Here is a 72,089-nt window from a genome sequence, read left to right as displayed (position 1 = left end):
GCAAATCCCTTTGCACAAAGATAGTGCCAAGCTCACAACTTTCCTCACACCGTTTGGAAGATATTTCTTCCATCGCCTTCCATTTGGCATCTCCAGCGCCCCTGAAATCTTCCAGAGGGAGATGAACAACATTCTCAAAGATCATGAAGGTACAGCAGCTTTCATGGATGACATAATAATCTATGATGAGACTTCAGAGGTGCATGACAAAAGGCTGAAGAGAGTGTTGCAGACACTGAAAGAAGCTGGGCAGCTCAACGAAGAGAAATGCAAGCTCAGTCAAACCCAGATAAAGTTTCTAGGCCACATAGTCGACAAGCATGGGGTCAGACCTGACACAGGAAAAGTGGAGGCCATAGGAAACATGCAGCCACCAAGGAACACCACAGAGCTTAAGCGCATTCTGGGCATGGTCGACTACTTAGGCCGCTACCTACCCAATCTGTCTGACGTCACACGCCCTCTCAATGACCTGCTTAGAGCTGACAGTGCGTGGGTCTGAAGCCCAGCACAGGAAAAGGCTTTCATTCGAGTCAAACAGATGCTGACAGAAGCATCAGTTCTAGCCTTCTATAACGTCAGCAAAGAAACAATTGTAAGTGCTGATGCCAGCAGCTATGGGTTGGGAGGGGTCATGCTTCAAGAAAGTGAGGGACATCTAAGGCCAGTTGCATACTGTTCTCGCACCCTGACAGATGCTGAAACCAGGTATGCGCAGATAGAGAAGGAGTGTTTGGCTGTGGTCTGGGCATGCGAAAAGTTCTCAAAATATCTGTACGGCTTGGACAGCTTTATTGTTCACACAGATCACAAGCCATTAGTCCCGTTGTTCAATGTCAAGGACATTGATGCAGTGCCACTGCGTTGCCAAAGGTTGCTCCTAAGAATGATGAAATTCAACACTAATTCACTAATTCTCACACTCTCACGACATCCTTCGTCTGCAGCACTAAACCTAGAGGCAGTGGAACTATCAGAGGACATATTGGCCCTGGAGGAAGCCACACAGGCAGCGTGGCCGATGTCAAGTTCACGTCTAGACGAAGTCAAGGAACACACAAAGAATGACACAGAGCTACAGGTGGTGATGCAGTTTGTGAGCAACGGCTGGCCTAAATATGCATCTTAAGTCCCAGAAAACGTCAAGCCATACTACACAGTGAGGGATTCTCACAACTGTCACATTGTCACAACTTACTTCTCTATGGAGACAGGATAGCCATTCCCAAAAGCCTGAGGTCAGAAATTGTGGAATGCCTGCACGACGGTCACATGGGCATTGTAAAGTGCCGTGAGCGTGCCAAACAGAGCGTATGGTGGCCAGGCATTGGCAAAGCCCAACAAAAGTGGATAGAGAGCTGCAAACAGTGCCAGGTGGCCAAAACTACTCAGTCCAGCGAGCCTCTCATGACAACTCCTTTGCCTGATAGACCCTGGCAGATGGTGGCCGCAGATCTCTGCGAGGTTGACAAGAAACACTACTTAGTGGTAGTTGATTACTTTTCCAGATACCTGGAGATAGCCTACTTACCAGACACAACAGGTGCCACTGTGAGGTCTCGCCTCAGCGCCATCTTCGCCAGGTGGGGTTGCCCTTCTCTTTTTGTGAGCGACAACGGCCCTTGTTTCAGTGGGGGCCAGTTTCAAGAGTTTGCCAAACTGTATGACTTTCGGCACGTCACCACAAGCCCGCATTTCCCACAAGGAAACGGAGAAGCTGAAAGTGCTGTAAAAAACGCTAAACACATCCTTAAACAGAAAGATCCCTCCCTTGCTCTTCTCATCTACAGAGCCACCCCCATCCAAGCCACAGGCTACAGTCCAGCCCAACTGATGCTAGGCCGTCAGTTGCGGAACCCCATTCCTACACTGGAGGAAAAGCTAACCCCCCAGTGGCCAGACATCGCTCTGGTGAAAGCAAATTACTCTAGAGCCAAGGCAGCTTACAAGCGAAACTACGACAGACGTCACTCCAGCCGGGTGACTCCGTTGCCGTCAAACTCGATAACCAAAAAGGCTGGACGACAACCGCCACTGTTCTGCAGAAACACAACGCCCCGAGGTCCTACCTCATCCGCACCAGTGAAGGCGTTCTTCGCAGAAACAGACGTCATCTTCGTCTTCTGATCCCGCCATCGCCAGAGGCCGTGCTCGAGGAGGAGGGGGAGGAAACCGACGACGACGCAGAGGTCGACAACGGCGCAGAGGTCGACAACGGACAGCAGCCTGGTGAGCCAACAACACCACCATCACCAGCTGTCACCACATCCAGAGTGGTGAGATTTCCGTCTCACCTGATAGACTTTGTCACTTGAAAAGACTCTGTAGTTGGTGCATAGATTGCAAAATTAGGCAGAATAACCCTCAGCATCTATGTGGGTAACCGGTAGTCTACCCGGAAGCCCTGGTTTAAGAAAAAATTATAATAATCATAATTATATAATACTATTGTTGCTATTTTGTTCTGCTACAGCTCAAAAAAAGGAGAAAGGAAATGAGAAAGACAAAAGAAAAGAAAAGAAACATGTTCGCTGTGGAAGGAGCTAAGGAGTCTTGTTTAATGCCTTGTTACAGAAGTGTTTATTGATTTATTATTGTACAGTCACTGATTTATGTTGAAAGTGCAGTTTAGTTACTCAATGGAAGGAAGATGTGTAATGTACAGACGTGAACGTAGTTAACATACTGCATTACAATAGAATTCTAATATACCTGTGGTCAACAGATGGCAGTGCAGTGCAGCCTATTAGTGCAGCTACATACAGTCCTGAGCATGCGCACTACAACATGACCAGCATGCCGTCCTGGCGATATATGTAAGTGCACGGTCTTTGGGGGGGCGAGGCTCCCCCTTTTGGGGGCGGGGGCACGGGCGGGGACTTCTTTCTTCTACAATAGAAGAGTTAGGACGTCACATTCTAATACAGCCCAAATACCCAATCTCAGTACCGGCCTCAGTGGCGCACCTCGCTAATCATTAAACTCCCAATCCACTACCACTGGGAGTCTGGGATCGACTTCTGCTTGGGAGAAAACTTTTTCAACTCAACTACTTTTTTTCGCCGATAAAGTATAGTTTTGGACCATGACGGAGGCGCGCCGACTCAGCAGACCTTGAGGCCAAGGTGTCGCGCCCGAGCGCCTCCAGGCGCGAGTGCCCGCGACGACCGGCCGATGGTCTGCTAGTCGACTAAGCGCCGTCCGAGTTATGTACCGATAGGCACAGAATCGTAAATAATATTTGTGGGGACTGCGTTTGCCCCACTGACTGCGTTTGCCCCAACTGCCACTCAAAGTGACTACTGGCCAATCACAGTGCGTCTTTCCCGGGACTTAACCAGCTCTCAACTTCCGGTACAAAAACGCAGCACACTCCCAAAGCTGGCGCCGATTACAATAGAATTCTAATATACCTGTGGTCAACAGATGGCAGTGCAGTGCAGCTACATACAGTCCTGAGCATGCGCACTACAACATGACCAGCATGCCGTCCTGCCTGGTGTTTCCTGAACTTTACAGACCCGGAAGACGTAGGTGCGTGTTGTGATCGCGGTGAAAAACGTGCTTATTTTTAACTCTATGAAACGTACGTGTCATAAAGGAGGTAAAACGTGTCAAATGGAGTCTGTCCGGCTGAAAATAAATGGACACATGACGTCGGTGGGAGAGGAGATATTGTGTGTTTTGGACAAGCAGCGTGGTGCTGATGTTTGTTGTGTGAAGCTTGTCAGAGTGTTTGTGTTGGAGCGCCTCGGTGCGGCTGCCGAGTTCATGTGTAACCTCTTCCAGAGAGAGATGGAGACTCTAGAAACTCTGCTGGAGAAACAAAACAAACTGCTGGACATTGATTTGGATATGGACATCGATCTACACACTGCAGGTATGTCTGTAGCTCCGACGGAACCTCTCCCTCCGCTGTATAGCTCCGAGATGAGGTTCCTCGTTTGTCGGTGCCGTTTTAGCAGGACACTGTCGCACATTTTTCTTACCCCTTTCTGCACATCGTTTCCAAAAAGTAAAGGTTTTCTGAAATGCTCTCAGATGTTTTAAGTTCTAGTGCACAATAAAAGCTATCCAACAAGTTGAAAAAAAGTATTTAATTCGCCTCTGGTTACAAGTTTTTAAGACATCCGGAAGTTGCGCCCGTAGAGATAACATTACTGATTCCCTTCTGGTCAAATGTTGAATTGCATCTTCTAATGCATAATTATGGAACCGGCTGAGGAGAAAAGCGATTTAAACGCTTTTTTCAACTCGTTGGATAGATTTTATTGTACGTTAAAATGTCAAACATCTGAGAGCATTTCAGAAAACCTTTACTTTTTGGATACGATGTATCCAAAAAGTAGGTATGTCTGTTACACACACAACATCAATCTACACACTGCAGGTACGTATTTCTGTTACGTACACACTAGAGGTCTTCGGGTTAAGCATGTAACCCGAAATACCCGGGTTCCGACCCGTACCCGGCTCGGTCACGGGTCCATTCACAAGAAGTGACTCCGGGTCTGGGTTGGAACCGTTACAGTTTGTCTCGGGTCTCGGGGCTCCGACTGTTAAATGGACGGTTCCACTAATACCCGAGTGGACCCGGCAAGCGGGGGGTCTCGGGGCTCCGACTGTGAAATGGACGGTTCCACTTATACCCGAGTGGACCCGAATGAGGGAGGGAGGGGGGTCGCTCAGAATACAGTTGACTGGCAGTGACGCAGTCAATGACTGGCTGCTATTTATTTTATATCACTACATAATGGTGGTATATTAATAACAAGAATAGGATGATTAAAACATCTTTATGTCTGTATTAGAGTTGATGATCGTCTCTCTTGACCCAAGACTCTGTATCAGAAACAACTTTGGACAGGTGGAAAACTTAGTTAAACTTGAGTGACGCATTACTTTACCTGAGATAATTGTACTTGAATGTTGACATGAAATAATAATCCTGTTTAGTGTTCCACTACCAGGAGAGTGAAAGACTACAGCGTGTATTAACGGCGCTGATCAACACACACGTTGAAAGGCTAGGACAAAGATACAAAGGATTTGACAGTGATGTCACTGCTATGCAATGGAAGTAGCACAGACGCTACGCCATGTTCGAAGTTGGTTTAAAGCTGGTTTAAAGATACCAAGGATTCGTCAGTGATGTGACATCACTGACAAATCCTTGGACATGTGACCGACTCATTTATATACGCCAGTTATATCAAATATTCATTAACGTAACGTCTTTGTTAATGGTTGAAAATGGTAAAACAGTTGAGTTGTCATAGCATGTTGTTACCGGTATGCTCTGTAAAGCACAATGGAAACTCCGAAGCCAATTATAATGTTAAATAACAGAAATTAACGTGGATTATAGTTGGCAATGAAGAAGGATTACACACATCTAGAACGTGGAAAAAGGCTACATTTAGGTCAGAAAATATGGAACTAGTGGTATTTAACGCTGGAACTTGTAGCCTAGTAATGACGTTGGCAAACAATTTTGCGTTCGGGTATTTCGGGGACTCGGTTTATGTACGGGTTCGGTTCTGGTATGTCACGGTTCTATACGGGTCTGTTTCGGGTCCCGAACTCAGATTTCCAATAATGGCCCGGGTCCATTCGGTTCCGGGTAATATTTTCGCGGGTCCATTTGGGTATCGGTCCTTCATATTGGACTATAGGCCGGTCCATTCGGTTACGGGTCATTTTTTCACGGGTCCATTTGGATATGGGTCTTTATATTTTACCCGTGAAGACCTCTAGTACACACAACATCAAACTACACACTGCAGGTATGACACAGTATTTGCATGGTGAGGTGTTGTTAGGTTGTAGATCTATTTTTGGGGATCATTGTTTGTGGATCAATAGGCTCCGTTTTGATGACTGAGTTTAACTACTCGCCCCACTGTAGCTCCATTACGAACCTCTCACTCCGCTATACAGCTCCGAGATGAGGTTCCATCTCTGCTAGCCCCACTGCTGTGATCCACACACACACACACACACACACACACACACACACACACACACACACACACACACACACAAACACAAACACAAACACAAACACAAACACAAACACAAACACAAACAAACACAAACAAACACACACACATATACTAGGGATCGTCCGATTCGGGTTATTCCTCACCGATACCGATTAGTAGTAATCAAAGAGGCCGATATTAAAGGAGCACTTCACCCCTGGAAGAAGTTCCAGGGGTGACCACAGGGGGGACCACAGGGGGGACCACAGCGTATCACTGCCTATAACTTCAACTCCCAGAATGCTTTGGTGCCTTGTGGCAGGGGAGGTTCCATGTGGGTGTGATCTCCAACTAATAACATCCAAACAGCATGCCAGTGTCGCCATGTCTGCTTATTATAAGCGGCTTCTTTCTAAAATGTAGTTGATATTTGGGCTTGTTTCCAAATGTTTTGATTGCTGTTTAAACCAGTGGTTCTCAAACATGTTCATGTATTTTTCCACAGACCCCCATCTGAAATTATAATTTGTGGCAGGGAGCCCCTAACAAATGTGTCAAAAATATTCCACATTTTGAAAAGCAAATAAAAATATTTTGCAAAAAATCCACATTTTGGACTTTTTCCCCCTCAAGATTTTTTTGTAAATAGCAGATCTACAAGCTCACAATGGGTTGCGAAGCGTTGTGAGCTTGTAGATCAGCAATTTTCAAATATATAATATCCCATGTCTAGGTAAAGTGCTCTTGGCTTGTTTTCATAGACCTGGCTGCTTATTTCTCTCACAATATCTGGCAACACTGGCTGTCCTCGCAAACGTTCATCTAGTTACATATTATGTCCAAGGATTCGTTAGTGATGTCATATCACTGGGACATATAAGTATCTTCATGCAGTTTCACTTCCGTGTCGCATAGTATTGACATCACTGTCACATCCTTGGTATTATGATCCTAGCCTTTCGTGACGGTGTTTGTTTACCAGCGCTGCTACTCCACGCTGTATTTTTTTTTTCAAGCTTGCGCTTATGAAACACTACACAGGATTATTATTTCATGTCAACATTCAAGTACAACTATCAGAAGATAACTCAGGTAAAGTAATGCCTCACTCTGCAAGGGCCGCTGGCCGCAGCTAATGGGAGTGGCCGAGTGGCGAAAGAAGGTTGAACAAAGTGTTACGGACACCCCATTGGGGCTGTCTTTTGAGATGGTCTGACTGAGACACGCCGAGACATGTAGTGCGGAAAGGAATGAGACCAATCTCTCATGATGCAAATAACGTCACGAATATTGCGAAGATTACTAGATATCTAAAAACACAGATTATTCACAAAAAAACCCCAGGATCTTGTTTCTTGACTCCTAAACTTCATTAAAAGACCGAAAACTTCTTCCAGGGGTGAAATGGCCCTTTAAGAGCCGATATGAATTTTAAGTAAAAAATAAAATGTTAGTATAATATTTTTACAGTAACACAAACTCCAACAGAAGAATTCCTTTAAATGGATTCAAGAACATTTATTGCTTTTCAAAAGCAGTGCAAATTTGTGTTTTTTATGTAAGTGCAAACATGTAGCAGCATAATGGAACATAAAGTGCAGCTCCAATCTGGCCGTCTGTTTACAAACTAAATTCACAAAGAGCTTTTTATTTTTTTATTTTAACAGCAGCATTTCTGAAAATAAAATCACATAAGGTCCAAAAGTTCATTCTTTCCCCTTTTAACCTAAAAAAAACAACCCAATACAAATAAGTAAAAACTTTCAAACTTAAAGTTGTAAACTTCAGGATGCAACACAAACTAAAAATAACTTTTTAGTTTGTGTACAGCCTCAAGTTGTAAACAATTTGAGGCTGTAATTTTTTTTTAAACAAAAACATACAAGTCCCTGTCATCACTCATAGACAGGGCAGCTATAACAACCTGATTAAATGGTGTATCAAACTTTTCTCAGTTGATCAATTTTTTTGATGTAGAATCCATTTCTGCTTGGGACATTTTTGTATTGTGCATAGTTAATTAGATATTAGATATAGTTAATTTGCATATTTGATTAAACTAGCAGAAATAACGAGTAGAGGTCATCCAACTTGTGTTTTGGTGGTTTTCTGGTCAAATGATGAACATTTTATCTCATTCAGGTGTAAGGACCTTTACAGTGTAACCATAGGGTATGTTTATGGTAGCTAATTAGCATATATTATGCATATGTAATGACTCAAAGCAAACGCATGGTCATTTTCTGTTCAGTGTTAATCCAAGTACTTATTTTTACAAATATTATTATTCCTGTACATCTGACCACACTGAAGTAGTAAATATCCCAATAAACTGCTCTGTGTTCATGTAATAAGCTAATCATGGCCATACACTGCACTGGCTGCCTGTAACTTTTAGAATAGATTTTAAGATTTTATTGTTAACTTTTAAAGCTCTTAATGGCCTGGCACCACAATATCTCACTGACCTGCTCGATCCCCATGTGCCTGTCCGCCGCCTAAGATCCTCTGACGCCGCCCTATTAGATGTCCCTACATCTAGGCTGGTGACCAAGGGTGATCGGGCCTTTGCCGTCAGGGCCCCTACACTCTGGAACAGCCTCCCATTGGACATTAGGGTTGCAAATTCCATTGCCATTTCCATTGCCACCAAATTAAAGACCCATTTTTATAGAATGGCCTTTTTAACCTCTTAACAGCAGAATTTCGGTGCTTCTCATTTACTCACTGATACTGTTGTGTGTTGTTTTTATTGTTGCAAAATTGTATTTCATTGTTCACTGTCTGATTTTAAGTTGTTAAGCACTTTGTAACATTGTTTAAAAAGGTGCTATATAAATAAAGTTTATTATTATTATACAAATAGGTTCTATATATCAATTATTCAATTATTATGACTTCTAGACCATATTTTTGGAAAACAATGGTCACATACCAAACTTTTCACAGTTGATCCCAAGGTAAATTGTCCTGTAGAATCCATTTCTGCTTGGGACTTTTTTGTATTGTGCATAATAATTAGATAATTTGCATATTTGAGCAAATAACAATGGAAATAAGCATAATAAGGGTGTAGGTAAACCAATATAAGTGGTATTTAGGGCACAAAATATTCAAATTGTTATCAGATGACATGTTTAAATATAAATTAAAAAGAATGATGATGATATTGTAGATTTTGTATTCAATTTTTTCTTGGCACAGGTCAGGGAACAGCTTACCCAACCATTCTTTCTCCACTCTCTTCCTCCTGAGACAGCACAGTGCAGGCCCCTATTACTGGCATCTGTTACCATGACGAACGGCTTATTTGGGTCAGGATATACTCGGACTGAGGTTCTAATGAGAACCTTCCATAGCTGATGCAAGGCACCAGTGTTGCATCAAATCAAATCAAGCAAAAATCTGGCAATTCAAAAACATCAATGCAAAAACGACAAGCAAGTTCACAAAACATTTTAGAGCAACAAAGGAAGACACTTTAAAAGACATAAAACATAAAACATAAAAGAGGGGAGGAGAAAATGTATAAATAGTAATTACAAATAGGCTAAATACTTAAATAATATGTACATAGACATAATTATGAAAAGGCAAAGTATGTAATTAAATGCTATTAAAAGCGAGGGAAAAAGATGGGTTTTAAGTTTTGCCTTAAAAACCCAGATCGATTGGGGGGATCGGATGTGGAGGGGCAGGCTGTTCCAGAGTCGCGGGGCCGTGGCCGCGAAAGAGCGGTCACCTCTGGTCTTTTTGAATTTTCGGGTTGGAACCTCGAGCAAAAATGTGTCAGCAGACCTCAATTCCATGGCTGGGACATAGGGTTTCACAAGTGCGGAGAGGTAGGATGGAGCCAGCCCATTTAATGATTTGTATATAAATAAAAACACCTTAAAATCAGTGTAGAGAGGCAAGGACAGGGTATTGTGCTCGCGTCTTCTTGTACCTGTGAGGAGGCGGGCAGCAGCATTTTGTACAAGTTCAAGGCGTCTGAGTGATTTATGGTCTATGCCGGTATATAGAGAGTTGCAGTAATCTAGTCTAGATGAGATGAAGGCATGGATAGCCATCTCCAGTTGACGAGGGAGGTAAGGCTTAATCTTGGCCCGAAGCCTTAACTGGAAAAAGCTGTTTTTAACGACAGAGCTGATATGTTGAGTACATTTGAAGGCAGTATCAAGGGTTACACCGAGGTTTTTGGCAGATGGGCGGATATGAGGGGTGACAGTGTCCGGAATATTGCAGGGTGGGATAGTCTGGCCAAATAGTATGATTTCAGTTTTATTTTTGTTAAGAGTGAGAAAGTTATTGTTCATCCACGTTTTTATGTCATGTAGATATGCGAGTAGTGACTGGAAAGAATTAGTGGAGTTTGATTGTATGGGTAGGTAAATTTGGATATCGTCAGCATAGGAGTGAAATGATATATTATGTTTGTCAAAGATGGACCCTAGAGGCAACATATATAAAAGGAACGGGAGTGGGCATAAGATGGAGCCTTGGGGGACCCCACTTGTAAGGGGGGCGCTAGGCGAGGAGAATTCCCCCAAGTGAACGGAAAAGGTTCTGTTTGAGAGGTATGGCTCAAACCAGGTTAGGGCTAAGCCAGTGATGCCGATGTAATGTTGAAGCCTATTTAAGAGAATTTGGTGGTCTATTGTGTCGAAAGCAGCAGATAAATCAAGTAGCACAAGGATGGCAGGGTTACCATTGTCAACTGTTAAAATCAAATCATTAAAAACCTTGAGGAGAGCTGTCTCAGTGCTGTGGCCTGGTTTGAAGCCTGATTGAAAATTTGCATGTGTAATTGTGTGTATACTACTTTCTCCAGAACCTTTGACAGAAACGGTAACTGAGAGATTGGCCTAAAATTTTACAGGATTGATGGATCAAGATTTTTCTTTTTGATCAACGGGTTTACCACAGCGTGCTTAAAGGCAGCCGGGACACATCCAGAGGTGAGGCAACAGTTTATTAGGGTAAGGATGCTTGGGCCAACAGTACCGGAGACCTCCTTTAAGAGGAGAAGGTATACAGTTAGAAGGGCAGTTTGTGGGTCGGAGGTGCATAATTATGTCAGTGAGTGAGGACAAGGTTATTGGCTTGAAATGATCTAAAGTGTTAGCGGGGGGCACGGAGAAAGCACTGGGTCAAAGGTAGGGGGGGCGTGAGCTGATCTGAGGGCTGAGATTTTATCTGTGAATAAATCTAGAAAATCAGCGCAGAGAGTGGATGAGGGAGGAATGAGAGGATCATCACACGGGTTTGTGAAGGAATTTAGGATGTTAAACAGAACCTGGGGTTTATGGCAGTTATTTGTGGCAAGATTGGAAATCAATTCTGATTTTGCAGCTTTAACTGCTTTATGATAGTCGGAGAGGGAGTTTTGAAAGATTTCAAGGGAGATGTGGAGACATTTTCGCTCAGCACGCCTGCAGGTGCGTCGTAAGGTATGAGTGGACTCGTTGAGACATGGTTCAGAGAGGGTTTTGTTGGCGTTTGTTTTTAAAGGGAGCAATAGAATCTAAAATAGTAGTACATTTGGGGGGGTGGGCTTTTTAACAGGGATAGTGCGTGAGTGACTACTCACGCACTATCATTACTCCTCTCGCGGGGGCGAGAGGAGTAATGCGACCCGGGAGAAAATCCTCCTCACCGACACCCAGCAAGGGGTATCTATTGCTGGTGGATATTAATAGTGGGGCATGATTTGATGCGTTATATGAGGGATGTACAATTGTCCCATTTTTGCGCCAGCAGACTATTGACCAGGGGACAGGAGTGGAGCAAGTCTGAGGTGGCGATCGAACTAAGCACCCGATAGCTTGGATCCACTGATTGTATAAAAGTAGGCAGATGAAGCAACCAGTGTCCAACGTGGTTAATAGAAAGAAGTTGCTAAAATTGTAGTAAAATAGTGATTTAAAAGGAGCGGCAGACAGAGCAAACGCCGAGCACCATATCACCCAGCATTATGATATTCATGCTGGGTGCTATGCATGCCTCGTCCCAATGTGTCATCCTGTGTAAGGAGCTGGTGCTGACTGCAAATTTCTGCACGAACAGGCGATAATATACCAGGTTCAGGAAGCTGCACAGCCATCCAATGTTCCAGGAGACTGACCTATGACTTTCATTGGCGATGCCTATGTGCCCCGGTTCTCCATATTGGTAGCAGCCAGAGCATAGGACTTTGTTCTGTCTTTCCAGTGTATCTTGTGATTGACGGGACACACCTTCTGTAATGGCTCTTCACTGTCCCCATCACCACACCCCCGGACTTGGCTTGTATGATGCAGGCAGGGTCAGTCAAACCATGGATGGTAACAGTGTTGGGCAGTAGTAGTAGTAGTACAAGTAGCTAGCTACATAGCTTAACTACATTTCCCAGTAGCGTGATGGTAGCGTCGCTCCTTTTGAACTAAGTAGCGTTTTCTGTAGTGTAGCTATTTTAGACCCAAGTAGTGACGTAGCGTCCAACAAACGCTATACGCTACTCACTGTAGAAAAGTTGACTGCTAATAAAGTTTTGTGGAAAAAAATAATCCACGGAGAAAATCCATGATGATTGGTTGGTTTAGATATGACGACTCACGATTGGGTAAGGAACATTACGGGTAGGCCAATCAGAGGCAGGATAGGGCAGGTCATGCCAAACCAGGAAGGAAATCAAAACAGACCACATGAAGAGCAGTCCGCGATGCGTTATTATGTCGGCGATACTTTCCAGTTGTGTGGTACTTTTAGATGGATCATATAGTAAGTAACAGAACGGTCTATCCACCGTTCCAGCCATGGCTGCTGTTGATAGCAGCCACAGAGCATGGATCACAGACGATTTATTATAACTCTATGATCACAGACGGAGCCAGCTAGTTTTGATAGCCAATACAAACAGTGTTGCCAAATTGTCCGAAAGAAACAAGCAATCAGATCTATTAAAAAAAGCCCCAAATAAGCTGTTGAAAAGCTTTACATAACCATTGTCAACTGTTCCCAAACAGTACACAAGTCAATGCCCTTTTTTGACAACAGATAACTAATAGATAGTTATCTATCTATTAGTTGAGGTGAATGACCATGTATGGACTTTTAAGGCCTTTTTAATAGAAAGAAAAGAAAGAGAAAAAAAAGATAAAGACCATTACAATCAACAAACTATAGCTTGTAGATCTGCTATTTTCACAATTTTTATCTGTGGAACCAAGTCAAACAAAACAATGCCTCAACTCCTACATTCCAAGTGCTTGTCAGGGTGGGGGGTCCCCAGTTCAAATATGATTATTTCGGGGGGTCCCCAGTTCAAATATGATTATTTTGGGGGGTCACGGCCTGAAAAAGTTGAGAACAACTGATCTAGAGTAGAGTATCTTTTATATATATTTATTTGGATTTAAATACAGTCTAAATTGATCAATTGATTTTATTTACAAAATGTGGAATATATAGGAATATTATTTGAAAATGTCAGTTTTCACACATTATAATAAAAAATTGAACCGAGCATTTTTTTGCCTGTCTATTTGTTTGGTGGAAAGTTGTTCTTGATCATGAAGTTGATAAAAACAAAAACATGTCGATGTAGCTAGCTACTTTTGCCATGTAGCTTGTAGTGTAGCTTGCTACATTTCTCTGGGGATAGCTTCCGTTGTAGTTGAGCTACATTTAATTGAGAGTTACTGGTAGTGTAGCTTGCTACATTTTCCAAGTAGCTTGTAGTGTAGCTTGCTACATTTCTCTGGGGATAGCTTCCGTTGTAGTTGAGCTACATTTAATTGAGAGTTACTGGTAGTGTAGCTTGCTACATTTTCCAAGTAGCTTGCCCATCACTGGATGGTAACATGTAGTATGGACTCTTAAGCATTCTGCTTCTTTGAGGGTATTCTATTGGGGCAATCTCTAAAACGACCAGGAAGCCTTGAACAAAGGCTTCTGGCACCAGTTCCTCATGGACATGACGCAAACTGTGATTGCTGCATTGGATAGTCCATGCAGCTTGGTGCCGTAGGCTCCTATGCTCTACTTTTCTCCTCCGTCTACTGGACAATTGCCATCCTCGAAGGCAGACTGGCCAAATGCTCCTCTGCTCTGAGGATTGTCTGTGCATGTAACGTCTGTCCTTCCAATGCCAAGGCAAGGTGGGCAGATGTTTCATTGTCAGACAAGCCATTGAGTTGAGCCCCTATTTCAACCTGGAGGCAGTAGATGTTGATAGGCCCATTTCCATTGTAGCAAGGTAGCATGGCACCTCCTCTAGGTGGTGCGCTACCAGTGTGATTCCCAATGCAGAGTCATTGCTGCCTGTATCCCGCTCATGCCTGCACTCTTTGGCTGCACTGGCACATTCTGGCCAGTAGGAGAGGGTGGCAGGTATAAAGGTATAATAGGTATAGATGTATACATAGAAACTGGAACCGTCACCCTCTGCTCACTGGCATCCAGTTCTCTCTCTGCCTATTCCCAGAGAATCCCTTCCAAGACATTTCCCATAGAAAAAACAACAAAATAACACGATAACGGCACACTGTGTGTGTGTGTGTGTGTGTGTGTGTGTGTGTGTGTGTGTGTGTGTGTGTGTGTGTGTGTGTGTGTGTGTGTGTGTGTGTGTGTGTGTGTGTGTGTGTGTGTGTGTGTGTGTGTGTGTGTGTGTGTGTGTGTGCAACCCTGCTGAAAAAACCAGCTTAGACCAGCCTAAGCTGGACCAGCTGGTTTTAGCTGGTCTTGGTGGTTGACCACCTTAAGGTGTGTTTTGGACGTCCAAAACACACCTTAAGCTGGTCTTGGTGGTTGACCAGCTTAAGGTGGTAGGTTTTGCTGGTTTAAACTGGTAGCTGGTTTAAGCTGGTAGCTGGTATTTTTGATGGTTTAGCTGGTTTAAGCTGGTAGCTGGTTTAAGCTGGTAGCTGGTATTTATGATGGTTTAGCTGGTTTAGCTGGTAGCTGGTTTAAGCTGGTTTAAGCTGGTAGCTGGTTTAAGCTGGTTTAAGCTGCTATCTGGTATTTATGTGTATTCAGGTGTATTCTGGATATGCAGTGACCAACTTTGCTGGAGAGGATGCATGATCATGGTGAATTTCAGCCAGGTGCCCACAGCACGTGGTATATTTTAAAAACAGTAGCCTACAGTAGCCTATATAAAAGTGAGCAAAATCCAAATAACAAATAACAAATAATTATGTAAATAAACAAATACATTCATAAACTTCAACCTGAGGAACACACACACACACACACACACACACACACACACACACACACACACACACACACACACACACACACACACACACACACACACACACACCACACACACACACACAGTGTTCAAATGACTGGAAAAGAGTGAGAGAATATGAAAAATCTGACAGATCTGTCTTGATCACATGACTATGGAGATATTGTATACCGATTTGTGTGATGTTTGGAAAACATCTGCAAGAGTTGTAGCCAAAAATGTTTTTGCAAAAATCGGCCTGCTGGTGGCGCTATAACGCATTACCCCCATATCACCCCCCCCCATACACAGACATACAATTTCTTGTCCTTTCTATTGATGTCCTGGATTTTTTTCTGAAATGTATCTCCCCATGGCCTTCTTCCTCTTTGTGAGATCTTCCCCATTAATGATCTGCCCCTCCAGCCACCAATGGAAACAGTCTGAAAGAAAACAAACAAGAACCCCCACCAATAAAACAAATATAATTAGCTTAGACATGCATGGGATGAGTTGTATGAATTGTGATGTTTTGAGAATAACTTAAAGGGTCTACACCATGAAAATCACTTTTTTCTTGTTTTTTGTATTTTTTGGGGTCCCCAGTGTCTCTTGTACCCCAAAAAATGTTTTTCTTTTAAATTCAGTCATTCCTTCTCATTTCATGGATTTCCAGAATGGGCGTGTCTGAACAGGCGATCTCAGAATGGAAATGTTTCTGATGTCACAAACATTAATGATGGCAAACCCAATGTTAAATGAAAAGTGCCCGAATCGCTCCGAAACTTTTTCTACCCCCCCTAAGTGGGGGTCTACGAACAAATACTTCGGGCTCGGATTTTGGCTCCGCCCCCCGGAAGTGGGTGAAACAGGCACCTCAAACACTTGGTGGAATTGTTCAAAAATGTTCAAAGTGTTTTTTTTTCGATTTTGTATTTTTCTTAGATGCTTCTTTTTATGCAGAATTTTTCCATTTTTGTTTTTTTTTAAATATTTTTTTAAAATATTTTTTTGTATTAACAGACAGAATTGCTCAGTAGCCCCCCCCCTGCCCAAGAGGACGTTTTGGTATTGCAGCTGAAAGTGCTGTATAAGCCAGAGACAATTGACTTGGGATGAGTATATCTGAGTGATGATTTAGGCTCAGAGGGACATACACCATTATGATATTAAATATCAAATATTTTTTTTAAATTCATGGTGTAGATCCTTTAATGTAACTTAAACTTCACCCATTTTCAACCTTATCTTCATATAACTGGTCCTCGCTAATGTTCATTATACAATGGCAATATTTCTGTCTACTCGTTCAGAAACCTGCCTACCAGTGACATCACCAATGGAAATTCCAAGCTAATAGAAACTACAGTTTGTCTCTGCCTGGAAAGTTTGCATGCCAGAAGTAGAAGCCATTGTTCTTGCATTAATAATTAACAAATAAAAAAGTTAAAAATGTTGTTCAAAATGACCAAACCTGCCTACCGATGATGTCAAAGGTAGGCAGGTTTCTAAACTGTCCACGAACCATCAATGAAACACAGAGTGAGTAGACATAAATGGTGCCATCTTAAAATGTGTATTAGTGAGGACCACTTATATGAAGATGAATTTAAAATGGGGTGAAGTGGTTTTTTAAACCCCTGTTTCAGTTATGGAAAATGCATTTGAATGGAAAAGGTGGGTGGGCAGTGGGCAGGCAATAAGCCAGATGGCTACAATGGACAACAACAATTGGGGGGAAAAAGCTACCCCTGCCACACATGCATGTAGGGCTGCCACTATCAATTATTCTACACGATTATTCTATTGATAACTTTTTTGATCTACAAGCTCACAACGCGTCCAACAAGTTACAAGCTTGTAGATCGGCATTTGTTTTAGCCCTAAAATCGATTATTTTATTACAATAGAGTATTTTCTTTTATGATTGATTAATAAGCTTAATAAGGCTTGCATAATAAACTAATAAGACTTGCATAATAAACTAATAATAGGCTTCTGTGCATGACTGTAGTTCTCTTTTCCAGAAGGTGACATTCCCATTTCCCGTTCAGTTTTTCATAGCTTCAGTTGATTGGCTCGGCAGCAGATATACATTGGAAACACCCAACATCTCTATATGAGTTTCTGGTTGAAATTGATGCCACTGAGACAACCAAATGAAGGTATGAACAGTAACGCTAACAGGAATTCCACCTTCTGGAAAAGAGAACTACAGTCATGCACAGAGCCAAAACAGATTGAATTATGAGATCAAGTCATAATGAAACCCCCCCCACCCCCACCCCTCAGTAAACATACCTCTGAGTCCTAGGGTCAGGAGGGTTTGACCTCGCCCTTGCTAGTGGGGCATTCTTTGTTTGTAAGGCTCATGGTCTTCAGGTTCTTGTTCCCCAAATGGCAACAGCAAGCTCCTTCATGAACAGGGAGTCCTTGGTGTTTGCTGCCACCATCTTCCAGATCTCCTTTTGGAGCCACACACCAGAGCCAATGTGGACCTGAAACAGAAGAAAACAAGACATGTTTTAGAAATTAAAACACATTTTACCATGACATTTCCCAGACTTTCATTTTGGACAAAAGCAGGCACACTTCAAACAGAGTTTACTGTAAAGAAATTACATTTTCATGTCAAGGACCCCCAAATGTTGACCCCATTTGTAAAAGAGTTGGTGCCATGGACCTCCAATAGAGAAGATGTTAATTGTTGGATTAGATTTAGTACAGAATTCTACAACTGTCTATACTGTAGGTGGGGAGAGTTAAATTAATTATTATACAGTACATTGTCATTGGATTACATTCTAGCTGGTAATAACCCTTTATGCCTGGCATCCCTATTTTGTGCATGCCATAGGCAAAACTGTTCAAAAATAGTTCAGAAATAGCTAAACATAGCTGATCTACAAGCTCACGATGCATCATGACACGTTGCCTATTTTTGAAATAGTGCTTTTGTGCTTAACTGTTTCTTATTTAGCTGGGGACACTGTGGAACCCCCTGGGGACCCTATTTTTAAGAACCACTCTCCTACACAGTATGTTTCTTCAATACCTCGTCACCGTTGGTGTCAAACATCCCAGGTGTCGATGCCAAATCGTCTGACTCAGGGGAAGAGGAAACGGAGGGAGTTGCAACTGAAAATGTAGAGAATCATATTTAAGCTCCTTTTGGCAGTATCACAGTACTTATATTGTACACATTGTCACCATTTTCCATAGAACAGTATCACTGTCTAAACACACCTATGCTGTCACTGGTTTGCTTATCTGCAGCAGGGACGTCAGGCTTTGCTGCAGAGCTATATTGGGGCCCTTCCTCCAGTTTCTGTTTTGCAATCTCTAATTTGTTGCATCTTAAAGCATGAACAGGGTACGGAAAAATAAAAAATAAAAACTGAATTGATGTATGCCTTAGTAGGATACCAGTTTAATAATGAACCTAGCATCTGTCCACTCCATATAACATGCTTTCTATATAATGTTTTTTTTTTTAACATTTGTGGTCAAGATCTAAGTAAAAAAATTAGAACAAATAACCAACATATAGATATATACAAAAAGAGAAGAGCAAACTCATGCAAATGTTTCGTTAAAATTTGTCATTGCTTACTTAGTTTTAAGATGCTGTAGGTCCAGGTCCAACTCTTTGGCCTTCTTCTGGGTACGACTGTACATTTCGTCGTGGATAGCTTGGGGTACAACAGCATCTCCACCGTATTCAGACGAGTCAGAGTCTAAAGGTAGTGCAAGTGATATATTTTGGATAAAACAAGATGTTTTTTTGTTAGAAAGTTTAAGTGGAATAAAATGTAATTTTATGCAATCTGTATCGTAGAGTATATTAATACAATATAACTTATACAATCTGTATGTTAGAGTATGTTAATACAAATAATACTATATAACTTATACAATTGGGGTGGTTGTATTTCGTCTCCCTGCTCTCACCTAGACACAGACAGGATCTGACATGAATTTTGATCTCATGGTCAATATTCAATGTATCACCTGAGCAAGCAGGCAGGCTCTATTAGCTCAATGGTAAAAGGTTACAGCACTTGAAGAAGAGGAAAGTTACATAGTGCAGCTTTAACCCATTAAGACCTGAGGCCGATTCTAAAAATGTTCTCTAAATCCTAAAAGTTTTTTTGAACATAAAAGGAAAAAGATTTGAGGTACAAATGTTCGCTTTAAAAAATATGTATTCAAAAATAGCATGTCTACAAGCTCATAGCGCGCCACTCGGTGTCGCGCTATGAGCTTGTAGATCTGCTATTTTTGAATAGCCAAAGAAATCAAAAAAATTACACAGATGCGTTCCTGGTCTAAATGGGTTAAAGCAGGGGTCTCTCCATCTCTTTAATTAAGTAGACAATTCAGTTTCAAATTTTGTATGCCCACTTCTTTGTGTCATCACTTCCAATTGCACTTATTTATCCTGTATCCTGTATGAGTTCTGATTGGTTAAATTTGGTATTCCTGGACATGCATTTTCGGCTTACTAAATAGGTGGAGAGTCTGGGAGACCCCTGTTACTGAACAAGCAATGATTACTTTAATATTTAACAAAACAATATCACTTTACCTTCAAACTGTTTTCTTCTCTTTGTGGGAGGGGGGTGGCAAAACACATAATGGTTCTCTCTTCCTGGGTTATTTTTTCTCTCTCTCACACACACACACACACACACACACACACACACACACACACACACACACACACACACACACACACACACACACACACACACACAGAGAGATAAGCGAATCATTAATGTTCAGAGTTCACGGGATAGGCTATTAAAACACTCTGTAGCTTCATCACTGAAAGCGTGTGTCCACACACACACACACACACACACACACACACACACACACACACACACACACACACACACACACACACACACACACACACACACACACAGTACAGACAGTAGCCTATATCATAAATTATATTGTATATCCCACTATCATTTCTTGTAATTATTGTCATAATCCCTTTATCAAGACAAATTAAATAACTAAACAATGTGTCCTGACCATAGAGTTGGGTCATGATGACTTGTGATTGACTTCAAAAACATCCAGACATGCAGCCTACGCACTTCAATACAGTAATAGTAGGCTAAAAAGCCTACATAAATAGTATTTCTGTGTGTCAACACTCACCTAAAATGTCCGCCGCTTCTTCTTCTTTCTTTTATCTTCTCCTTTCTTTTATCTTCTCTGAAGCCGGTTTATAATTCTTTTGATGAATCCAAAGCAACACAATTTGTCTAACTTTCTTTAGACAGTCTTCCCATCTTCCCGCTGCGTCGCGAGCCAGCCAATCTCTCGAGCGCTCAGCCAGTGTTGCCAGATTGTGTGAGAGAAATAAGGAGCCAGGTCTATGAAAACAAGTCTGCACTTTAAACCACACATTGGCTCTTTGAAAATAGCCGATCTACAAGCTCACCGTGCGTCGCATTTGCGACACGTTGTGAGCTTGTAGATCTGCCGTTTTCAAAAAGAAAAGGTGAAATATTTGGAATATTATTTGAAACAGATGGGGGTCTGCGGAAAAAAGACATTAATTTGAAAAAAGACCTTGACCTTGACATGCAAATGTTTGAGAACTGGTTTAAACAAATGTTTTAAATGGAAGCAAGCCCAAATAACTACACTTTAGAAACAAGCCCCCCCAAAAAAGCAACCCGCAACTACCAATATTTACAAGCAACTTTACAGAAAAACAAGACCAAAGTCGCTTATAATAAGCAGATATGGCAACACTGCTCATGGCCCAGAATGCATTGCTTGTAAAAAACAAACAACAGATCTACAAGCTCACAACGTGTCAAATTGCGACAAGATGTAGATCTTTAGATCTGTTCATTTTGGTCACCAAGTGTTATTTAGAATCAATCTAGCATATTATTTGCCATTTGCCATATTAAGTAAATAAGTCATTGGATGCATGTTGTCATAATAATAATAATAATAATAATTTATTATTATTATTATTATTATTATTATTATTACTATTATTATTATTATTATTATTATTATTATTATTATTACCCTTTTTAAAACTAATATTAATAATAATAATAATAATTATTATTACATATATTATTTGTGTCACATCACAAGAAAAGGACAAGAAATAAAAATAATAATGATGATAATAATAATAATAATAATATGCTGTATATATACTGGTTGGGGCAATTGTAACTGAAGAAAATCTTCAAAGTCTAATGTTGGCAGGTATGATGTCTCCCCGGATCCAAACAGTTAAAATAGCAGATCTGAAGGCTCACAACGCGTCCCGGGCTTGTAGATCTGCTATTTTCACTGTGTGTGTTTTTTATTTATTAATTGATGGAATTTCTTCTTTTTTATTTATTAATTAAATTATTTTGAGAAATCTTAAATATATTTTTTTTATTTATGAAGATTTTAGATTTGTGGGTGGGAAATCTTTTGAAAGAATAATATAATATATTTTTGTAGGAAACGGGAAAAAAAGGGACCTTTCCTGGGACAAATAGGTCCCAACCAACTGTTTGGGAAACAGTGATCTAACCCAGTGGTTCTCAACACTTTTCTTTTCTTTTTTTTAAAATATACTTTACTGGAATTATTCAGTGTTTACAAAAAATACACATTTACATGACATGCAATTAAGCATTAAAAAGGTCTTAAAGGTCCTTAAATTATCACTTCACTGTCATCTGGGGACCACCCCCAAATCACGTGGGGACCCCCCTGGGAGTCCCGATCCACATGTTGAGAACCACTGATCTAACCAAACTTGACCAGCTGCTAAGCTGGTCTTTCCTGGTCTGTCCAGTGTCCAGCCATCTGACCAGCTAAGTCTAGCTGGTAAGCTGGTCTTTGCTGGGCAGTCCACCCATTTGACCAGCAAAGACCAGCTACCAGCTTGGCTTTGCTGGTCAGTCCAGCCAGCCAGCTGGCTGACCAGCAAAGACCAGCAGAAACCAGCTTAGTGACCAGCTAACCAACTACACTGGCAAACCAGCCTGACCAGCCTGACCAGCTTGTCCAGCCTGGTATGCCATCTAAACCAGCTTAAGACCAGCTAAGACCAGCTAATACCAGCTAAAACCAGCTAAAACCAGCAACCACCATAAGCTGGTTTGTGCTGGTTTTTTCAGCAGGGTGTGTGTGTGTGAGAGAGAGTGAGGCAAGCCAGTAAGTCCTTCTCTTGACTAATGCACACCAAAAAGCCTGGGTACCGATCCTAATGCACACTAGTGTCCGACCGATATATCGGTCACCAATCTCGGTACCCGATATGGCCTTATTTGGCTATATCGGATCATATTGTATCGGTGAAATTTCTCCCCGATATGAAAAAATCACACCCAGTGTGAAGTGGGCGGTGTGGTCACAGTGGTCATCACAGTGATGGAAGTTCACTTAAAGAAAAGTACACCCCTAACTTAAAAAAACCCATAAATGTTTTTGTTTTTTTTTAAACCATAAATGTGTTTTTTTTAAGTGCATAGTCCTATTTATAGGGCTATGCACATGTGTCATGTGTTCACTAGCCAATCACAGTCCTGAATAGACTGTGATTGGCCAATCACGGTGCAGGGTTAGGGGGGTACACTGGTGGCCAATCACAGCGCAGGGTTGGGGGGTGCAAATAATCCAAACCTCACATATAGGGGCGGTTTCACCGCCCAAAAATCAAAAAGCACGTTGCTGGTGTAATGATATATTTTGTTCAGCAGAGCACGCTGGGCTTGTAGATCTGCTACTTTCAGTACCATACTCTACTACTCTACACAACAGCAAACCAAACAAAAACATCGTCGACCAAAGCAGCTTCAACCAGCGGATACTTTTCCCAGATGCGACGGTATATTAGTTCAATCTGATGACTGGTTCAGCCCAAAACATGCTAGTATAAATAATTGTGGATTGTCCTATAATAATAATGATAGGCTGAGGTGAGGCTACTCACTTCTATTTTAGCGTCGTCATTTTGGCTTAAGTTTGTTACGCCTCAAACAAAAACAACACCACCACAGCTGTAGTGTTAATTAATTTATTGGCTACAGAGGGTTTGCGTATTAAGTAAAAGTATCAATTCTGTAATACAGAAATACTCTGTTACATGTAAAAGTCTGGAATTACATTTTTTTGTAATAAAAAATAAAAGGACAAAAGTTTTGGTATCAAAATATACTTAAAGCAGAATCCTGCACGAGTCCAATTTTGAGAACCCGCACTGCCCGTCAATAATCAGATCTGCAGAGTAGATCGACCCGCCACCCGTGGCCGTGATTATTTCAAAATACGAACCAGAACCGCCCGTCAAATAATGGACCTGTTGTCCGCCTGTTTACCCGTGATTACATGCAGAGTAAAATGTAAATAGCCTACAGACAGTCACTCAATTTAAAAGTGTGTTGAAATGTGTTGAAAAGGATAGCATAGCAGCCTTCAACAATAGAGCTACATTCAGTGGTCAGGTTCGTTCAGAAATCAAGTGAAGACGGAGGAGCGAGCTTTAGCCACACGCGCTAACGCGCACATACGCACTACGCATGTGTCATTGTCTACATTTTCAGATGATTTTAATTTGAAGGTTTAACAGGATGTTCAATGTGTTTTTGTGAGTTAAGATAACTGACCAGCGTGCTCCATGACGTTGTGCTGTGCTAAGTTACACAAGTGACGTTGTTTGGGCGGAGACAGTGCTCTCTGATTTTCACAATAAAATGTTACCCACCCGCGTTTAGTTCAGAAACGCCCGTCCCCGTACCCGTGAACTTATAAAAGTATATTTTACACCCGTTTTGACCCGTCAAACGGTTGCAGGACTCTGACTTAAAGTAGAAAGTACTACTCATTATGCAGAATGTCCTGTTTCACAAATTTTCAAATGTATAAAAATCTTTGGAAAATAGTAGATCTACAAGCTTGTAGATCTGCTATTTTCAAATGGCCGAAATGTATATATAAGGCTGAAGTGGTTAATGTGTGTTTTGTTTATAATATTCTAAATCTTAATCTACAAAGTAACTAAGACGTTGCTTGGCAATGACTGAGTGATGGAAATGGGTATTACACCTCTTCAGCATGGCAATGATGTCTATAACTGCTCTCTGACTTGACAGGCCATCGTTCACCACCAGTTGTAGTGTGTGCTGTACAGCTGAGGTGTCGCTGTCTCGAAGAACAAGCGCTACACAGTCTTTGTTGATACCCCAGTTGTCAAGCATGCCCAGGAACACATCTTTAATATAATCCCCAGTGTGGGACCCCTCCAACACCCTTGTATTTAAAACCACCTGCTTTCTGCTCCATTTTTGGTCAATGAAGTGGCATGTTAGGCTCATCAGCGACGCTTTGATTTATTTATTTTTTCGATATTGATAAAAACCATCAATATCGGCCCCGATAATTGGCCGTTTCGATAATCGGTAGAACCCTAACACATACATGCACACGCACACGCACACGCACACACACACGCACACACACACACACACACACACACACACACACACACAGTTATGGAATCCAATAGATGTAAATATGTCTCTACGATGGAGAATCTTAATCCATGTGGTCACATGAAGTCAGAGATCATCATTGGAGCCACACCATGTGAATCTTGAGATCTACATGATTCTCACTTTTCCATTATAGCAGCTGTGTTTCCGTTATTGCATATTGTTGCTGTCGGACAGAAACCTTGTATCTCCATATTTTAACCTTTTTATGTTTTGTTTTTTTTTGGTAAATGAATGCCCTAATTCTTCATACTACAGTGTCACACAAAAGTAGCAAAAATAGCCGATCTGCAAGCTTTTGATCTGCCATTTCTGAATTTGAATTCTGAAAAGTAACAGTTTGGACATATTAGGTTTCCATCTCACAGCAACAATATTATTATACCTACTTCTAAAGTTCTATATATAGTCTCTAGTCCTTATTCATGTCACATCAAAGTCCTTATTATGAAAGTCCTTATTTATGTCACATCAAAGTGTTTTTGAAGTGCGTATTGTATTCCTTCATTCCAGATCAGTGTGTGGAGTCCAGTCTGCAGGTGAAGATCAGTTCTCCAGCCAGGACTGTTTCTATTAAACAGGAACCTGAAGACCACCTTAAACAGGAACCTGAAGACCACCTGGATCTCAGTAAGTTTTAAGCACTCTCTCTTTATTTATTTTATTGTTGAAAGTGGGCCGGTAGTGAGGGTGTAAAGATGAACCAATATGAATCTGGTCATCGATTTAAGCATTAACAATGTGACTACATCGATGCATTGACCCCTGCATTTATCTAAACGTACCATGAATTGGACGATGGTTGTAAAAGTATTAATGGGTTCACTGAAGCTGTGCAGTTCTACTTCAGTATTAACTAACCTGCTGCAGAAGACTCACTGATCTAACATTTACCAGTAATTATTTTCAAAACAAGACCAGGAGACCTGGTTCTGCCAGACCCAAAATGAAGTCCTAGTATGTAACACACCTACAAACCACTTCATAACTGAAGTTCATAATGTCATGAATAGTTCGTGACGAAAGGGGACGTCACAAACTTTTTTTTGGCTGGGGCCGGAGGACAAATGACCCCTGCCCATGTATGACGAAAGGGGACGTCACAAACTTTTTTTTGGCTGGGGCCGGAGGACAAATGACCCCTGCCCATGTATGGACGAAACAGATACAAAGCCTCATGTAAGCCCGACCCCTTGGGTCTGGCAATAATAGGGACTGCCTCTCATTCAGCTTGTCTTGCATCTTCATCATGAGAGCTGCAATGTAAACAGACAACGGCCACACTACATTTTTTCCAGACACAACTGGTCACTGAGGTACTGCCGGGGAGGTTCAAGATTCAAACCTTTTTATAGAGTCTCATTGTATCTTTTTCCTAGACTTCCTGCACGTACCTGTGTGTAAAGAGGAGGTTTCACCTGAAGAGGAGCGGCGCCTCAGTCTGGTCCAGGAGGAACCAGAACCTCCACAGATTAAAGAAGAACCGGAGGAGCTACTTCAAAGACCAGAAGAGGCTGGTGGGTCAACGTTGACATTACTAGCAGTGAAAAGTGAAGATGATGATGAAAACAGAGAGACAGAGCCTGTAGCCAGCACCTCAACCGAACACATGAAAACACAAGCTGATGTAGAGGACTGTGGAACATCACAACCATCTAGTGATGACCAGCTCCTCTCGTCACACTGTTCTGAATCGGAGACTGAAGACAGTGATGCTGAGTGGGAGGAGACTAGGGGAGATCAGTCAGCTTTAAACACACTGAAATCACACAAGAAACAAAATATGGGAGGACAGCGCAAGCTGCTCCAGGACCTGAAATCATCGAAACAAACTCACTTCATGAGGAGTCTCACAGGGAAGAAAAGTTTTAGTTGTACAGAATGTGGTAAAATGTTTAATGGAAAGGGAAATCTGAAGAGTCACACAATAATTCACACAGGTGAAAAGCCCTTTTCTTGTACAGTTTGTGGTAAAGGCCTTTCTCAGAAAAGTACTCTGAAAATACATGATGACTCACACAGGCGAAAAGCCCTATTCTTGTACAGTTTGTGGTAAAGGCCTTGCTCAGAAAAGTCATCTAAAAACACACATGAGGACTCATACAGGCGAAAAAAAACTTTCTTGTGAAGTTTGTGGTAAAAGCTTTGCCGAAACGGGTAATCTAAAACAACACATCATGACTCATACAGGCGAAAAGCCCTTTTCCTGTACAGTTTGTGGTAAAGGCTTTTGTCAAATGGTTAATCTAAAAACGCACAAGAGGACTCATACAGGTGAAAAGCCCTTTTCTTGTACAGTTTGTGGTAAAGGCTTTGCTCAGAAAAGTCCTCTAAAAACACACACGATGACTCATACAGGCAAAAAGGCCGTCTCTTGTACAGTATGTGGTAAAGGCTTTGTTAGCACAAGCGATCTACAAAAACACATGAGGACTCATACAGGCAAAAAGCCATTTTCTTGTACAGTTTGTGGTAAAGGCTTTGCTCAGAAAATTAATCTAAAAACACACATGTTGACTCATACAGGCAAAAAGACCTTTTCTTGTACAGTATGTGGTAAAAGCTTTGTTAGAAAATGTAATTTCAAAACACACTTGAGGACTCATACAGGCAAAAATTCAGGCAAAAAGCCCTTTCCTTGTACAGTTTGTGGTAAAGGCCTTGCTCATAAAAGTGCTCTGAAAATACACATGATGACTCATACAGGCAAAAAGCCCTTTTCTTGTGCCGTATGTGGTAAAAGTTGTATTAGCACAGGTCATCTAAAAACACACATGAGGACTCATACAGGCGAAAAAAACCTTTCTTGTGAAGTTTGTGGTAAAAGCTTTGCTGAAACAGGTAATCTAAAACAACACATCATGACTCATACAGGCGAAAAGCCCTTTTCCTGTACAGTTTGTGGTAAAGGCTTTTGTCAAATGGTTAATCTAAAAACGCACAAGAGGACCCATACAGGTGAAAAGCCATTTTCTTGTACAGTTTGTGGTAAAGGCTTTGCTCAGAAAAGTCCTCTAAAAACACACATGATGACTCATACAGGCAAAAAGTCATTTTCTTGTACAGTTTGTGGTAAAGGCTTTGCTCAGAAAAGTACTCTAAAAACACACATGAAGACTCATACAGGCTAAAGGCCTATTCTTGTGCAGTTTATGGTAAAGGCTTTACTGAAATGGGTATTCTAAAAAGACACATGAGGACTCATACAGGGGAAATGCCTTTAGTTTAAGACATAATATCGTTGCTGTCCGCCAGGAACCAGCTAACTCCATTTTTCCGCTTTTGCATTTTCTTCCATAAATCAGTGCTACTGAAAACCCTTTACGCCTGTGTGTTGGTAAAAAAAATATTGAACCAATGAAAGTATTGAAAAGTGCTTCTGACAAAACTAGCTAACTCCAGCAAAGGGGGGTGGAGTTAGCTGGTTTTGCTGACTCCAGGCTCCACCCCCTTTTGACCTCCAACCTCATAGTGAGCTTGGAGGTCCATTCAGCTGTTCTTATCAATGATGATGCAGTTCGCTGGGCTAATTTAAAACAGCCCTAAAAACTCATCTTTCTGGAGGCCATAAGAGGAGGTAGTACCAGTTTCCCGGTAGACAGACGACCCCCCTCCCCTTTTTTTTTTGGTATATCTCTGCTGTTCGGCCGGAACCAGCTAAATCCAAAATGGTAATTGTTCAGGAAATGAAAAACAAAATATCAATTTTTCTGAAAATGAAGAAAACCTTATATTTTTTAAAACAAAGCAATACTGCCTAATCAAACTTGGTATTGTGACTTTATATATTATCAGATACTTGCATGTGTCATTATATTATCACCACTTTACCCAAATCCAGCTCAAGTGGAGTTAGGAGTTTTGTCCAAACACAAATCCAGCGCAAGTGGAGTTAGGAGGTTTTGTCCATCATTGATAAGAACAGCTGGCAATGGATCTCAAAGCTCACAACACATCACAACGCATTGTGAGCTTGGAGATCAGCTATTTATGGTGAGCGCCATTCTCATATACTAAGTATAGATCAAGCTGAATTCTGTACTTTTATTTTAACATGCATTGTAAACAACCATGGATCTAACTGTTACCACTGTTGTTCTTCTACAGTTGAGTGCAACAAACAATTCTGCCTCAATACTCAATCATGTATTTAACAAAAGCAATCATGGCACACCAACAATAAATAAATGGCATATAAATACAAAATACATTCATGAAAAATAGAATCTGTAGCCTATCAAATCTGTAGCCTACTGCACTAACAATAACAACCACAGTTGAATTTACCTATCATATACCTATCAACATTTTATTATCACACTGTTGTGTGTTGTGTGTTGCGTGTGTGTGGTGGGTGTTTCTTAGTGCTTTAGATTGTCATAAAAGCTGTGAAAGTCTTTTGGCATGATCTCCTTGAGCTCTTGGAGATGTTTGAAACAAACTCCTGCACACACTCATTCTCTGTCCATTAACATTTAAAAAGAAAACGCGAGCAGATGACCTTTGTGAAGACACCCTTCTCCTCTTTACTGGGGTGACATCTATCAAACCTTGCACATACATTCTCTTCTCTTCCCAGTTTATGTTCTCCCAAAAGCATTGAAAAATCTTCTCCCTGTCTGCCTCATACAGAGCAGAGCTTCTCTGAGAGCCTGAGAGGAGGGGGGAGTTGTTTGTTTTTGACGGACAGTTTGAGGGTCCAATGGAGTTAGGAGTTTTCGTCAGAGGCGCTTTTTAATACTTTTCATATGTTATTATTTTTAAAAAAAATTACAGAGATGTAGAGGGGGTCCAATAGCGTTGATTTATGAAAAAAAAATAAAATAAATGAAAATGGAGTTAGCTGGTCCCGGCTGGACACAGACGATATCTTGTTTATTTTTCATGCTTTTTTTTGTACATAGTGGTATTTTTTCTCTGTATTTTTATGTTGATTGTTTGGTTGCTACTATATATGTCTATGAAATTAACTCAAAGACCCCAACGGAAACAAGTCCGCAAGGACTTTTTTGGTCGGACCTTTTAGACAAAATTTTAAATGTAAATGTGTTGTTTTACATTATTTTGCCTAATAAAAATTTCAATCAATCAATGAACAAAACCTCCTAACAATTTTTTTTTTTTTTTTTCATTTCTTGAAAAATAAATATTTTGGAGTTAGCTGGTTAGATATGACATAGTATGATCATTGAGTCTAATCCAGGATGACAATGACAAGGATAGTAAAGCAGAAGAATAACATAATCTGACAATATCAACATGACTGAATAAAATAAACATCAATAGTTTCTTGGATGTTATTTTCTATTCAACATGATGGAATGTCATCTTTTTTTGAATATTTGTTATCTTTATAGCATTATTCCATCCAGCTCATTTACTTAATCAGTTACTGGTAGTACAATATGAGCATCAGTGTGTCTGTCCACAATTGTCAGGATTTAACAAGTCATATTCATACATATTCATCTAATAATTATGTTCATTGATATGCAGTAAATAATGGTGCAGTAAAGTGCTGAGAAGCTGCTGGGTTTGTGTAGCTGTTCACTGTGTGTTGACATGCGTTGTTTAGATTGTTACAATATCATAGTACATAATATAGTAGATGCCAGAGAGACAGTGTACATTGTCACTTATTTTGATTACATGTTTATATTCTACAGAGTTTTGTGTCTTTATAGACTCAGATCCCCTTTTACCCTTTGAGGAAAATTATTATGTTTTTGTTTTGTTTTATATAGGTTTCACCACTACATGTCCTCTGTGCGTGCTATATGTCCTCTGTGCGGGCAGTCTCGGGTCACTCGACCGAGACTGCCCTCCTGGCAGTGACAGAGTCGCTCCATGCGGCTAGAGCGAACTCTCTCCTCCGTCCTGATACTCCTGGACCTGTCTGCAGCGTTCGACACAGTGAACCATCAGATCCTCCTCTCCACCCTTGAGGGGATGGGTGTCTCAGGCTCTGCACTCTCCCTGTTTGCATCCTACCTGACGGGTCGCTCCTACCAGGTGATGTTGAGAGGGTCTGTGTCAGAACCACACAGGCTCACTACTGGGGTTCCCCAAGGCTCGGTTCTGGGTCCTCTTCTTTTCTCCCTCTACACTACATCTCTTGGTGCTGTCATCCACTCCCATGGCTTTTCCTACCACTGCTATGCCGATGACACCCAGCTGATCCTCTCATTCCCCCCCTCTGACACACAAGTGGAGACACGCATTGCTGCTTGTCTGGCTGACATCTCGGAGTGGATGTCGACGCACCACCTGAAACTCAACCTGGACAAGACCGAGCTGATGTTCCTCCCGGGGAAGGGCTGTCCGCACCGAGACATGGCCATCACCATTGATAAGGCTGTGGTGACATCAACTCGGACTGCGAAGAATCTGGGTGTGACCCTGGACGATCAACTGTCGTTCTTGCCAAACATCGCATCAGTGACACGGTCCTGCAGATTCCTCCTCTACAACATCAGGAGGATTCGCCCCTTCCTCACGGAGAAGGCAGCCCAGGTACCCTTCCTCTTTGCCTGGCCTACTTGTTGTTAACTAGTTGTACGAACGCTTGTTTTATTGTTTTATTGTTTTATTGGATCTTGTTTAGTCGATACAATTATTTGTTTTAGCTCCTGCTCATTTGATTTAGCTTTTTTGTTCTGTTTAAGGAAATAGGTAGCTGATATATTGCACTTTTACCTTAGCGCTAGGTATACTCTTGGTTGCTTGTTTTTGCAGAAAATGCACTTAAGACTTCTGGCGATTAGTAGTTTTCGTTCCCTACCTATGTTGAATGCACTTATTGTAAGTCGCTTTGGATTTAAAGCGTCTGCTAAATGACTGTAATGCAATGTAATGTAATGTAATGTAATGTAATGTAATATATCATTCAAATATTCAACTTCTTGTTTATGCCCAGAATGACAAGAAGAAGAAATTGTAGCAATTGTAGAAATAATAGGCGTTAAATGCAATGTTCACTATTAAGTAGTGTTTAAAGTAGTTTGTTCATAATGAGGCGCAGTTTACGGAGCTAGTTCAGGCCAGGCAACTCAAGGGATTGGGCCAACCGATCAGGTGATTAGTCACATGCTCTCTTCTCCTGGTCGGTGGTTAAGGGGGAGACCAGGGACAAAAGTAACAGGGGGCAAAAGTAACACACTCAATAATTCTAATTAGGAGCTAGAGGGGTGAGACTTCTTGTGCACATGCTCAGTAGGGTCCTCTCTCTGCTTATGGAAGGATAGAATGATAATTTCATCTCAGCAGAAGTTTTCAACAAAAAACGGATTTTGAGGTGTAAACGTAAATGTTTGAGTGTACGGTATTTTCCTTCTGCTGTCTAAAGATAAGATGTCAGCTGATTTAAACTTAGATTAATTGTATCTCTATGTTATTGGTCACAAATTAACATCAGCATCTAGAATATGGGATTTTATCATGGTTGACCCATCGGGGGCAATTGAAACGAATCGAAGTGTTTTCAATGCAAGCAGATTTTGTGTCTGGGATTAAATACTTTTAGGTTAGTAAATGAACATATTTCACTAAATGTCACTACATTTCAAAGTAAAAATACATTTAGATAAAAAATTACATACATGCGAAAAGTAAATAATTTGAACAAAAATTAAAAAACAATTGTAATTATGTATATAAAACATTTGTAATAAATGTTAAATTATAACAAATACATATTACTTAGTGATGTGCTTTTATTTGAGATAAAGTGTGTTAATATGACTTATTTTTACAGTGTTACAATTGCCCCAACCACTGTTACAACTGCCCCCGTCACGGGGGCAATCGTAACACTGTGACTCATTGCATTAAAATTTATATTTTAGTCTTGTCCTTATTAGTGAAAGCTTAAAAATTGTATTATTAATTAGGGCACATATATATGTTTCTTATAACAAAAGATGACTAGGATATTTCAAGTCTGTGAATTATGAAGGCAAATACAAAAAGTGTTACTTTCGTCTCCGGTCTCCCCTACTGCTCTGCCTACCTGTTCATTCTGGTTGCGCTATCCCGCTGTGCTGACGTGCCGACGCTGCTGCTGCGCTGCTGCTGCGCTGCTGCTGGGATCCTGCCGGATCTGCTGCCTTTGCTTGCCTGCGTATGCTGCTGACCATGAATAGTCTCATTTTGTTCATGTAGGTGGTCATACAGCGTTGCTGTTTCTTGGTTGCTGGTTATTGCTTTGCTGATATTGTCCGTGCTGCGCTAATTGTAGCTACTCAGCTGTGTGCTACTGGTTCTAAACGTGGTATTAGTTCTTTACTTAAGTAAAAACTAAATTAAATTATGGCAAAATCGCTTGCTAAACGTTCAGCTTAAAAGCAGTGGCGTTCGTCATTGATCGATCTCAGTATGGTCGACCAGAGAGTGTAGAAAGAGAGTAACGACACGCTTGATCTCGCCGCAAACGGTCTACTGTGGGCTATAGTTCCAAACATTGGGACTGTCTCATTGAGATAGACAGAGCACTTCCGCATTCCATTCTTACAATGGGAGTCGTCGACGCTAGTATCAGAACTCTCTTTATGGCTCTGGGTTGACGGTAGTTTACCAACTTGCTGCTTAAATCAACACAAGTTTTTTCATAATAAAATCACCCACTGCCAGGGTTTTTAATAATTTTTTTATAGAAACAATGTGAATTATTTGTCCGTTTATTTTTTAACATTGAAGTGAATGGATATTTTTTTTTTCTTTAATTAGGGTTAGGGTTATAAATTTATAGAAACTTAGAGAACTTTTTAGGAATTCAAAAACAGAATTTAAAAAAAATTAAAAGGGGAGAATTCTCCCCTTTGGCGGTAAAGACCATTGACTGAAAAGGGGAGAATTCTCCCCTTTGGCGGTGAGTGGGTTGCCACGTTTCCTTATCGTAAGCAACGATGGGCTTGGGGGTCTGTTATGGTCCCCAGTTTAGCGTGTATTTGTTCAAAGTAGTTCACTTTATCTCAAGATTGGGTTTCTAGACCTGGTTGCTTGCTTCTCTCTCAAGAGAAGAGATGGCATCACCGATCTGTCGTTCACAGAGAAACTGATGCGCACTAACATGGCTGCTACGTGCTACTGCCATGGTGCGGCGGGGGAGGGAGGGAGAGAGGGTTGCTGAACCAATGCATTTTGCTAGCTGCTGCGAGCTGTCATCTGCTGCTTATCTACTGCTTTGTGCGCTGCTCTATGATATTTTGGTGCTATAGGCCTATGAGATGATTCTGCTAATGATGCTGACTTTTACCACTGCTACAGCAGCCAATGCTTCTTCTATTATTACTGCTCACACTAATGTGCTCATAGCTTAAGCTAATAGCACGCTTGGGGGTCATCCCTATGTTCCCCAGGTTCTATGTTCCCCCACTAAGGTTAGGGTTAGGGTTAGGTTTAGGTTAGGTCCTATGTTCCCCGCTCTCCCTAGGAAAGCGGGGAACATCCCAGCTAGCAACCGAGCGTGACCGCTGACGCCACGCTGGTCTTTTTATGGCGTGCCGAAATGCGCCAACGCTGATCTGTCCTTGCACCGGAGACGTCTCGCTCACTGGATTGCGTGGCGATGTGTCGTGAGCCTCTATTGTCACACCAGTGTGACGCTGTCCATGTTTGAGTATTACATTTGAATGCATAGCACTCAATGTAGATTAGACCACATTAGCATGAGGAAAGTGTCTAGAATTGTTTCTCTAAGACTCTCTCTGTCTCTCTGTCATTTTTATGGATACAAAAAATAAATAAAGGAAACCAGACCAAAACATTGTATGTATTTCATATAAATAAATCCTTTCAGAATATTTTCACCCAACTTTTTTTTTTAAATTAGTGTGTTAAGTAATAATTTGAAATGAAAAATGAGGTGACCTCAGTAATATTACTGACAATAGTATGAATATTTCCAAGGATAAATTGCTCCTCAGTCAAGTGTTTTTTTAGCCTTGTTGATTTTATTATTTTTATTCTTTTGCTATTATATTTATTCCTTGCATTGTTAATGCTGACACTTGTATTTTATAATACTGCTAGAATGTTGAGGGGTTTTAATTTATTATTATTATTATTATGATTATTTTTTAAATTATTATTATTACCCTTATTATTATTATTATTATTACCCATATTATTATTATTACTACAACTACTATTATGCTATTATTATTATTATTATGCTATTATTATTACTACTACTACTATTACGCTATTATTATTATTATTATTATTATTATTACCCTTATTATTATTATTACCCATATTATTATTATTACTACAACTACTATTACGCTATTGTTATTATTATTATGCTATTATTATTATTATTACTTCTACTATTAAGCTATTATTATTATTATTATTATTATTATTACATTAATGTTGATGTTCTATCACAGCTCACTGTTGCGCACACGTTGATTGACGGGTCAGTAATCACGTAGGCCTACTCAGAGACGCTCACATGCTCAGGTTTCTCAGATGTTTTCTCGTTAATTAACCCACTTGTCACATCTCACATGAATAGTATACGCATCAGTGGTGGAAAAATTACTCAAATGTTTTACTAAAGTAAAAGTACCAATACTGCAATGTAGAAATAGGCCTACTCTGTAACATGTAAAAGTCTAGAATTCAAATTTGAGTAAAAGTATCCTACAAAGCCCAAGTATTGGTATCAAAATGTACTTAAAATACCAAAAGTAAAAATACTCGTTATGCAGAAGGTCCCATTTCACAAGTTTTCAAATGTATAAAAATCCGAGAGAGAGAGAGAGAGAGAGAGAGAGAGAGAGAGAGAGAGAGAGAGAGAGAGAGAGAGAGAGAGAGAGAGAGAGAGAGAGAGAGAGAGAGAGAGAGAGAGAGAGAGAGAGAGAGAGAGAGAGAGAGAGAGAGAGAGAGAGAGAGAGAGAGAGAGAGAGAGAGAGAGAGAGAGAGAGAGAGAGAGAGAGAGAGACCAATGAAATGAATGAACCTCTGGATACCTCCGTTTGAAGATCGCGCAAGAATGAACAGCTAAACTGTTGATAGATAGATTTAAATTATAGGCTGTGTGGAAATAACTGCAGTGTGTATTTATGTAGTAACGGTAACAGCCTGGGCACTATAGGGCTAACTGGGTACCTTGGACGAGTGGGCATTAGGGACATGTGGACACTTGGAAGAGTGGGCACTTAGGGTGGATAAGAGTGGGCGGTAGGGAAATCTGGGAACCATGAAGACTGGGCACCGGGAAAAATTGTGTTAATAATCAATGTTAATAAATAATACAATCTCACAGGCAATGCACATAGTGCCCACTCTCCCTGGTGCCAAGATGTCCCTAGTGCCCACATATGCTGAATCCAATTAATACGTCAGCAGAGATGAGAATTACGTAGCAGGCAGGCAGGCAGGCAGGCAGGCAGGCAGACAGACAGACAGACAGAGACAGACAGACTTGATATCGATACAGAAAATAAATTATAATAAATTCATGACTGATACCAAATGAAAATATAAACTTGACAGACCATATAAACATTAAAATTATAAGAATTCAAGTACAATTGCCAGAGATCTGCCCTAAAGAAATCTCAACTGTTCTGTCTGAATGCGCAAAATATGTCGATATACAATTATTATGAGTGACCCCTTGGGCCACTGGGGGGGGTCCCTTTTGGGGGGGGTCCTGGGGGGGAGCACGCGGGTAGGGGGGGGGTTGAACAGCCGCGCCAGAAGACTGCAGATATGGTCGATGGATCGGAAATTGACGTTGGTGCCATGAAGGATCGACTACGTCGGCGGGTCGGTATGGGGGAGAAAATGTATTCATGACTGATGGATAGAGTAGCGGCCTTTCCTATGTTTCACCCGTTTCAATTGAAACGGGCCCCCAACCTCAGGGGGCCCCCACAAAAAATGTATAATAAAAAAAAAAAAAATTATTATTATATATTTTTTTTAATATTTTTTGCAGAATAGCCTCTAACAGCTGTTATAATTCACTCTTATAATTCTGTAAAGATTAGTTTTTATTTACAAATGCCAAATAAAAGGTTTAACCACAAAAGTCACATTTAATACTTTCACAGAATTTCCACAATATTGAAAATAGCCTGTGTACAAGCTCACAACACATGACACATGTGAGCTTGCAGATCGGCAATCTTCGCTATTTAAAAACATAATGCAGTATAGTTTTTTTTTAAACACAGAAAACTCACCTGCACATTGTCCTGAAATACTAAAAAATACTTGAATGGGAATGCGACAATGTTTCAGTAATTAGACCTTCATCAGATTATTTTAGAAGTGAAGGTCTAATGACCGAAACATTGTTACATTCCCATTCTTTTTTGGCATTTGAGGAAAGCGTGCAGGAGTTTTTTTCTGTCGTGTTTTGGGCCCCAGATTGGTCTTCTCTTACGTATCTGTTTTTGTAGGTGTGCAAAGGGCTTGCTAAAAAACGTTTCAAATGTAAACATTTCACCATAGCGATGCAAGGTTGAAAGGGGTTAAAATATATATATTTTTTTAGGGGATAGAATTTGCCTCTACTGAGAAAAGTCCTGTGCTTAAAGTCCTGATATAGTAGAATCGTTCATAACTTTTTGTAGTTGTATATATTGCATTAATGTTGTGTGGTTGTCACAAAATCCCAAGGAACACTTGGACTTGTCTCACAGCCCACCAGGGTTCCTCGACACTGTTTGCGAACCAGTGGTTTACAGTATACTGTAGGCTACTCTGCTTTATCAACATGTGTAAAGTAACGTACATCCTCCCCTGGTCTCTTTATAGTTTTAGTAAACAGTTAGGGCTGATCGATTATTTTCTTAGCGTATTATTCAATCGAATAATTGACAAGCGTTTCTTTAAATACATATTTTTTTTATTAGCATCTAATAGATTTTTTATAATTCAATTGATTCATCTCATGCCTAATTGTATTCTTTGTTGTACAACAGTGTCATAAACAAATATAGCGAAAATACATAATAAATCTACAAGCTCACGATGCATTGTGAGCTGGTCGATCTGCTAATTTAGCTATTTGTAAGAACTGCAGGGGGGGGGAAGCCAATATGGATTAAATTGATTTGTTTGATTAACTGTTACACCTCTAAACAATACCCATGCAGGTAAGATGACAGAGGGTTGATTTGGTAACATCTCTTACCAGACTGCGGAATCTGTGAGTCTTTGTCCTGGGCTGCAGGCGTAGTCTTGGTCTCAACATTCGCGTAGATATCATCATGGTCATCGTCCTGCTCTTGGAGCTCAAAGTTTTCATAGTCATCGTCCTGCTCTTGGAGCTCAACGTTTCCATAATGTTCAGCCACAGCCATTTCTACATTTACGACTTTAAGTCATCTTGCAGGTAGTTGACCCTGGTCCACCTCTTCTCAACACACTGAACAAACGAGAAGTGTTGTCTTTCTTTTAAATATGCCTCTCTTCCTCTTTTTTTTGGTATGTTCTGCCCTTTGTGCTTTGTTGCAAAAATGCTTTGTTGCAAAAAGAATAAAAACATACATTTGCATAGCTATTGGGAAATGATGACACAGCAGAAAGTGACAGCAGGATTAGTGTTGTTTGGAGAAGTTGGTATGCTCTGACTTTGAAGGTGGCCTTATAAGGCTTCATGTATGGTGTAAATAATTCACAGAAACATTGACATATATTCTGAATGCTGTTGAAAATGATCATATTTGCAGGCCAACTTAAATTGATAGTGTACTCAAAATGACGAATGATCATGTTTCTTGGGGAGGCAGTGGCTCAGGGGTAGAGTGGCCGGTAAAGCGGTCCGATGGAAACCGCAAGGTTCCCAGTTTGATCCCGGGCTAGACACTGAACCCCTAATTGCTCCTGATTAGCAGGCTGGTGCACGGCCTTGCATGGTTTCCTCCGCTGTCGGTGTGAATGGGTGAATGTAATGCTTGTAATCTATGTAAAGCACTTTGGATAAAAGCCCAATATACATTTACCATTTATACATACAGTACTATAATGGTCTAACGATGTATGCAAAGTCACTTCACTTCTGCTGCGGCTAATGCAGGGTTCCTCAAAGAGTGTGCCATGAGGCCAGTCCAGGGGTATACTGGAATACTTTGATACAATTTGGAATCAACCAATATGACTTATACATCTACAAGTAATCAAAGACATTGAATATTTTAAGAGACTGACATCACAAAATGAAAGAAAGAATGCTTTCAACTGTGTGTGTTCATTTGAATGTTGTGGTTAAAATCAACATGACACAAATAGTTATGTGTTTCCGCCAGGTCAGATAGGTTATTGTGGGCCAGCAATGTTCAGAATTCGCCAATCAGGATGGAATATGAAAAATCGGACGGAACCATCTTGATCACTTGACTATAGAGATAATGTGTACCGATTTGCATGATGTAGTCCATGGGCCAGACGAGAAGTCAGGGACACGTAAGGTGGCAAAATCTCTTTGGCACCATTTTGTTTGTAGGGTCCATATAAGTACTTTGAAACATGATAGCCTTTTCAAATGAGTAGCTTTAATACTTTTTTAGGACATTCATGTTTTTGCCATTATCTCCCCACATTATCTGCACAGTAGTTCTGTACCTGGCCTATAGAACCGTTCGCAATTTGGTGTTAGGAGAATTTCTCACTTGAACTGAGTCAATGGGTACCTAGACATGAAAAATCACAGAGGTGCTCATCCGCCATAGTGCCACGAATGGCGCAATGGCCAAATAAAAAATGGCCACCATCGGCTATGATGAAAATCAAACTTTTTTTGTTTCTGAGTGTATATACACATGCAATACCTCCATGTTGACTAATTGTGGGGTGGGGAATTCATTTCTGTTATGACCACTTTGGGTGATGTTGACCTTGAAAGGTCATGGTCAAGGTCATCTTGCTATTTCGAAGACCATGGCCATAACTTGGCCATTGTTAGGACTAAAAACAGGTGTAATAAGACTAATTAAACTAATTCTGGCATTTATAATTCCTTTCTGATATTGTTTTGACCATTAAGGAGCATCTTGTCATTGAACTATGTAAGTCAATTTTTCAATAACTCAATTACTCAATAATGTTGTTCTTTCATTGTATTTTTTTTTCAATAATGATTTGTTTTATATATAACAAAATACATACACATGATATATAATATTATAACAATTATAAATATCCTCCTTTAAATTTTTATTTTATATTTTTAATTGGGTGTTGAAATGAGCAAATAAGAGTGATATAGACCTACAAAATGATATACAAATAAAATCGTAACTCAAAATCAAATAACAATTCCTCTCAAAGTGCACCATATGTGTGCATGCTGGTTAGTGTGATGGACTTTTACAGGATGGATTTAAAAAATGTCCATGGCAGAATATAATGCATGGAACTCCAGCAGCACGGCACCCACATCGGCGAGTGTCACACTTGCCTGAATACTTGCATACTGTGAGCAGACTTGGTGGTAAGGCCTTCAGACACTTAGATGGCAGGAGTGTACCAAAGTGCTCCTCCCATCCATGTTCCATTGGTGCAAGTCTTGCCTGAGGTTCCTTGGCTGTCGCAACAGGCCTATGCACCAGAAAGACACCTTGGATGTGGCCTCTGATCCACTACTTGTGGGAGGGAGAGCATCCATTCCAGCACTGGCACTGGTATAGTTTTCTACCCTGAGGTCATCAAATGTCTTGCTGTTGTACTTGAACTGGACCCTGCCCAGACACGCACCAAGTACTTCTCTGTCAACGCTGTGTCTTGTTCGGTCAAGGTGTCTGCCTCTCCAAAGATTGTCAGATATTGCACTGGGTCAAAAGCCATAGCTGCATGTTTGGTCCCCACCTTACTCATGCAGTCATCTCCAGTCAGGATATGTGCCTTGATCACTGTCTTGGCTAGTGGTGCTCCAAGATGAGAGAATGCTTGATGCAGTGGGAGGATGCGTCGCTTCTCACCAGTGCCATACTGCTGCCAGATCTCCTTCATCCTCAGTGCTTGTAAGTAAGTATATGGGGTGTAGTATAGCAGTAATGCGAAGGTGTGTGTGTCATTGGAGACAATTAAAACTCTCTTGCACTGTTTCACATGAACAGCCCACTCCACATGCACCACCATGGGGCCGCAGTGGCTCAGGGGTAGAGTGGCTGGGTAGAGTAAACTGGAAACCGCAAGGTTCCTAGTTCGATCCCGGGCTCCCCCAGAGTTAGTGTCGAAGTGTCCTTGAGCAAGACATTGAACCCCTAATTGCTCTGAGCAGGTTGGTGCCTTGCATGGTTTCCTCCGCCATCGGTGTGTGAATGTGTGTGTGAATGGGTGAATGTAATGTACAATCTATGTAAAGCGCTTTGGATAAAAAAGCTATATAAATGCACCATTTAGCATTTACCACCAGCCTGTCAGCCTCAGCACCAATGGCTGTCCTGGAACTTATGGCCAGCAAGTGTGTACGGACCTGCAAGCTTCCAGACTGTTCCTGCCTTGCCAACATATTAAAGTGCACAGAAATGTGCAAGCTACAAACCTGCAGCAATCAGAAGGAAGAGGAGGAAGATGAAGTGGAACTGATTGATTATGATGATGATAATGATGACGATGACGAATACTGAAGAATTGATATTGGTATGACAGTTATGATGATGATGATGATGATGATCATTGATTAAAGTACCTCTCAAGCATACTCCATAAACCGACTCTGTCACGGACCCTGTGGTCCACAGACTTTTCCTCTCTGTCCCCAAGGCAAACAAGCGAACCTTGTTCTGAACCATGTTCTGAACCTTGTTCTGAAGGCTCTGTCGGGGACAGAGCCTTCAGTGTGGCAGCCCCCACCCTGTGGAACTCTCTCCCAATAGGGATTGGTCAAGCTCCTGCTCCATGCTCATGCAACACTGGACTCTTAAGGCTGTGTGTCTTGAAAAGACACCTATTCTCTCAGGCTTATGGCATATAGTTGTTTGTTGTTTTGTTTGTTAGTTTGTCTGTTGGTTGTTCATTGTTTTTGAAAGGCGCTATATAAATTCAAGCTACTATTATTATTCTTTTTTGTATTATTATTAAAGTGAATGAAAGAGAGAAAATAATTCCCCCCCTCTCTGTATCACATGTTCTGTTAAAAAAAAGTGGCACGCTTTCTTCATTATTTGGATATATGGTTGGTGTCTTTGAAGACTGATAACTGTGACTAAGCTACCACTTGGGAAAGGCTATCATGATCAAATATCATCTAGGGATATAGACCTATTCAAAATACAAAACTAGAATTTGCAAATGTTGCACTTGAGTGACCCCGGTTAGTGAAAATGCTGTTCACATCGTATCACAACGTGAAGTGTTGTGAGCTTGTACTTGTAGACATGCCATTTGCTGAATGTTTGCCCCAGAATAGGCATGTTAGGGTTTATGTGGTTAAATAAGTGCATGAAAGAGATTAAATAATGTTTTTTTCCCCTCTGTATGACATGTTCTATTCAAAAAAGGTTAGGCGATTTTTTCATTATTTGGATCTATGGTTGGTGTCTTTGAAGGCTGATAACAGGACTAAGCTACTACTACAATCGGACGCTGCATTCATGATTTGTGGCATTTTGTTCAAAACGGGCCACTCCTGCAAACTTTAGATGTCAATGTTAGCCAATCAGGATGGAATATGAAAAATTTAAAAGATCCATCGTGATCACATGACTATAGAGATCAAGTGTACCGATGTGTGTGAAATTTGGATAAATTCTGAAGGCTTAATATCAAAAAATGTGTTTTACACAAATCGGCCTCCTGGTGGCGCTATAAAAGGCCCATGTGAAAAATTTGGGGCAGAGGTTCTGCTCTGGCATCCAGGGAGTGTGTGTGCACAGTTTCGCTGCGATCAAGCCAACGGTGCCGGAGATTAGCCGTACACAGAATGACACACGGACACACGGACGGACGGACGGACGGACGGACGGACGGGGGGTAAAACATAGTCTCGCCATGCCTTTCGGCCTGGCGGAGACAATAAATCAGATCCGTGCACCAGAATGCTGCTCCCATCGTGATTTTTTTTATTGGTAACGTTTGGAGCCGGGAGGCCCTTCCTCAGACCTTACTGACACACTGCAGACACAGACAGCTTATATTCAGTGTGTGATGAGCCCCACACACCTGTGGCCTTTCAGCCCTGCCAATGATACATCGAACACCCTGTCCCAAAAACAATATTACAATAATACATACATTATCTCAGGCTGTATAGCCGTCATAAAGCTACCTACAGAGGCACCTCTTGTCTACTCTTAAGGAAAGTAAAAAATAAAAACACCCTATGGCAAGGAGAAACTCCACAACAACTCAGAGGACAAAGTATGTCCCTGTACACAGGCCCAGATTGGACGGACTGGCACTTAGGGCTGGGCAGTCTGGGGCCGCGGCCAAGCCAAGCAAAAAAAAAAAAAAGACCTGCACGCCCCGGCTTAACTTGACTTTAGGTGCTGAAGCACAGGGCACCAACTTTGGGGGGGGGGGCACCAACCTTTTGGGGGGGCACCAAACGGCGTGGAGAAAGGGAAAGAAGACAGAACTACCGCCGAAAAGCGGCGACATTTAGAAGCACAGGCGGTAAAGGAGCGCTAAAACAGTGAAACACGCCGGTGAAGCGTCATTTTGTTCCGCGCTGCACCAATTCAACTGTCCTGTAGAAACGCTATGTCCAATCTTTGATAAAATGAACAGCCACAGGACTAGTGATTACATTGTTATGAATAGGCTATATGCACAGCAGCCATATTGGAAGGACATTGGGCCTTCACAGGTGTTACCAATGATACTAATGAAGGCTCTGTTCCATTTAGTGTAGCACAGTGGTTCTCAAACTTTTTAATTTCAAGGACTCCCATAACTCTGAGAGTGTACAAATGGAACCAAATGGACTCTCAGAGTTACACACCCAGAGGAGGCCATTTGGAACCCCCTCAAGGAACCATGAGGGTCCCTGGACCACACTTTGAGACCAGAATGGAACAGAGCCTTCATTAGTATTATTGGTAACACCTGTGAAGGAAGTAAGAAGAGGCCCAATATTCTTTCCAATATGGCTGCTGTGCATTTAGCCTATTGTGCTGCGATATTGTGGTTTTGCCAATATAGGCCAGGCCACATGAACATAGCATGTATATCACAGGGGTGTAACGATAAATTTTAACAGCGATACAATACGCATCCCGATACACGATGGATCTGTCCTCGAGCTGATACGGTATAACTGTGATATCGAGAGGTTCCTTTTGAGAAAAAGAGGGTGGTATGAGTCACCAAGGAGGAGAGAGTTTCTGTCTGTAGGTTTTCTATAAGACTGTTTTTTAAACAATTGGTGTCTTTGATAATTAAAATGCCCAAAAAGTTAATCTCTTTTGTGTTGGCAGACATGGTGAATTGCAGGTGAAAATCATGCAATGAGACCTCTGTTCCTGACCAAATGAAAAACACATTGTCTAGGTACCGCTTCCAGACCCATAGAGAGAGAGAGAGTTCTGACACTAGCGTTCACTTCTTCGGGCCAGGTCTTCTACATACTGTAGCCGTCTATTGGCGAATAGTGACAAAGCTTTAAACCGGAAGTTCATGGAATGCATTGAAGTCTACGGCTTTTCCAGCTTACATGAACCACGTGACCGGCGCTGTTTCTGCCCCCTCATTGGCGCAACTCTCTAGTACGCTTCCAAATAGAAATGTCATGTTGAAATATTATCTAGGGATATAGACCTTTTCAAAATACCAAACTAGAATTTGCCACCTTGAGTGTCCCTGATTAGTGAAAAGTCTGACCTGGGCCCATGGACTAATGTTTGGACACAATTTGTAGGAGTAATATAAAAAAGAAAAGTGAAAAGTGAAGTGAAAGCAAAAATTGTGCAGTTTCACCACAATCGGACGCTGCGTTGATGATTTGCGGTATTTTGTTCAAAACGGGCCACTCCTGCAAACTTTAGATGTCAATCTTAGCCAATCAGGATGGAATATGAAAAATCAAACAGATCCGTCTTGATCACATGACTATAGAGATCATGTGTACCGATTTGCGTGAAATGTGGATAAAATGTTGGATGTTATAGCGCCACTATGAGGCTGATTTGAAAATGTTCAAGTGGCATTTCTTCCTCGGCCTAATGGGAATTTGCGTGCAAAGTTTCACGGAAATTGCACGCTGTGTTCATGATTTGAGGCATTTAGTTCAAAAACGGAGAAGTCCTGCTAACTTTGGAAGCCAATTTTAGCAAATCAGGATGGAATATGAAAACTCTGAAATACCTGTTTCGTTTAATGACTATAGAGATACTGTGTACCGATTTGCGAGATTTTTGGACAAAATCTGTATGAGTACTGTAAAAATTGGTGTCTTTGATAATTAAAATGCCCAAAAAGTTAATCTCTTTTGTGTTGGCAGACATGGTGAATTGCAGGTGAAAATCATGCAATGAGACCTCTGCTCCTGACCAAATGAAAAACACATTGTCTAGGTACCGCTTCCAGACCCATAGAGAGAGAGAGAGTTCTGACACTAGCGTTCACTTCTTCGGGCCAGGTCTTCTACATACTGTAGCCGTCTATTGGCGAATAGTGACAAAGCTTTAAACCGGAAGTTCATGGAATGCATAGAAATGTACTGGATGAATGTTTAAAGATCACTTCTTGTTCAAATAATCCCACATACAGCGAGGCAAAGCATCATCGACCCCATGGCCACTCCTAAGATCTGCAGGTAGAAAGGGTTGCCAGATAAGAAATAGTTTGAAGTGAGCAACAAAGGTATTAGTGTATAATGATTCAATGTCCATAGTTACTAAAAACCTGTGTGTCCTCGATCTGTACAATTGCTTTAAAGATTTTAATGAACACACTGTCCACAGAGTCTCTGCATGGCGTGTGAAGGTAATGGCTAATGGCTGAAAAGAATAATCTACAAATGCTGATTTTTTTCTGTTAAAGTCCAATTGCTGAGATAATCGGTCTCCCTGGGGAGTATCAGTGAACAGTTGTGGATATGCTGTTTTGTCTGTATGCTGTTTTGTCTGGGTTATGATTTTTTTTTTATACAAAAGGTTGTATTAGCCAGTTGTCTCTGAATCTCTCAACCATATGCCTCTCTGTTCAACACAACAATGGCACCCCCTTTGTCAGCACTCTGGATGACCTATTGGATGGCTATTTTCACTTCTTCTTCAAAGTTAAATTTGTGGAATTTATGGAATTTCTTTTCAAACTAAACATAATTTATGAAATTATTTTGAAAAATATCTTTTTAATGTATGAAAAACTGTATATATATATATACTTTTTTTGTTAAAAGATATTTGGAAATAATAATGATAATAATAATAATAATAAAAACAAACAAGAGAAGGGGAATATTTACTCGCGACACACAAAAAGTCCCGACCCACTGTTTGGGAAACAGTGCTGTATAGCACCAAAATAAGTTCCCCTATGACTACGGGTCAGAGAACCACTTTTAGTGTTATTTAGCTAAATATGTTTAGTGTGAGATTTCAACATTAAGTTGACGATAAAATGTACCACTTCTGTCACTTCTCTCTATCCTCCCATAACTTAGAAAAGCAGGTAGTGTCAACATATGAAAGAGTTTCGTAAGCCTGTGCACTGCAATACAATACTGGTTTGTAAAATAGATCGTAGCTGTCTTGCCTAAAATTGACCACTTCTGTAAATGAGTCATACTTCTCTCTTTTTTTTCTTTCTTTTTGTCATCAGTTTTCTCGCCTATAGTTGTAAGCCTGTGCATTAAAATGCTGTATGTATGGTTTGAACTGCCCCCTCCACATGAAAACAGCTGTCACAATGTTATAATTTGCGGGTGTTAAAATGTGTGAAATGTTTTTAATAAGAAATGTGTCAAATGGTTGTACTTCCTCTTTCCATCTCTCTGTAGCACGAAGACAGACAGACAGACAGACAGACAGACAGACAGACAGACAGACACAGTCTCTGGTTTTATTCAAAATTACGACTATAGTCTTTTTTATCACTCTGTGTTGTTATCTCTCTATTAATAATCTATATCGACTGGCCATTAACCATTTTGTCTGAAATATAAATCAGTATACACTATGAACTGTATACTGTTCACCGTATAGCAGGTGTACTTTGAAAGCAATGTAGGGGAACCTAATGCTTAAAGGGATATTTCACTTTCAAACATGTTTGGGGTCATCTTAATGTCTACTCAGGCTTTTGTGAGCATCCCGGACAGTTTTTAAGTTACTTGCTTGAATCGGTATTTAGATATTGATATTCATTGTATCAGACACGCCCCCTTATACAAACCCATTGTAACTTCAAACTCATATGCCCTCCTAATACGTGAGGGGACCATATTTTTTCGATTATTTCATTAATTGTATTTTTATTTTTTTTATTGTATATAAACTTTTTCATTTTCCCATTTAAAGAAATTGAAAGCAGTAATTCAAAAAACACGGCCCCCTCTCCCATTAGAAGGACAATATAAGTCACCAGAACCAAGGACTGGAGAAATGGAGTTAGCTCACAATGCATTATGCGATGCATTGTGAGCTTATACATAGTTTTAACATTACTGATATAGTCTATATCCGTGGTTCTCAATGTGGGGTCCGGGGACCCCCAGGGGTCCTTGAGGTCGGCGGTCCTCATCAAAATGAGTAAATATAGCATCACATTCCGTTTAACCACTTAAGCCTATCCACCTGTTTCCTAGGCTTTTCACTTCCTGTGTGTTCCACTTCCTGTCGATTTGATCCAATGAAATCCAATGAAACTGGTCAGATGACTAATGACATCCAATGAAATCCGACAGGAAGTGGAAAACACACAGCCTAGGAAACAGGTGAATACCCTATTTATTGTACATCGGCTAAACAGCCGATGTACCATCTTGAAAATATTGAAAAAAATTGAAACATTTTAACAACACAATTTTTTTATGGGGGTCCCTGGCAAAAAATATATCCAGGTGGGGGGTCTGCGGCTAAATATTCATTTGGGGGTAATTGACATGAAATGTTTGAGAACCACTGCTGAAAAAAAACAATTGTAATGCCAATATTGTATTAATCGTCACACTGTTTTGAATGCTCGTAAAGTTAATTTAATAATGTTTTGACCTGAGACGGTCTTAGTCAGGTACATACATGATGAAGACTGCATCAGGTCAAAACATTGTACATTATTAAATTCACTTTGGGTTCAAAACAGTGTGAGGATATAATTTCTTTTAACCTTTTTTCACCAGCACCAAATTTCAAATTCCATATGGATGAATGTGCATATTATTGGACGGCAATTCACATTGTCACCAGCAGAAACATCCAAATCTACATTCTAATGACAGACAAAACATAGGATGCCTGCCCTTTTTAAAAGTGCAGTATATCCTCATCATCATCATCATCCTCATCCTCATCCTCATCCTCATCCTCATCCTCATCCTCATCATCATCATCATCACTCCTGGTCCAAAGTAGTGCAATAGCCTAAAAGTGATAAATGTGTTAAGTTAGCAGTCTTGGTTGTCATTGCTCTGTAGCATTGCTTGTCAGTGGTTCTCAAAGTGGGATCCGGGGTCATTGAGGGGGTTGCAGGGGTTCCCCAGAAGATTTAGTTAATGTACCATCAAAAATCTGTTTAACAACTTTAACCCTATTTGAAAATAGCTTCCTTCTACATGTCTTCTTGTTTCTGCATGGTGGACACACACACACACACACACACACACACACACACACACACACACACACACACACACACACACACACACACACACACACACACACACACACACACACACACACACACACACACACACACACACACACACACACACACACACACACACACACACATACACACACACACACACACACACACCACAACAGTAGAACACAGTTACACACACAGAGTACACCAGAGACAAGTCCAAAGTCTGGCCTGGGTCCAATTGTGGCAGATTTTTCCTAAAATGTATCATTTACGGCCCGCTACTCATGTGAAACTCATACAATTAAGTATTTTTAGTTAATTTGAATTAACCTGGGCAAATAGGCAATTTCTCAGTATTTGTTAGGATTCGTAACTGCTTGTTCCTTGTCTTGTTTCATTCTCAAGATGTGAAATAAAAAAAGATGTTTTATTTTTTATATAGAGATCTTATCATACCGGATTACATCCGGCTACACTGCCATTTGTATAAAAGACAATGTATTGGACTGTGAATACAATAGCAATGCGGTGTATGCAAAAAAAAAGAAAGAAAAAAGGCAGAACTTTTTTGTTTCGTAGACACAGATGACTGGCTTACATTTGGCTACAGTGCCATGTCAACAAAACACTATTGATATTTCACTCTAGTTAGCAATTTTAGTAGCCTAATGTAATGCATTTATATGTGACTTTGTTATGGTCCAAAGGTACAGTATGACAGGAGATGCAGTTGGCCTTATTAAGCTATTTTCATATTTTCAAATATGCCCCCATTTGAAAAAGGTTTACACACCCCTGCTTACACATTCACACCCCACCAGTGGAGGCAACCATGCAAGGTACCAACTTGCTCACCAGAATGCAGTTACATTATAATATATAATAGGATAATAATATTTTTTTTAATATAGCACCTTTTTAAACAAAGTTACAAAGTACTTAACAACATAGAATCAAACAATAGATCATCAAAAAATAGGATGTCAAGACAGTAACACAGTATAGTATCAATGAGAGTAGATGCACCCATTTCTGCCGTTAGGGGGTCAGTGTCTTGCTCAAGGACACTGAGACACTAGCCTGGTAAACCCTCCCTCCGGAAATCTCATTTCCATTTGATTTCAATCAAATAGAAATGAGATTTCCGGAGGGAGGGTTTACCAGGCTACTGAGACACAGCAAAGAGGAGGATCTAAACAAACACACACACACACACACACACACACACACACACACACACACACTCACACGCACGCACACACTCACTCACTCACTCACTCACTCACTCACTCACTCACTCACTCACACGCACACGCACGCGTGCACACACACACACACACACACACACACACACACACACACACACACACACACACACACACACACACACACACACACGTTGAGGTAGACTACGAGTATGTAGCCATAATTACATTTGTTCAGCCTTGTATTGTTTGCCAGTTAAGCCGGAATTGGTGACCTACTGAAGTCTGTGACTCCAGTGGTCGCTGTTTAACCATTTCTGCACAAATCCTATCAGGATTTTAATTTTACAGGCACCACTGATTGAATCAGATTAAATTAGACAGCAACTGTTGGAGTCACAGATTTTGATTACCATTGTTGTTGATGTAACACTGATACTAGCTGTCATGGCAATAAACTAAAAGCTCAAAAAAAATGTACTTATGAGAATGAGAGTCCACTTTTCATGAGACATTCTAGCCTGCATCATGCATTATTGTGTCCTATTAAATGACTTTTTTTAAAGGTTTGTTGCACTAACAGCACCCCCCCCCCCCCCCCCCCCACTGAAATGCTGGACGACACATTTCAACATGAAATTGGTGACTAAATTGAGAGCTTCTGCAACTTCTGTAACCTTTCTCTTTGTTTTATCTTTTTCTCATGGTTTTCGTCCTACAGAGGAAGAAAACAGCAAAAAAATAAATTTATATAAAAATAGAAGCTAGCATTAAGCCTGTATGTGGGTCTCATAACAGACTTTATGGACAGCTGGTATAGCATCGATTATCATGCTGGGGGCCCTTTAGTTGCATAATTGGCAGTGGTGGAAAAAGTACTCAACTGTATTACTTAAGTAAAAGTATCAATACTGCAATGTAGAAGTACTCTGTTACAAGTAAAGGTCCGGAATTCAAAGTTTACTTGAGTAAAAGTACAAAAGTATTGGTATGAAAATGTACTTAAAGTACCAAAAGTAAAAGTTGTAAAATATTTGAAAATGCAGATCTACAAGCTCACAACGTGTTGCCATGCCGAGCTTGTAGATCGGCTGTTTTCAAATAGCCTAGGACTGCTGTTAGAAATAGTTATATATGTTGGTGAGGGTAGCTTCAAGCTTGGTCTAAAGCTTTTTTATATAAAGCTTTTTTAAACAAATTAAATAGCAGGGTTTTGCACTCTCCTTTTGGGTGAACATAGGCTACAGTACACTATTATCGCCACACGGGGGCAGGATCATGCCTCGTACGGTTTACCAGACGCTGTTGCCGGATTTTGTGAGAGAAATAAGCAGGCAGGTCTATGAAAACAAGCCCAAAAGAAGCGACTAATGAGCACTTTAAACCTATATTAGCGACGTGGTGTGAGCTTGTAGATCTGCTATTTTCAAAAATATCTTGAAAATAAAAAGTGAAATCATGTTTTGAATATATTTGAAAAATAAACTTCAGATGGGGGAGAATTACATTAATTTGGGGCGTCCTTGACATGCAAATGTTTGAGGACTGGTTTAAACATTAATAATACAAAGATATATAAAGTACACTTTAAAAACAAGCCCCAAAAAAATGTTCAACCCCGCAACTACCAATATTTACAAGCAATGTTACGACCTTATAAGGTCTAGACCATATATTCTGAATTCCCCAAAAGAGGACACCCACGGGGGGTTTTGTGGTACCTTAATTCGGTTAATTCGGTTAATTCTCTTTGAGGTACTGAAAAATATTGTATAATATATTTATTACAATATTACGTCACATCGCGACGCGTTGTGAGCTTGTAGATGTTCTATTTTCAAATAACCCAAATTAATGCATAATGTATGTTTAAAGCGCTCATGCTTCTACCTTTGGGCTTGTTTTTCACAGATACCCGGCTGCTTATTTCTCTCGCAAAATCTGGCAACACTGAAGAAAAGCCTTGCCCGCCCCGCCCCGCCCCTCCAGCGCTGCTCGACCGCACAGGGCACAGGGCCCCGTGACGTCGATGCGTGGCGACATCACGTGATCTTTCGGCTTCAGCCATTGGCTGGAGTCAACATTTAAAGCGAGGTTTGAATTCACCCTCTAAAGTAGCAGCAGGCAGCTAACAGTAACGGCTAATAAACAAACAGACATTACAAGGGGTTACGGACGGCGTTTTGGCGTTATTTCTGTCGTAGTTTGACCAATTCGAGGATAAATAAGCAGGGAAACGGACCACAAACACACTCGGACCACTTTTATCCGTGTTTTTATTGTATCGTGGCGTTTTTTGTTTGTTAACGTCGTGTTTGTGAGCGTGGCGAGTTGTTTTCTGTTTGTTGTGTGTGTTTCTGCTAGTTTGTCACGATGGCTTCAAACACCAGCATGAGACGAGAGGACAAGAACGTCGGGAAGAACATCCAGGTGGTCGTCAGATGCAGGTACGTGGATGTCATTTAATTACTATCAGATGCAGGTATTTTAACTTAAGTATTAAGTAATATCATTGTTGTTAAGCGTGTGTATTTTACCCTACTGTTTATTTCCGTGGGAGGGAGGTGGCGGTGCGTTTTAACCAGTGGTGGAAAGTAACTAAGTACTTTTACTCAAGTACTGTATAAAGTAAAACATGACTTACAATTGTATTGAGTGTTTTCAATACTTTTACTTCTACTTCACTACATCTCAGAGGAAACTATTGTACTTTTTACTCCACTACGATTATTTGACAACTTTGGTTACTTTCACAAGTTAACCACTTCAGCCCTATTTGAAAATGGCAGATCTACAAGCTCACAATGCCACGCTTTGTGAGCTTGTAGATCTGCTATTGGTAGATAAGTTATAAGTTGTGATATGGGACGTTCTGCACAATGAGTAATCTTTTTAATTTAGGTACTTAAGTACATTTTGATGCCATACTTTTGTGCCTTTACTCAAGTAAATCTTGAATTCTGGACTTTTACTTGAGTTAAAGTATCAATAATGCAATGTAGAAATAATTTTTCCACCACTGGTTTAACGCTTCAAACTCCGTCTACACGCAGCATAATGAGCGTATGTTGGTAAAGCAATCAATCTCCAAATACGCTTACAAAATAGCTGATGATGAGCTTGTAGATCGGCGGTTTTCGAAAATGTCTGAACATCTTGACATACAAGGGGATGGACTAGTGTTTTTTGTTTTGGTATATATAAAGCTAAGCTTCACCATTCAAGTAACAAACTGATACAGGGTAGAGGTGGGCACTAGAGACATCTGGGCACCTCGATGTAATATTGTTCAATATGTTAAAATGTAATATTTGAAAAATAGTCTTAAGTAATGTAAAGTGTACATGCATTATCAGACTTAATTTGATCCTTAAACTGTATTTTTATGCCTCAAATGACTGGATATACAGTTTTTGTAGACATATTGGACCTTGGTTGTTGAATGCTTGTTGAATGCTTAAGCATGTTCTAACTTCTAATCATGTATACTTGAAAACATTTTCCAAATATTTTTTTAAAAATGGCCAATTTAACACAGAGATGCCCACTTATCCTGTTACCACTGAGGATAAACGAGAGAAGATATTTCTCCCACTAGTCAGTATCTGTCTTACACCACAGGTTACTTGATGAATGGCAGAAGTCTTTAGTTGTTTTGGAGGGAATGTTGTACCTGATGCTTAGTAAATGTATCTAGCTACTTTGTAGTTGCGTAATGTCGTGACTGAGGTCTTGTTATGACACTGACTAAGTCACCCATCCTTGTGTTTTCAGGCCCTTCAGTGCAGGGGAGCGCAAGGCCACCTACAATGTGATCGACTGCGATGCCAACAGAAAGGAGGTGGCTGTGAGGACCGGTGGGGTCAATGACAAGGCAGCCGCAGCCAGGAAGACCTACACCTTTGACATGGTGAGTAGACATTTATGTTAACCCATTCAAACCGGGAACGTGTCTCGGTCATTTTTTGATTTCTTTAGGCTATTAAAAAGTAGCAGATATACAAGCTCATAACGTGGCACCGAGTGCCGCGCTATGAGCTTGTAGATCTGCTATTTTTTGGGAGAAATCGTGAGTCTTTAATCGTGAGTCTTTAAGCGAACATTTGTAATTCAAATCTTTGCGTCTGGGGAATTCTACAAATGTATTCTAAACCCTAAATAATGTTGCTAATATAATGGGTTCTCAAAAATTATATGTACGGTATTTGGCCGTGGACCCCATGTCAAAATAGTTTGTTCCAGGGACCCCCAGAAGTTGTAACTGTTAAAAATGTTTGCTTTAAAAAATATATGTTCAAAGATTTGCGCACATTTTCACGATTTTTCAAAAATGGCAGATCTACAACCTCAATGCACGGCGAGCTTGTATATCTGCTATTTTTGACTAGCCAAAGAAATCTTAAAATGACACACAGATGCGTTCCCGGTCTTAAAGGGTTAAAAAAAAGCGCAGCAGTTGTGACTCCACATTCCAAGTGTATGTATGTTCCATCACAGCGTTTCCCTCTGTCGTCTCTTAGGTCTTTGGTCCCGCAGCGAAGCAGATTGACGTCTACCGCAGCATTTTGTGCCCCATTCTTGATGAGGTCATCTTAGGTTACAACTGCACAGTCTTTGCGTAAGCAAGCATTTGTTGTAAACTTGTTTTGGAGCCACTTTTGAGGTTGTAGTGTCTAGTGGTGCAACAGTTAATCGACTAACAGTTTCCATTACGTCCCCTAGTCTAGGGGATAAGGGACGCAACATAAAATGACAAGTGCATTTAAAATGGAACGTTCATTTATTACATATTTAAGTGGTTAATCAGGCTATTGGCGTTTCTGTGACAAGTCAGATCTGAATTGTTTGATTCCCATTCCACATTTTTAAGCAACTCTGTCCAAAATCTCACATTACGTGATCCCCCAGCTGATGTGTATTTGTTGTGATTGGTCAGCTATGGACAGACGGGGACAGGAAAGACATTCACTATGGAAGGCGAGAGAAGCCCAAATCTGCACGTCACTTGGGAGGATGTAAGTTTTTCACACAAAGTACTGCTGTGCATCGCAGGCATTGATCTTTGTTCTGGACAATTACAAACCAAATGAACACTTGGTCACATCGTAGTGTGTTGTTGCCTTAACGTTTGCTTGTTTGTTGTCAGGACCCACTGGCTGGGATCATCCCTAGGACGCTGCACCAGATCTTCGAGAAGCTGGCAGAGAGTGGCTCAGAGTTCTCCGTTAAAGTGTCCCTCCTTGAGATCTATAACGAGGAGCTTTTTGACCTGCTGAGTTCTGGCGAAGACGTCAGCGAAAAGCTCAACCTCTTCGACGACCCACGCAACAAGGTAACAGTCTGATGGACGATTTTACTTTGGATATAGAGTGCTAATGTCAGGAGTTGTTGGATAGTTTGTGAAAATCCCTTTTGTATTTGCTGTGCTTTTTTGTAATTTTAAAACTTTGCAAAGTATTATATCATGCATTGTTTGTAAGCGACTAATTGGTGGTTTTTGACAGCGTGGTGTGGTAGTTAAAGGTCTAGAGGAGATAACTGTACATAACAAGGATGAAGTCTATGCCATCCTTGAGCGAGGCTCTGCCAAGAGGAAGACTGCGGCCACTCTCATGAATGCCTATTCCAGGTATTCAACAGCAACATATACGCGCATTAGTTGTTGGTACTGTATATGCAATCCTCTCCAATGACCTTGGTTGTATTTATGTTTACATTTACATTTCTTTTCAAGTCGGTCCCACTCGGTGTTCTCCATCACTATTCACATGAAGGAGATCACCCTGGAAGGAGAGGAGTTGGTGAAGATTGGCAAACTGAACCTGGTACGTCTTTACCACAAATAAGTTTAGGTGCTGCACAGAAGTAAAAAATGTTGTAAATGCCACTCAACCTGTCCCCTGTCATCTTTAGGTTGATCTCGCGGGCAGTGAAAACATCGGCCGTTCGGGGGCACAGGACAAACGTGCCCGCGAAGCAGGCAACATCAACCAGTCTCTGCTGACGCTGGGCAGAGTGATCACCGCCTTGGTAGAGAAAAGACCTCACGTCCCTTTTAGGTAAGCTGTGGTTGTTGTAACCATTTCCAGTACTGCCGGGGCGCTTTAGGTGGTTCAACAGTGGGTCTGGACCCACTTGTGGTTTTCAAAATCTTTGGGGGAAAAAGTAGTGGAGCCTGTGGCTTGACCACTTGTATGTCCTTGCCCGGGGACCCCCAGGGGTCTGTACTCGGTCCCAGCATTTGTTCCCTCTTAACATCACCAAAAATGGCTGCTCTAGAAGCATGCAGCGTGGCTCAACACAACATTGGTGTGAGCTTGTAGATGGCCTACATTGCTGAATTTTTGCAGCTGCATGATGTCAACTTATTATGACATGCCCAGAATAGTGATGCTAAGGTTCATGTGGTTAATGTGGTCAACTCTGCTCACCTGGACACAAAGGATTGAGCCCTTTTACAAAAAGGAATAAAAGCTGTGTACCTTGCCCTTCAGAATTACTGTAAAGTTATATCCTGACGTGATCTCTTAATGTTCTACAGGGAGTCTAAGTTGACTAGGATCCTACAAGACTCTCTAGGGGGACGGACCAAGACCTCGATCATCGCCACGGTGTCTCCCTCTTCCTGCAACATGGAGGTGTGTTCATCAGGGCTAATTTATTTTCGTACACAACAAATTTCTGAACACTAGAAATGTGTATCGCCGTCATAAGATTGACATATCCAGTTACTTTATTTGTTCATTTAGACGATCCCAGGAATAATGATGCCGTATTTATTCATGTGTGAAGTTAAAGCTAGCGTTGGGTTGTCTCTGTGCTGTGTGTGCGTGTAGGAGACATTGAGCACCCTGGAGTACGCCAACAGAGCAAAAAATATAATGAATAAGCCAGAGATCAATCAAAAGATGACCAAGAAGACTCTAATCAAGGTAATGGAAACGCAAGTGATGGTTAGGAGTTAAGCCTTTAAACTACGCTGTACAGATGTGACACGTTGTTGGCTTCAAGGTCAGTCTTTTTTGGTGTAACGGAGAAATTGGTACATTTTTATGGTAGAGGAAATCGTATAATGTTCCAACAAAGCTGAATAATGTCAATCATCTTATATGTGGACTCCTTTCTCACCCCCACTCAAGGAATATACAGAGGACATTGAGCGCTTGAAGCGTGACCTGGCTGCTGCTCGAGACAAGAATGGGGTGTACTTATCCTCTGAGAACTATAAGTATGTCACCTTGGGATGTTTTGTCAGGCATTGGTCATTTCCCCCCCCCAATCAGGAACAGCTGATGCCTGTGGGAAAGCTCCTTGACTTCCACCATGGTTGTGCAATTAATTGGATACCTGATTTACGATCTCCCAACTTATTATAATTCTATCTGGGAACATTGGTAGTGAGTGGTGTGTGTGTATATGTCACAGGGTGTTTGGAGAGCCAGGGTGATTGAAGACAGAGCGCTTGTTTTTAGGCACGGGGCTTCGGGGCGATGCGGGGCTTTTCGAGACAGGGTTTATTAGCGAGGCTCGTGAGGAGGAGGAGGAGGACGGCGCTGCGATGCGGGGGGGTTATTACGCGAGGCTCGCGAGGAAGAGGAGCCTCCTCCTCCTCCTCCTCCTCCTCGCGTTTTAAACCGTCCCGTCCTCTCCTTCTCTCCTTCTCCTCCGAGGAGGAGAAGGAGAGCGCGGAGAGGCGGGGCTTTGATGCGCCGACGGAGACCTGTCTTTTGTTGTTCCCCCCCACATAGCTATAGGGGAACCATAATATCTATGAGGGGAACGCTGAACACGCGTTCACACGCACGGCGCGCCGACTTAGTGGAGCTTGAGGCCGAGGAAGCGCGCCCTCGCGCCTCCAGGCGCGAGTGCCCGCGGTGACCGGCCGACGCTCCACTAGTCGACTCAGCGCCGTTTGATTTGTAAACCGATAGGGACAGAATAGTTCTTTTCATGGATCACTGTGTGTGTGTGTGTGTGTGTGTGTGTCAGGGAGAAACTAAAACAAAAGCCAGCAGAACACAATAAAAGTATCTTAACAGTCCATTGAAAGCATGTGCGTGCGCGTGTGTGTGTGTGACTGTGTGTGTGTGTGGTAGCGGCCATATATGCTTGTGCACAAGCCTGGCTTGTGGCTCCCTCTAGTGTCTAGTGTTGCTTCTACAGAATTGCTGGGTGGGTGGTAAAAACGAGCGAGCCTTCTTCAATCACCCTGGTTCTCCATACACCCTGTAACATATATATCACTGGTATCACCAAACCTTTCAGCTTGTGACGCAAAATATGTATCCCGGGGATCCAAACGTATAAAATAAATTTAATGCAATTTCAAAGATTTTGGTAAATTTTTGAACATTTCTTACCTGCATTGTTTAATACTGCTGTAGAGCACTGAGTGTTGACTCCCTGTGTTGTGTTGCAGCCACATGACTGAGCAGCTCACCGCCCAGGAGGAGACGATAGCTGGCTATATGGAGCGAATCGCTGCCGCAGAGGAGGAGCTGAAGAAGGTATGTGTTGCACCACAAGTTGGTTTAACTCGAATTATAACTCTCTTGAAAGAATCTTTGTATTGATTTGAAGTTTTATTGGCCATATTTAAAACATTTCCTCAAATTATGAACTTGTAGATCAGCTATTTTCACTATTTGTATGCTACCACAAAGTATAACTACAGCGTTGCCAGTTAACTGGGCTACATGATTTAGTTGATTATAATAATTACAAATATTCAAACTGTTTTTGTTCGTTAATATATATTTAAGAATTTACAAAAAATATAGGAGAAAAATGTTCATAAGTCTGTTATATTTCTCAGTTAATTGCCCAGCCCATGAACTTTCTCCTTGTGTCAATGATTAGCCACTCATTAGTCCATTTCCTCTCTCTATCCCAGGTGATGGAGCTCTTCACTGACACCCAGAGCCAACTGGAGCAGTGCACTGTCCAGCTGGAAGAGAAAGACCACAGGTTCGTAAGAACTATTACTACACAATTTCTGCACCACCTTACAGTCCAAAAGCAAAGTAGATGCAGGACTTGAAAGTAAAATGCATAAATGTCCTGGTTTTCTGTTTACAGGCTAGAGGAGACCAAAAAGGCCCTCGAGGAGACGACACAACATCTGACTGAGGAGCAGTTTGTCTGCTCTGACCTGACCGCCACCCAGGACAACCTGTACAGCACAGCTGACCAGGTGAGGAGTAACACACTTACGTATATCCTTGCTGTCGGGAAGAAACCTTGTGTTGACTTTTTATGTGCTTTCCTAAATTAAGAATTAATTGAAGCGTACTGGAAAGCTGCCGTCCTTCATGTGATGGTTTGGTCAGCCTATGTATACACATTTTCACTATTATGACATGTTAAGTTACTGACTTCTGTGCGCCTCTCACAGAGAAACGATCAAACCTTTTTAGTCAGTCACAGGCTGACTTTACCATACTGGACCGGGTGTGCGGTCGATCACAAAGTAGATATTAGCGGTCACTCAGTGTAGATGATTCTGCTGTAGCTGTTTCATCCTTCCCTGTGTGAGGAAGCTGAACTAGTCTTAATCTGATGGCTTGTGTGTTTTCTCTCCTCCAGCTGCTGAATACAGCCCACGTCAGCACCAGTCACGTGTCTGCTCTCCATGACAAGCTGGACAGGAAGAACGAGGTGCTACTCAATTCTTCGTTTTCACGTTTTGCAACTTCATATCGCTGTTGTAGGACAGAAACCTTCCATCTCCACATTTCAACTTTTCACATTGATTTTGTAAATGAATGCCCTAGTTTGTCGTGTTATACAAAATTGGCAAAATGGACGATCAAGCTTGTAGATCGGATATTTGAGTATTAACGATCTTGTGACTAAATAAGGACGTTGGTTCTAGTTATCTTTTTTCCATTTCCTGAACACTGTGAACACATAAATTTGTTCGGTGGATTGAACGTCTGAGTGCATTTTTAAGCTTCCCCACAGCTGATTTCATGCATTAGGTTGCTGTAAGACAGTCCAGTAACATTCAGCATTTTAAACTCCAGGTGGAGCAGCAGAATCTCAGTGTCCGCCAGGGCTTCAGCCAGAGGATGGATGGTGTGCTCGGTAACATGGAGGGCAGTGTCCGCCAGCAATCCTCAAAGCACCGCAGCACGCTGGCCAGCTTAACGTCATCCATGGGTGAGTTTAAAGAGCCAAACACCACAGCCTGCTCACCAGCTACCAGCTGGTTTTATTTGTACTTAAAGTAGCAGTATATAATTCAGAAATACTATTACAAAAAATCTAGCTTTCAAAATCTCTGAAAAGCTTTTAATAATGGCAGATCTAAGTACAGTTCACAATAATGGCAGATCTAAGTACAGTTCAAATTTATTGTGAGTAAAATGTGTGTTAGCATTATTTCAAACTTTATTAATTAAAGTTGTGCTACAGTGAGTTGTGCTACAGTGAGCTTGTTGATCTAATATATCAAAAAAAGTGAAAGTCTAACAGCTTGGAGTTTTTTGTGACATGGGAGCACAATGTTGTTCTAATTCAACAGTTTTGTACATAACACGTTTTCCCCGAAAGTGAGTCTGTGACAATATTGTGCTCTATTGTTCAAGAAACAAAGCGCTCACAAAGATCATGACTTGGCCTAAGAGATATTTTCAGTCGTGCAATTTTATTTACCTTTAATCCATGATCCCTCCATAGACTCTGTGCTGTCGGTGAACGAAGAGGCGATGCGCGGAGCTGTGGCCACCATGGAGTCCTTCATGGGAGGAGTCACACAGCTGGTGGCCCAGGGCCTGTCTGGCTTCCAGGACAAACTCCACCAGCAGGAGGCGCTGTGCCTGGAGAACAGAGACAGCCTGCTGGAGCTGCAGGTGAGGACCTTTGCCATTAGGCCAGTGTCCCCATTAAGGCCTGAGGTTCCGATTCTACAAAATGTCTTCTAAATCCTAACAGTTTTTTGAACAAACTTATGTTGCTACAGTATATAGCAGTGGTCAATGTTGCTATATATCACCGATACCCAGGACTTGCGTATCGATCGGTACCGATAGGCTACCATTTGTTAAAGTGGGCTTCAGTGACCATCTGGTTTCCTTGAGGGGGTTCCAAATGGACCCTTACAGGTCTGTAACTCAGAGTGTACGACTGGAACCAATTGGACACTTACGGGTCCATTTGGTTCCACTTGTATACTCCTGTATTCATTCCTAGATCAGTGGTTCACAAATTGCATTAGTAATTGTTAAAGCGCTGCTACACTTATAATGTAAGGGTATAAACAGTGATATTTTGAATGCTCCAGTTGATGCAGGACTGTTATATGACTGTGATAAATCATGTGGTATCGAACTGGCAAAGACTGGCATACTCACAGATGATGATTTTAGGCCGTATCTGCTGCTTTTCCGATACTGGTATCGGAACAACTCTAATAATAATCTCAATGTTCTCTGAACGTGTGTGTGTGTGTGTGTGTGTGTATTAGGAAGAGTTCAAGCAGGACCTGCAGGAGGCTCTTGCGGCCTCTCTTCTGCCCAGCGTCTCAGCCATCAGGACGCTGAATGAGGCCATGAGGAAGACCGTGGAAGACCAGAGAGCCCTGGCTGACAAGGTCCTTATGATGCCATTACATTTACTAATATAGTGGTTCTCAAACTTCATGTCAATGACCCCCAAATTGAAGAAAATGCATTTGGCTGTGGACCCCCGATCTGAAATATTTGTTTTGCCAGGGACCCCCATACAGGATTGGTTAAAACGTGGAATATGTTTTTGAAAACTCAACGTGTCGCAAAGCAAGCAAGCTTTTCAAATGGCATCGAAATTAGTTAAACCATTTTACCTCTATATACATCAGCTTACTAATTTAGCTGTGGGACCCCACTTTGAGAACTACTTTGTTTCATATTTACTAAATGCACAGGGTGTGATGACTGCACTCACTTAATTTCTCCATCGCTCTTTCTCTCTGACCCCACTCCCTGTCATCCAATCAGGTGGAGGCCATGAAGGAGGTCAATGTCTTTCTGACCAATCATGTTCAGGAGTTGGCAGAGCTGAGGATGTCCTCCCTGGACGCTCTCAGCTCATTGGACACTGAACATGAAAATTTGACTCAGAAGTTCCATGAGTCGTCAGAAACACAACAAATGGTAAGCCACACGTGTTAAAATACAATTTTTTTTTTTTTTGTGCCTTTTAACCCTAAAGCTGAAAATAGCTAATTTACAAGCTTGTAGATGGGCTATTTTGGCCCAACACCAGTGCACGGCTATGTTTAAATCAGGCACAACTCAAACCCTAAACTTGACCTCTAAAAACGTAACCAACCTGAATCTTTTCCTAATTGTATGCCCAACTCTTACTCAACCATTCCTCGTGTGGACCAGGAAAACTGTCCTCAAATTCTCTATCAAATTATGCTATACTTGTAGCAGCCATGGCTGCCCTTGGTTAGAGAGGGTCCCATCTTCGAGCCCTCCCTTCCTCGCTATTGACTGGGAAGGGAAAAACTGGTATTTCTATTTGTAAATAAAGTCCTGGTTCTCTGCTCCCAACAGGAGGTGGATCAGATGATCCAGTGTCTCCAAAGCCAGCTCAGCCTGCTGGCCATTAACAACAAGAGCCGCTCTGATGATTTGAACGCAGCCAGCAGAGCTCTGCAGAGGCCTGTACAATCCCTGAGGGAAACTATCTCCACGTGAGTAGACCACCACCTTCACTCCAACCATACAATCACACTACAACAGTTTATTGGTTCATCTTTACCCCTAGTGTTTGTGCATAAGCTTTACTGGAACTGTTTGTGCATAACCTTCACTGGAACTGTTTGTGCATAAGCTTCACTGGAACGTAAAGCACTGTTTCCCTTTTTCCCTGGGTTAGGGCTATTTTTTTAATGGGTTGCGAGTAAATGGCAACTTAAAACGACTTCATCACTTCCAACATTTTTCTAAAGTATTTCATAAAGCTCCAAGTCCGAACTCAATGGACCATCTCTTTGTCTCTGTCCAGCCGTTGCAGTGCAGCAGAGAAGCGGGTAGCGGTCCAGGCAGACCTCCTGTCCGCCACCGTCCCCTCCCTGGCCTCCGCCATCCGCCACACTGCCCAGGAGGCTGACCAGACCCTGGAGGAGAGTACAGGTTACTGCACCCTCCTGCACGACTCTCTCACTGGTAGGACATCGTCTGTTCTGCTCATTTAAAAAATAATGTATAGGCAAGAATGTGTAGGTGGAATTCACTTCACAGTAGACATTGAAAGGTGCTTTAGGTGATATTTCTTCGGTTAAAACAATGTTTATTGTTAAAGGGATAGTTCACCCCTATAATGACTTTCTATCGATTAGTCACCCCATGGAGACTTGTTCTATTTAGTTTTTTCCTAAGCCAATAATTTGATGACTGGCAGCGGTTCCGGTAGGAGACACAAAGAGTCTCCTGTGTCTCTTACCGGAACCACTGCCTACCGGTCCTCTGGTCATAAGATTATTGGCTTAGGAATGCGACACAAACTAATATCCATGAATTCAAGTCTCCATGGGCTGACTAATGGATAGAAAAAAGTAATTATTTGGGTGAACTATCCCTTAAAGCTCTATATTCCATAACGGGGATCTCCCTTTCTCTCCAGCTCTTTAGTAAACCAAAATATGACAATGAATGTTATCCCATCAGGAGAGGGCACCTCACAATATAATTTATACACTCGTTTTCCAATGTTGTCTGCTCATGATTGTTTCACCACTTTCACTTCTGGAATGAGTTCTCTCTCCTGATTGAATGAAATTGGTATCCCTTGTTTTCTTGGTAAAGAGGTGGGGAGACCTTGTCACTGAACTAATTCTAGCAATGATGAATGTAGAGCCGTTTAACACTTAATTTAAAGGAGTTTGTTCAGTCACGGGTCTCTCTAGCCTGGTTCCAGACGAATCTGCCTTTGCAAAATTGCATCGCACTCTAGCCCTCGGCAGATTAGGTCTGGCCCCCCTCAATAGTTTTCATTTCTCTCCCTCCGAAGTCGTGAGGGACCAATCAGGGCCCAGTATCCAAATGTGGGCGGGCTTATCACCTTATTTGGAGCAATGACGTACAAGGAAGCACTGCTCTGATTCGGTCGTACAAGGAAGCACTGCTCTGATGGGTTTAGGTGTAACCAATAGAGTCCGTTTGGATCTTTTTGTAACCGCCCCTTGGAAAAATCTATCGTTGATAGGGACCAGACTAATATCCACGCAGTGTGTCGTGTGATATTGTCTGACCACGCGAGGCTAGGGTCTCCAGCTCTTTAGTGAATTGAAATTACATTTTCAGTTAGTTTGTCAATGTCATGCTGCCAAGGGAGAGGCATTATTATTATTTTTTTGGAGTTCTCTGAACATGTCTTTTTTTTTGTGCTGGAGAGGTGAGAGACTTACTTAACTATAGCAATGAACATAGAGCTATTTGACACAAAATGGCACCAGGTTTAGTTCATTCTAGTCTTTGTTCACGGTCATGCCTTTGCACCCTAACAGGACTTGGAGACCGTAACATCAGTCACTGCTCCAGAGTTCAGGAGAGGGTCCAAAACCAAGCCCAGGAACAGGCGTCCCTGCTGGGGCAGAACTCTGCTGCTACTGAAGCCCTGCAGCAGGTAAATGACAAAAGCAGATGAGACGGTCGCATGGTTTGGCCTCACAACAAGGTGTGTTGCCAGTAGGCCTGTAACAATCGCCTGATCACAGGTTGAGATTAAGGTTGGGCGGTTTCCAAATTTTTAAACCACTGTTTGTGCCCCCCAAAAAAACGCAGTACTCTGTTTAACCGTCTAATTAATTTTAACGTGACCAGCGGCCGCATTAAATGGTCTGAGATGACAGCTGTTAAATTAATACAATCAGAGACTGCTATTACAGTCCATCGCCACCAGATGGCTCCTTTCCCCAATACACACTTTATTGACTGGGGCATACTATGTCCCGCACTTCTGTCTTAACTGATTGATGTCAAGTGTGGATGTCAGTCAATCAATTTGATATGAAATGTGAGTTTGCTGCCCCACCCTGTCACTTTAGTTCCAGCGGTGGACCCCGGATCTGTGGCCCATTATTTTTTTTTAATAATTTATCCCCCAGAGGCCTAGAATGATGACACCTAAACATTTTATTTGTCTTTATTCCATGTCACTGATCTTTCAGAGTGTGGAGAGCCACTCCAAAGCGCTGCTCCCAGACACCAGGGCACAGCTGACCGGGCAGCAGGAGAAGGTGAGCCAGACTGTGCGTTCGCTCCAGACGCAAGTCTCCCTGGACCAGGCTGTGCTGGACCAGGAGCAGGCTGACCTCCAGAGCCATGTGGAGAGCACCCAGGAGCTGGTCCACAACTTCCACCAAGAGCTGCGGCAAGACGTCCCTACTGGTAAGGACCACAAAGACATGTTTTGATTATTGTGTCAGGCATTGTGTAATACATAGTATTTTGATCTGTTGAAAAAATGACTGATCTACAAGCCCACATTGCGTCGCAATGGCGAGTTGTGGGAATGCAGATTACTGTTTTGAAAGTATAAAACTATCAATAGTACATTATTTAGATTATTGGCACCAGTAAAGTTTGTCAATCTGCCCCTTGTATCTTTAACCCATTTAGACCTGAGGCCGATTCTAAACTTAGTATATAGCAACACACATTTTTGTAAATTTTCAATAAATATTATTTTCTGTGTACATAGCAACAAGGAAAAGGGGTTCCTGTCCTGAAGGGTATAGTTAGAAATGGGGGATTGTTCACCGCCAAAATGTTTTTCTATAGATTAGTCAACCCATGTCATGGAGACTTTAATTATGGATATTTTTTTGTTTGTCGCATTCCTAAGCCAATCATTTTATGACCGACAGCGGTTCCGGTAGGAAACCAAGTCTCCTTTGCGTCTCTACCGGAACCGCTGCCTACCATCAAATGATAGTCTTAGGCATGCGACAAAAACTGATCTATGAATTCAAGTCTCCGTGGGGTGACTAAACGATATACAAAAGGAATTGTTTGGGTGAACTATCCCTTTAAACGCAATTATTTAAGACTATGGTCAAATTGATCTCCAAAACATCTGTGGTCCTTCCAGGTATGACCCCTCAGCGGCGGGAGTTTGTGTACCCCAGGGAGCTGGTCAAGTCTCACAGGCGCTCTGAGCTGCTGGAGAGTCTGCGTCTCCAACAGGAGGAGCTGCAGGCCACCATGGAGCTGCAGGCCGCCACCGACGCACTAGAGACAGAGCGAGAGTTGGAGGCTGAGCACAGAGTGGAACAGGTGAGCGCTTAACCCATTAAGACCTGAAGCCGATTCTACAATGTCTTCTAAAGCCGATTCTACAATGTCTTCTAAATCCCAACAGTTTTTATAGTGACATGGATGTCTGGCTTTATAGTGACATCAGAATCAGGTTTATTGTCACATCACAGGTTTACAAGGTAAAACAAGTGGGTGAAATTCGTTTCTGTACATCGTTCCCATCGCAACGTTAATTACATAGAAAGAAGAGGGGGGGGGGGGGGGTGAAGAAGAGGGGTGGGGGGCAAGTGGGAAGGAGATCAAACACAAGAGAACAGAAGAAGGCCAGACAAGTTATCTACATATTCTTTTTCCAGTCCTGGAAAAGATTTGGAATTTGTCTAGGGTCCTGGGATTTATCAAGGGTCCTGGAAAAATATTTGGCTATGCATTGTTTTTGGCAATTTCTTTCCAAAACATCTATAACATTACACAAAATATGTATTTTCTTTCCGAACGGGCTGCGTGATTAAAGCCTAATGTATACCGGACGTGACAAAAATAACAGATCTACAAGCTCACAACGTGCTGCAGCGTGATGCGTAGTTAGTCAAGTTTTTAGTTTATTTTTGCTACACTGCCTGTCTCTGGGCATTGCACATAAGAGTAAGAGACTCATTATTGCGCTGAATGTTATATATAATAATGTTATACAGGCCTGGAAATTGGGTTAAATATTCTGGAAAAGTCTTGGAAAAGTTTTGGAAATTCATTGGTAAAAATGTGTGGGAACCCTGTACAAAGTACCTGAGATAATAAAAAACTAAGGTGCCTGAGCATAGCAGCAATGTATGTATACTGTGCATGATATACACTTTATAGTGACATGGATTGACAAACAAAAATAGAAAATGTCATCTCCTTGCCCAGTATTCTTCAGATATTAACTCGCATATTTACAGTGAAGACAGTACAAGTGTATAGCTGAACACTGGTGTTCCCACACCTTAAAATGGTTTTGGGGCTCCCAAAAATGTGCCTTTGGTCTTGTCACCTTTTTGTTTGCATGCCTGTTGTTGTCATGGAATTAGTGTTTTAATGATCAACTGCTTGTTTAGCAGGATGTGCTGGAGGATGAAGCGGCCTCTGAGTCTTTCAACGACGAGAACCTGGTCTGCAATGAGAACAGCCGCGGACCCTTCTTCAAGGTGGGTAGCACCAACCATGGCTTAAGATTTGTCTGTCTAGTGGTTAAACATTTTAATGTCAACCTGGACCTCACTGGTTCTCAAAGTGGGGTCCAGGGACCCTCAGGGTTCCTTGAGGGGGTTCCAAATTGACCATAGGTCTGTAACTGAGTGTACAAATGCACCTTGTACACTGAGTTATGGGCGTCCTTGAAATTAAAAAGTTTAAGAACTACTTTTGTATGAGACAAAATGACCTTCCAAGCTGTATTTAGATGTTGTTGGTGGTCTGTTAATGTAGTCATGAGGTTGAATCTGACAGTTGAATGTATGGCTTCATGTCAGTAATCATATCCTCTTGTCCTTTCAGACTTCTCAGCAAAGGAAGAAGCGGCGGGTCCCCAAGACTGAAGCTCCGTCTGAAGCGAAATCAAAATTGCCTCTTCGAAGTCAAAATTAAAGCCTCTGCTTAGTTAATAATATCAACAACGTAAACATCTAACAGTACATTTTAAACTGTTTTAATATTCATATTTGTGTTTTATTCATATTTGTTTTTTTTCTCCAATGTTTTGCTTTGTTTTGCATATGTTTTACATTTACTTATTTTAGAAATAAAGAGATTTTCCGTACAGTGCTTTTATGTATCTTTTCATTTGAGCTCAAATCACATTCAGACCAGATTCTCGGGCCAGTACTATGCAGACACAGGATGTCTGGATCATACAATGCTGGCCATATCCTAAAAATCTACAGCCTTTAATCCCTGTCGGGTGGAAAACCTTGTACAGATCCTGCTAAAAAAAATGCTATCGAAGAAATGTAGATCTTGATGATTATGGCATACAGCTCACGAAAATCCATCTAAAAATTATTCCATGAGACTACTCAAAAGGATTCATAATGCTACCATCTGAAAAGTATGTTATTTTATGTACTCAATACTTGGCTACTTTTGAACAAATCACTTCATCAATGGGGCGTGTCATGGAGGTGATCAGCCCGTGGCACTACTGAGGTGTTCTGGAAGCCCAGGTTTTCTTTGATAGTGGCCTTAAACTCATCCATATGGTTGGGTCTGGTGTCATCTTCCTCTTGACAATACAACCTAGAGTCTCTATGGGGTTCTGGTCAGTTGACTGATGTTACTAGTAGTTTTGGTGCCAAGTGCTGCTGGAAAAGGACATCGGCAGCTTGTACCTGGTAGATTGCTGTCCACTGCTTATTTTTTCCCTAAATTAATGCATGCCCTACTTGATCACACTACAGCGTCACACAAAAGTAGCAGACCTGCAAGCTTGTGGTGCTCGTTTAGCTATTTATTTTTGGATTTTAATCCTGAAACGTAACAGTTTTGGCCATATGAGGTTTCCACCTGACTTATTCAGACTATTTATTCTCACACTATGTGACACAGGTTGAAGACACACAGAATGCGACTTGTGGTGTTTCCTCCACTTGAAAACTGCTGTCAGTGTTATAATAGTTTGTGGGCGTTAACCACTGAAAATCCTGTATGACACTGGTTACATGCATAGCTGAAAGGGTAGAGGGACCTTCTGGGGAAAAAAAGGTCACCCCCGGTCTGTGGCCCAGTTCCCTCCTTACAGACTCACTGATTCAAGTTCATGTGAAGTCTGAGGGCTGTCCCTTCCATTTGCAAATCTTTAAGTCAGTGAGACATCTGGCACAGCTTATGCACCCTTTCTGTAAGTCAGCATACATGCAGTATTGCCACTAGAGGGCAGTAAAAGGAAGGAGAACCGGCTCTTACGAAGCGCCCCTGTCTGTTCTAATAGCTCATTGTCATGGTGGTGATGGTGCTGATGTAGACAGTAATGGAATCATTACATGTTAGGATTTTTTTTTCTTATGATGCCAATAACTAATTGCCTGGCTGTTGACTACAACCCTTTGAAGACAATGTTACACCCCCATAGTTTACTCATCTGGCTAATAAGTAATTTGTCCTCATACATTATAATTGCCCTCAATAACTAAAATTAAAAACACTAGATATTTTATTTATTTTCGAAATGGTTCAACTTTTTCTCAAGGGGGTCGACGCCTGTCCCAAGCTGATGTCATTTGTCCATGTGTGGTGCAGCTGAGGCCCTATGGAATGTATGTGCTGATAAAAACGTATTTAAAATATTGTTTTGATGCTCATTGACCTTAGGAAGTATTAAGAAGTTTTTTTATTAGCACATGCATTCCACAGAGCTGGACCACACACACATGGACAGATGACATCAACTTGCGATGGGCATTGTCCCGTTTAACTATCTGCAAATACAATATTTAAGGTGGTTAGAGGGCAATTATAATGTATTAAAGGGATATTTCACTTTCAAAAAAACGTTGGGTCATTTTATCGTCTACTCAGGCTTTTTTCAGCCCCCCAGACCGTTTTTAAGTTGCTTGATTCAGTATTTAGATATTTGATATACATTTTATCAGACACACCCCTTCCTTTACAAACCCATTATAACTTCAAGTTTTAATGTTAGATTCGTCAAAAACACCCGTCCTTGGTTCTGGTGACTCACCATGCCCTCCTAATACGTGAGGGGGCTGTGTTCTTCCGATAACTGTTTTCATTTATTTTTTATATTTTTTTTGGAAAATGAAAAAAATTAAATACAATAAAACAAATAAAATACATTTAAAAAGTTATCGAAAAAACACGGCCCCCTCGCGTATTAGGAGGGCTGGGTGAGTCACCAGAACTAAGGACGGGTGTTTTTGATGAATCTAACATGTTAAAAATTTAGTTTGAAGTTATAATGGGTTTGTATAGGAAGGGGGCGTGTCTGATAAAATGAACATCAAATGTCTAAATAGTGAATCAAGCAACTTAAAAACTGTCAGCGCCTGTCAGCAGGGACTGTTGGGCGCTAGGAGTAGGACGAAGGCTCTACGTCCTCCTGGTGGGGGCTCCTCACTGGCAGGTGAGTCAATAGGATACGACAGCAGTGACAACACAGAAATGTGTGTGGGGAGGAATTCATTGGCATAACGTCTAAATTGGGGAGAAAAAGGGGTAAAACATTATTGGCTCATTTCAAAAATAAATAGTCCTACATTTTAGGACGCGGATAAAAGTGTGGCAACCAGGCTGGGTGGAACTCCATATTTGGGCAGGTCTATGATGTCAGATGATTTGGGTCAGGTTTCAGCCCAATCCGACCATCAGTGACTGCCATTATAAAATGAATGGTAAGGTAAGTGATTATTTCTTTACGTATAGTGAAACATTAATGGATGTAGGCCTTGGCAGCATGAGCTTGCGCAAGAAACTTCTCTGTGATCGGACCAGCAGTTTGTGAGATTAGCCATGGACACAGACACGTGGGCAACAGAAAACACAGTTCATCTTGTAGCAACTGCTGGTGGCTAAATGTGGTTTTGATTCATATCAAGATTAATATCTCATCTTGCCATATAGCCAGACATAAGATCAGATAACATTTATCTCCCCTTGCTGGAATTGCTGGCCATAAGGCCGATGGATCTGACCATGTGAGACTATTTAATATCTAATTAATGGCCAGAATTGAATGCAAGCTAGACAGTGTGGCCTAGTGGTTGCAATCCCATCAGGGTATTGGGTTCGAATCCCACCACTGTCAGTGCTGCTTATTTCCTGTGTGTGTGTGTGTGTGTGTGTGTGTGTGTGTGTGTGTGTGTGTGTGTGTGTGTGTGTGTGTGTGTGTGTGTGTGTGTGTGTGGTGGGTGGGTGGGTGGGTGGGTGGGTGGGTGGGTGTGTGTGTGTGTGTGTGTGTGTGTGCACACACACACACACACACACACACACACACACACAGAGTACGTACTTTATTTACTTTATGATGGAAGCATTTGAAAATTGTGGGACGCTGAACCAGCAGTGGTATTCTGAAAAAACATATTTTCATCACATGGTAGCAGTGAGCATAATCAAACAGTGGCTATTTACATTTTGCTAAATACTTTTACTTCTCAGATGTTAACAATTGCCATGGCCCAGAGATCCCCAATGCAGAATACACACCTGCCCGAGGGTGGTGTAAGGATGGAGAAATTATTAGTGTTACCTGTAATGAAGGATATGATAGAGATGATATTGCCACTGCTACATGTAGACGTGGAAATTGGACATCACTTCCAAACTGTAACGGTAAGCCTGTGACACGTTTTATCATTAAAGTTGTTAAACAAATAATTAGTTTACTGATTCAATCTCTGTACTGTTCTCTGTACATTTAAGTGTTTATAACTTTACAATCCAAATGATCCTGTCTATCTCTCATGTAATTTGTGTGTTTACAGAGGACGTATTTGGATGTACAGAGCCTGATGAAATACCCCATGCAGTAATCATTGATGAATACCAGACCATGTTTCCTGACGAGAAGACCTTATCATATGAATGTGAAAAAGGGTATTCTGTAGCAGCTGGCAAAAGCAAATACAGGTTGTGCACTTTTGGTCAGTGGGAAGTGGCTGCACCATGTGTCAGTAAGTGGACATTTACTGAACATAAATTAGTAACTATAGTAGTAGTAACTACTAACTAGTAACTATACTAATAACTATATGCAATTGGCCAATGCTGTAACTACATCACTAACATTAGGCTGGCTCTGCTGGTCCAGCCAACAAGGTAACCTTGAGATGTGCATAGTTGAGTCATAGCACCCTCTGGTGGAAAAATGTGCAGACAAAGTGACAAACACAGACATACAGACAGACAGAAAGACAGACAGACAGACAGACACATGTATTTATTGATGTATTTATTTATTTATTTACTTATATGTGTGTAACCTTGTTGCAGAGGATGGTGTCTTAACCTCAACTGGCACTGGACCTGCAGTTGTACCAAGTAATTATTAACTTTACGTCTCCTTTTACAGCATACTTCCAATAAACCTATCCGCTCTCCAGTCCCTGAAAATGTATTTATCTAGTAACAATGGCCATAAGCCACTCTGAATAAGAAACATAGGTAGTTCTAAGCATTGTCTAATCAAAACT

The 72,089-nt window shown here is 41.3% G+C and overlaps 2 protein-coding genes across 3 annotated transcripts; one reads left to right on the top strand and one right to left on the bottom strand.

Annotated features, from left to right (window-relative positions):
* Positions 1–15,308: 15,308 nt before the first annotated feature.
* Positions 15,309–38,059, bottom strand: LOC308102201 (uncharacterized protein; the record flags this gene model as incomplete). The annotated part of the gene is made up of 6 exons (XM_080451802.1): positions 15,309–15,641; positions 17,500–17,696; positions 18,254–18,336; positions 18,445–18,554; positions 18,812–18,890; positions 37,891–38,059. The coding sequence occupies 5 exons, from the start codon at positions 38,057–38,059 to the stop codon at positions 17,577–17,579; spliced, it is 561 nt and encodes a 186-aa protein (XP_080307928.1). The 3' UTR covers positions 15,309–15,641; positions 17,500–17,576.
* A 13,751-nt stretch (positions 38,060–51,810) lies between these two features.
* Positions 51,811–67,550, top strand: LOC308102474 (kinesin-like protein KIF11). Of its 2 annotated transcripts, none has more exons than XM_080452202.1 (26): positions 51,811–52,101; positions 53,429–53,564; positions 54,175–54,272; positions 54,591–54,669; positions 54,801–54,986; positions 55,159–55,283; positions 55,389–55,479; positions 55,568–55,713; positions 56,196–56,292; positions 56,491–56,586; positions 56,794–56,882; positions 58,074–58,161; positions 58,548–58,621; positions 58,733–58,847; positions 59,240–59,311; positions 59,680–59,815; positions 60,335–60,507; positions 61,122–61,247; positions 61,633–61,788; positions 62,197–62,336; positions 62,651–62,811; positions 64,152–64,270; positions 64,815–65,034; positions 65,738–65,922; positions 67,005–67,091; positions 67,441–67,550. In XM_080452202.1, the coding sequence occupies exons 1-26, from the start codon at positions 52,028–52,030 to the stop codon at positions 67,528–67,530; spliced, it is 3,159 nt and encodes a 1,052-aa protein (XP_080308328.1). In that variant the 5' UTR covers positions 51,811–52,027; the 3' UTR covers positions 67,531–67,550. The 2 variants fall into 2 exon arrangements, with proteins under 2 accessions (XP_080308328.1, XP_080308327.1); XM_080452201.1 differs by having other exon boundaries at positions 67,002–67,091.
* The last annotated feature ends 4,539 nt before the right edge of the window (positions 67,551–72,089 follow it).

This window comes from Gymnoscopelus braueri (genome assembly GCF_963280865.1).
Source record: "Gymnoscopelus braueri genome assembly, chromosome: 15".
Classification (NCBI taxonomy): Eukaryota; Metazoa; Chordata; class Actinopteri; order Myctophiformes; family Myctophidae; genus Gymnoscopelus; species Gymnoscopelus braueri.
This window is presented reverse-complemented; position numbering and strand designations above follow the sequence as displayed.

What these genes read in the sequence shown, in the direction of transcription:
- LOC308102474 (XM_080452201.1), top strand. Translation starts at nt 52,028, where the DNA reads ATGGCTTCAAACACCAGCATGAGACGAGAGGACAAGAACGTCGGGAAG. An exon ending in AGATTGGCAAACTGAACCTG is followed by an intron (nt 55,480 to 55,567) that starts GTACGTCTTTAC and finishes TGTCATCTTTAG; the next exon opens with GTTGATCTCGCGGGCAGTGA. An exon ending in GCGGCAAGACGTCCCTACTG is followed by an intron (nt 65,035 to 65,737) that starts GTAAGGACCACA and finishes TGGTCCTTCCAG; the next exon opens with GTATGACCCCTCAGCGGCGG.